General features: G+C 45.5%; 1 long non-coding RNA gene across 1 annotated transcript; it reads right to left on the bottom strand.

Annotated features, from left to right (window-relative positions):
* Nucleotides 1–37,657: 37,657 nt before the first annotated feature.
* Nucleotides 37,658–57,437, bottom strand: LOC142817383 (uncharacterized). The gene is made up of 3 exons (XR_012895201.1): nucleotides 57,122–57,437; nucleotides 51,421–51,532; nucleotides 37,658–37,913 (listed from the first exon to the last, which is right to left on the bottom strand). It is a non-coding gene; the product is annotated as an uncharacterized LOC142817383 (long non-coding RNA).
* Nucleotides 57,438–72,089: the final 14,652 nt, after the last annotated feature.

Raw genomic sequence — 72,089 nt, forward strand, 5'->3', positions numbered from 1 at the left:
ACCATTCCACCGCCACTGCTGTACTATCTGCATCACAAAAAATTAACGAAGCATTAAATAATAACCTCCTTGTAGCAGTAGTTTTTCTTGATTTAAAGAAAGCATTTGATACAGTTGACCATGATATATTACTAATGAAATTAAGACACCACGGTTTACGTGGCAAAATTTTTGACTTATTTTCTAGTTACATGAGCGAACGTCAACAAATGGTGATTATGCATAATCTCCCTTCCTCCCTGTTAAATATACACACAGGGGTACCACAAGGCTCCGTTCTTGGACCCTTACTGCTTTCACTGTACGTAAACGACCTACCAAACATATTGACATCGGCGGAGATGCTAATGTACGCTGATGATACAGCCGTTATTGTTACTGCAGACAATATAAGGGATCTCGAGCATAAAAGTAATGTAGAACTAAAAAATGTTTGTCAGTGGTTTATAGCAAATAAACTAACACTGAATGCAAAGAAAACTAAATACACTATTTTCCACTCCCGTTATGGAGATATAAGTAATGAGTCCATTTGCATTACAATAAATAACTGCGTGCTTGAGAAGACGAACGAATTCAAATATCTGGGTGTAATTCTCGATAGACAGCTAAACTGGCAAAGCCACATTAACTCTGTATGCGCAAAACTGGGATTTGGATGCAGTACATTATTAACCACTAGAAATTATTTTAAAAGCAGTATTCTCCGAATTCTCTATTTCACATTTTTTTTTATTGTCACCTCGCATATTGCATGGATTCATGGGGATGGACTTTTAAAACATATCCAGAACCCTTACGTATACTACAAAAGTGAGCACTTCGAATAATAAACAATGCTAGATATGATCAACACAGCGCGCCATTGTTTCGTAATATGGAAATCATACCATTCGATAATTTACGACAGCAAAAAATTGCACTTACCGTCCATAATGTCATTTCTTTTAACCTGCCCTTTCATATATCAGTATTTTCATCCTCTTGCCGCCTTAGCAGATGTGCCACATTACATAGTTTCAATCTTCCGCCTACTAACAATGTTTATGGCAAACGATTGCTACAATTTGCTGGAGTAAAGGTCTGGAATGATATACCATGCCAAATAAAAGAAAGCAAAAGTTTTGCCTGTGCTCTTAAAAAATACTTTCTGCAGAAAAATGAACAGGTACACTAACACACGCCTCGTTGTAATCTCCACTTCGTTATGTATAGATTATATGTCTAAGCCCCGCCACGATGGTCTAGTGGCTAAAGTACTCGGCTGCTGACCCGCAGGGCGCGGGTTCGAATCCCGGCTGCGGCGGCTGCATTTCCGGTGGAGGCGGAAATGTTGTAGGCCCGTGTCCTCAGATTTGGGTGCACGTTAAAGAACCCCAAGTGGCCTAAATTTCCGGAGCTCTCCACTACGGCGTCTCTCATAATCATATAGTGGTTTCTGGACGTTAAACCCCACATATCAATCAATCAATCAATCAATCAATCAGATTATATGTCTAACAAAATCATACTTGACATGGTATACGCACTTTTATGTATTTGATGTATTGTATACATACAATCCGTTGTTTGCATGGAACAATGCTGCAAGATACTGCAAATGACTTATCACAATTATGTTTCCTTCTTATATTTTCTTTCGATTTTTTTTCTCTTTTTTCTTATATGATTGAAGTTTACTTATAAAATATCTGCTTTGTTAACACAATCTGTTCCTTTAAATGCATATTTATTTAGACCCCCTACTAGCCAATGGCTATGGGTCTAACCAGTGTTGTGTATTTTCATGTAATAAGAGAACTTGAAATAAAATAAAATGAAAAAAATAGCTATTGATGTATACAAACCCATTTGTAACGTAAACCTTATCAACGTAAAGACCGCTTTTCCTTCAGCGGAGATAACATCGCAGACTGAAACAGATGGTGCCATTGTTGTCGGTGTTGCCGTTGTTCATCACATTAACTATAGTACCCGTTGTCAGCTCACTGCATTGTGATGCCCATCACAAGGCCTTGGAGGCTCTCGGCTATTTCATGATGAATTGAAGGGCACGTTGTGCAAGTAAAATATTGCTTTAAGCTCTAAAATTTTGTTATAGTACACACCGAAGTGGCTTATGCGGACAAAGTTTTCTGTGAGATTACAAATTTCAGAAAAAATTATTACCCCTCCTCCCAAAACAAAAGAAGTGCTAAACTTGCGTACTTCTCGCGCTAAATATCGCACTCAGAGGGACTCTGTGTGTTTTCTCGGCGTATACACTCCTTGTTTACCTCCCCCCCCCCGTGCTTGTATACTTTTACGTGTATAATACTTAGCTTCGTCAGATATGGCACGCACACGGAAAACTTTGTCTGGACGTTTTTACCCTGTGGTAGACGCGGCTGAGAAGCCATACAGTTTCTACTGTGCGAATTTCCATAAATATTAGTCGGGCAGCAAAATAATGAGATCAATTTTTCCTAATTTCTCTCTTTTACTTTGTCGCAGGTGGCAAGACAACTCTACCACTTCACCTGGGTTCTAACGCGACCTGTATTGAAGGTTAGTTATATCTAAAGGTTTTTGAGGCGTTGTGGGCTTCGGGAATAATAGACACTTTTAGCTGATGGTCTTTGAGCTCCGTTCTCGGTCCCGCTCAAACGCTCAACGTTACCGGACCTCAACGCGCGTTTTCGGTTTTAGCCAAGCTTCGTTTGGTAAACGCAATCGCGACGCCACCGGTGCATGATAGTTGCATGAAAATTCCACGTGACAAACCCACTCGCGTGAAAGTGCGCACAATGATTCTAGTGCTTTCTAACGTTACGCGTATGAACGACACGGTTCCCTCACGCAGGTTCTCGACAGCGATAAGCAGTCACAGCGTTTATCGTTGTTTGTTTTGCCGAGAGCAAAACGCGTCCATCGTAAAGCCACCACCATCGTTGTGACCCTGCCAAGACAGCACAATGGGGCTAATGATATGGTCCTTCTTACGCGCAACGTTAGGGAGCACTAGGGTCATTGCGCGCACTGACGCACGAGAGGGTTTGTCGCGTGGTATTTTTTGTATTTTGCAGGCATTTGTAATTAGCAGAAAAGCACTAATACCTAACAGATACAAAGTTCTAAACTGTCTAATCGAATGTTTTGCAAACCGATCTACAACTTTCTCCTTGAAATTTTTATCTATTTTTTTTTCTTGTAAAGTTAGTTAAATAGACATATCTAATTAAACAATATTTGAGAACACGAAAAATAGCCTGACCAACTCTAGGCAACGGTGGGCAACATGCATTTTGTCGCGTCGGAATTACGTGTTCCGGCATATCTTTAAACTCTGCCTAAAGGTGCATGGGACATCCTGTGTATTAATCACATTCCTCATTCATCTTGTAAATTTTCGTAACTTTTGTACCTCTTATTATTCTTTTTATTATTTCCACTTACATTTACCTACCCACTCCTGATGGGCCCGGATAGGGCCAGCAGTATATGTAAATAAATAAAAAAAATAAATAAACAAATAACAAAAAATATCAATCATTCTGTACAGCAAGTTCCCCGGAAAGGTGGGGCGTAAAATGCGAGGTGTTATTTTTCCTGGAGAAGCTTTGGCTCTCAATTTCATCTCTAGACCAAGAAAAAAATTTTGGTCTGAGATATTTTCTTTCAGGGAGGTGCGTATTGGTTGTCTTGCGACCTTATACTAGAAACTGGTGGTTGTCCATTTTTTCATTCCTAACCATGAAGCCAATTTGCGGGATGACACAGAATTGGTTTGCATTATTTTTCCTTGGGCGTTGTCGAAAACTTCAATGCTATAGGGCATCGCGTGCCAGCATTCGGAATTTGAACGTTCCCATTCGGAAGGTTCAGTTGTTTAGTAGCAACCATGGTTATACCATGAGACACATGTAAACGCGCTCTAATATGTTGAAAGCTTGTTTGGCTCATCTGCTATGGCTTCCTGACAACGGCGCTGTCACTCATTTCGCCAGACAATGCCTTTTCAATAAAGATGCTATGAAACGGGCATTACTATCCATTGAAATTTACCATCCTAATAAAGAAAATAAATAGGCCCATGATGTTTTCTTTAAAAGCCACCATGCTCAATATAATATTGCAGATGCCCAAACATATTTGCTTACCCAAACAGATTTACTTGTACTCTGTACGATCAAAAGTACTGCAGAAATGCAATGAAGTGTCCATTTCCTTCCTCAACGAAATGATAGGGAGATACAGAAAACCCCATAAGTGATGCAGCTTATATTTATGTTTCAAATTTTGACAAAACGAAAAGAAGCTGCAATCTAAGAATATCTGATAGCCATATAATTAGGTGAATGAATCTCGCTGGACGTATAAGAGTTTTCCGTACACGTGGAGAAAGCCAAATCTAAAAGGAGCTCTGATTTCACTTTATGTGAAGCCCCGTTGGAGCCAGAAGTCATCATTAATGGCTGCACCAATTCTTCACTCTTTTATTACACGGGATATACACCTAGTGAAGTAGAAAACATGTCCCTGATTCCGGGTTGAAAACCACGTGGACTGCCAAGGAAGCGTGCTTTGGTGATGGGAAGCGAACGGAATGGAGCTCAACACGCGGGACCAGCGTGATATTGTAGGTGGTAACATTTGTCCGAGTATTTTGCTCATGCACTGAAAGTTTATATGAAATTTGTATATCATACCGTAAAACCTCGCTTTATTAGCTCATGTAACTAGTTTATCGGAGCAGCAATGCTACAATGCCGTATATTTGTAGTGCTTATCTGAAGTATTTAGTTCAGTGCGACTGCTTTGTTTTCATTTGTTGGAATTTTCACCCAGAATGCGTGATGTCGTGGTGATACGCAGAAGCACTGCACACTCTCTGGGCTTCAAAAGGGCAACTACAAGCTTTTCGTCATTTTTATTGTATATGGCCGAGAAACTTGCGCCGCACCATATACCATTCTTCCCTACCTCCACAATTCATACGAGTCTATGCCCATCTTTGAATCTGCCCGCCACGCCAAGGAATGCCGTATAAGCTCGCCAAGTCGTTCAGAACTGTCGACCGATGGAGGCAAAAATGTCGGCGTGACAATGACCACCCGTATCCCATATTTGTTTCGGACACCTTTGTGTGGCTCTGGGTTTCAGCTGTTTTTACTGGCCTATCATCTAAGATTCTTTCGAAATATTGGGGACCCTATCGTGGTTCACGCAGACGTCACCTGTCAACTACATTGTCGAAAACAGTTACGCCATCAACAGACCAGCGCTTACAACGCCGTGAAACCAGAGCCGTATTTCGAAAGCATATTACGATACACTTGTGCCATGTTCTGCATGAGTCACCAGTGAATAATACCCGCAGGTGCAGCCACATCGGCAGCCTTTCACGAGGCAAGAGATGGAGCTGCGTGGCTTGTTGCTGCTGCTACGCTGCCTGTATACCCGTTCAAGTCCTGCTGCTGTTGTCTCGACACCGCTGCCACTCTTCGCTCTGTATCTACAATAAAGAGAATATGAAGCCGTGCCTAGTACTTTAGTACTTTCCTTGCATGATGTCCTTAGTAAAGTGCAAGCGCTTGAGTTTTACTGTGAAAAGCCACTGATAATTTTGGGAAATAGTCACTTTTTAACGTTTATACTCCTTGTAAAGATTGGGTGCTATGCTGAATGTTCATAAACATGCTATTAGTTTGGCGTTACTTTCTCTTGTGTTGGCATTACACGTTTAACGAGCGCTTTATTATTTTTTACAGAGCCAAATCTTGTGTTGCCTCTTCGAGTATGTCTACTACCTGAGGAAGAAGAACGCCATGTTAAAAGGCGTGGTGGTGACCAGCGTGCCAATGACACCGAGGTCTCTCTACTGAACCCGGGTTTCGGTGCTCAATGGACTTGCACGCTCACGATGCGAAGTTCCAGTTTGCTTTGTAGGAACTGTGATGTACGCCAAGCATAAATTCCCTACTATACGTGATTTCATTGTTTTAGTTGAAATACACGTGAACTGAACAAAATGGTGATCTGGCCCCAATCGCATGAACACATCGACTGGCGCATTCTGCGTCCTGCTTTTTAAGACTTTTTGTTACGAATATGACACTGCTGACAGCTTTTTTAGTAGGATTTTTTGGCTATGTTTTTTTTCTCTTGAAACGAATAAAACAGCCCTGGAAATTTTCATTGCGCCTGTCGTGGTGTCGATGGCGTCAGCTGTGACCTCCAGGCGCATAGTAGGTGTGCGTCATCGTGAATGGTTTAGTAGATGTCGTGTAACGGCACACGTGATTGCATTGTAGCCAACCACGTGTGCACGCGTGTTCGTTGTGTACATGTGAATAAACGGCCTTTGGGCGGTCGAGTTGCTGTTTGGGCTTCTGCGAGTACAGGGCTCCCTGCTCCGTGTCGCGGGCGGTGCTGGTGCCAATAGGGTCTCGCTCTAGTGTCTATAGGCACAGGTTGTCCGCTGCCGCCCGCCGCCACTACACCGATTGTTTGAGCTGCCGTACTGCTTGCACACAAGCAAGAGAACCGCTACATTCTATGCAAAAAATGTACAAATTCTTTTCTGGTAACAAGCCATTGAGCCGGTTACTCATGACTACGTGCTCGTAAATTTGACTACTGCGCACGTGCACGAGACCAAAGGGAACTGGTTTCAGCAGTGCTAGCTTTAGACATAGGCTGAAACATAAGCTGAAAGCTGTATGCTAGAGATCGCTATCGTAACATATTTTCGAACTGTGGCGAGGGTCTGTGTTTGCCGTTCAAGGAGAGGGAGGGGGCGAGCTTCACCAGCGCCCCGATAAGCATGCAGCAACGCTGGGCCGCTTAGATCGTTGAACACAATCAAGCGCACGGCTCTTCCAAAAAACTCAACTAATCTGCAAGAAGGTTTTCTTGAATTCTTTCAACATTATTATTATTCGTTCCTCATCAAGCGATTGTTGTTGGAGGTGAGAAATTCTTCCATCTTTTCCCTAATGTAATACTTCAACAATGCGTTGAAGACGTGGATATAAAATAAGCACTGGCGCGCGTGCGTGCATGCGTGTTTGTGTGTGTATGTGTGTATGTGTGTGTGTGTGTGTGCGTGTGTGTGTGTGCGTGTGCGTGTGTGTGTGTGTGTGTGCGTGTGCAGGCGTGTGCGTTTGTCAGCGTACTTGGAGAGGAACTGTTGCAAATTGTAGTTACTGCTGCTCACAGGAATGTTTTCAATGCTGTACTACTCTGTTAAACTATTTCAGGAGTTTAAAACAGACTGTAGAACAGTCAAGATTAGTGAAGATTAGCACCACGAACGAAAACAAATAAGTTATTGTGCATTTCGTTTCCTGTATCATTTCTTTCACACAGCTCAAGCTGATTGACAGAGCTTGCAAGATGGCAAAGGCCACAGGGGCCCTGGACTGAGGGCTCCACCTTCACCGGAAAAAAAAACTATTTGTAATAAAATTTTGCATTACATTTCACACACTCTGCATGGTCTTCTCGGATCCTGAATTTCCTTCCGATATATTGGGCTGCATCTGCATTATTGGTATATTTGTCAGAAAAAAAGAAACGCCAGGACTACGCAGTCACAGCAAAAGCCAGAAGAGTGCCATTTCGGAGCCTTTTCTAAACACTCATCGGTTAACTACTACGAGTACACTTGCTGGGTACCCACAACGGCAGTAATATTGATAATAATTTCTTGGTAGCAAACCAGCATTCGCTATCTATTTTTCGTCATTCTTCTGAAAAGCGCGGTATCCGCTGAACACTTTCGAGGAATCTTGTGCCAATAGTTCATGCAGGGGCTGACGATGATGAGAATTCATGCAAGAAGTGAATGTGCGATACAGCTATTAGCTGAACAAAAAGAAGCTTTTGTGATGAGTTGGGGCATTCGACGACCCAGTCGTTACGCTATTCGCCTTTGTGTGACCACTGCCTGTTTTGTCGCTGTTTTAAAACGCTTTTTACTCATAATAACGTGATTCCTTTCCCGAATTCAAGCCGGCCTAAGACAACTTTGCAAACTAGTTCCAAGCACAGGCGTGGCTCAGTGGTAGGATATGGGCTGGCATGCAGCGGACCGGGGTTCGAGCCCTACTGTGCCCTTGGTACTAGGTTTTTTTTTTCCTTATTTCGCGATACCCTATAAAAAACAGCGTTTCCAGTATCCCCCAGTGCGTTTCAGCGCACTGGGTGACACTGGAAACGTTACAGTGTGTCCCAGTGTACTACAGCGCGCTGCGAGGCGCTGGGACACACTGTAAAGCATGGCCAGTGTCTTAAAGTGCGCTGAAAGGCACTGGTCACGCTGTACAGTCTCTACCACACATTGAGAACATTAGCGGCACATTGGCGGAAACTATGCGATCGGCACACTTTCTGTAAGACATCATATTGAATCACCATATGTCGAGCGCAAAATTTACTGAATATGATGGTATTCTCATCTATGTGCTACACATAAGTAGCTTCAGTTTTAGATAGGCAATAAATGCGAGTACGCTATACCATTCATATATTGATCGTGTTGGTCAGGGGCGCTGCCAGGATTTTCTGGGGGGACAAACGACAACTTTGTTTCTGCAGGGGGGAAGGAAGCACAAAACGTATGCACCGTGTTTTAAATATGCTTACTCCTGGGATGGGTAGGGCAAAGGGGGGCATGCAAGAATTGCGGGAAAAAAAGGCTCCAGCCCACCCATGGGTGACCCCCTGGCGCGGATGCGTTTTCCTTGAAGTTTGATTGAGTTTAGTCTATGTATTTCGTAAACGGCATCGATAGAACTGAGAAGTCGCAACACAGTATGACAGTATCAGTCTGATAATCAAGACCAATCTACATTGCGGCTCGTACCGTACAAAGCCGCTCGTCTCCGGCAGCAGTTATCCACTGCAATCTCCAATTTCGGTGTTTTGAGCTTCTGATTTTTGTAGTCGATGGTGAAATTATGACCACTGATGGGTCAGTTAGGATCTAAACTACAATGTAACAATTATTAGACTCTTTCTAACTGAATATTGTCACCATCGCCGCCAGACGAGGTATGGCCTACCACCGACTTGGCCTAACTTTGAAGGCGTCAACGATGATCATTGGCCGGCAGAACATCGTGCAACAAACGCTGTTGACTCGCCACCCAGGAATTCCTTCCGCTATTTTAACAGAAGGAGTGACTCGCCAGCATCAGACCACAGCCTGACAGCACCAACCAGTCGCTCACGCCGTTCACCATCCTCAGGGCGACGTTCTACATCACCACCTCCATCGGGAAAATAGACGGCGCGGCCGATGGAGGTAAGATCGCCGGCCGGTCTCCATCTCTGCAAACTGCTTTTCTTCCGATTTTGATGTTCCAAAACAAAGTGTGTGTGTTAATTGATAGTGTGCCTGCAACTGCGTTAGTGGATACTGGTGCTACGGTTTCCTTCATGAGTGCCACATTCAAGGAAAGATTGGGTCGGAAGGTTATGTACCCGTGGAATGGTAATGTGACGTTTAGTGGTGTCAGCGGAGAGTGAGTGCCTCGTTCCTCTAGGTACTTGTGTTGCAAGTGCTTTGTTTGGTGCTGAATATCTTGTCACGGAATTTTCGGTATAACCGCGGTGCACTCATGATGTGATTCTTGGGATCGACTTTCTTCAGGATTGTGGTGCTTCCGTTAGTGGCACAGGCAAAATTACGGTGAATAACGTGCTTTTGTCTACGCTTGCTGAGACATCTTTACCACGGAAAAACCGTTTCGTCGCGTCGAATGATTCTCTTTTAGCGCCGTGGTCTTTATCACGTGTTCTTGTTAATCGTGCTGTTGCCGACCTATTATCCTTTGGCGCGCAAATTCAAGCACTTGCGACTGGTTGCGTGAAGAAAATTGTACTTGTGCCTCGTTCTCTCGTGACAGTTGTGAATGGCGCCTCAAGCTTATGGGCTTTCAATTGTTCTTCGGTGCCTGCTGTTCTTCCACGTGACATGAAGCTTGCCGAGTTCGACGAAATCACGCACGGCACTATCACCGTTTTAAGCGAAGATCAGCCGTCTGAAACAAGCGAACCCCAGAGAAGCAGTTCTGAAGATGAGATCTTAAGAATGATCAACAAGTCGCTACCCTAACATGAACGCCACGCTCTTGCACGTGTCCTTATGACACATCTTTCGGAGTTCGATTTCACAAAAGGTGACACAGAGACTTCACTACCGCGTTCTCGTGCTCATCACAGAATTGACCCCGGATCTGCACACCCCGTTTGTCAAAAGCCTTAGCGCGTTTCGTCGACAGAGAGGGCAGTGATAGCTGAACAGGTCACCGATATGTTGCGGAAAGGTGTTGCCCAAGAGTCATGTAGTCCGTGGGCAGCGCCTGTGATCTTAGTAAGAAGAAAGGATGAATCATGGTGCTTTCGCGTTGATTACAGAAAACTAAATACGGTCACCAAAAAAAATGTGTTTCCGCTCCCTAGAATTGATGACGTCATTGACTGCCTGCATTCCGCTGCCGACTTTTAGTCGCTAGATTTGCGATCAGGGTATTGGCAAATACCCATGCACCCAAACGACAAAGAGAAAACGGTCTTTGTGACACCTGACGGCCTTTATGAATTTATTGTTATGCCGTTCGGTCTCTGTAATGCACCGGCAACATTCTAATGATTTATGGACACAATACTTCGTTGACTTAAATGGGAGATTCGTTTGTGCTACCTAGATGATGTGGTGATTTTTTGCAGCACACTGAACGAGCATAACAGATGTTTCAGTCTTGTTTTGGATTGCATACAAAAGACCGGCTTGATCCGAAACTCTAAGAAATGTCGTTTTGGTGAAACGGAGACATTAGTACTTGGACATCTCGTTAACCAAAATGCAGTAAGGCCAGATCCACGAAAAATCGAGGCCGTCAGCTCTTTCGACCACCGCAACCATGCACCGGGTATGAGCCGAGAGAGGAGAAGAAGAAGAAGACGTGAGCTGGCACAGAGACCGACGCCATTGCTACTGAACCATCAACTCCAGCCTGCTAATAAACACCCTTCGTCTCTAACCGTAACAGTTTTGTGGTGGAGGTGCTGGGTATGAAGGAGCCACTGCCGCTAGGTCCTCGCAGAAGCCGACGCCTCGCGCGACTGCCTCCAACACTACCGGAACTCGCGATGTCAAACAACTGTGACCTACAGTCATCTTCAACTCCTTCGGCGCGGACACCCAGTGTGGTTTGAGAACCACGAAGTGTCGCTAACAACCTGGGATCACTTCGCTATTCAACTCACAGAGTGCTTTGGGGATTCCACTGCGAAAAGTGAGCGAGCCGAGCAGACATTACTTCAGCGTGCTCAAGTGCCAGGTGAGACTTGTACCACGTACATTGAGACAATCCCAAAGCTGTGTAAGACGGTGAATCCTCGTATGTCCGAAGAGGGCAAAGTCGGGCACCTTCTGAAAGGTATTGCCGAAGGCGAGTATACCTACTTGATTGGTAAAGAGAGCCTCAATTTGGTAGCTGACGTGATCCGTCATTGCCGCACGTTTGAGACCTTGAAGCTACACCGTATCACGCCAAAGTTCGGCAGGTTGGCGAATGTTGCGACTGTTGCAAGCATTGAGGACAGCTGCAGTATCTATTGGGACCTTGCTACCACTGTGAGGCAAATCGTCCATGAGAAACTCGAGCGACACAGCAAATCAATGAACGCCGTGAAGGCCGACCAGCTCGATTGCGTTTTTAATCAACCTCGCGAAGCTGCACGAGTGGTTTATTCGCTGTAAGCTACGCCAGGCGTTGCAGACAGTCGAACCGATCCCCTACAACAGCACCACCATACGTTTCCTGACGACGTGACGCATGACCAACGCGCTTATCGGGGTACGACGACGAATCGGCACTTGGAAGATCGCACCTACTACTCGCAGCGTCCGAGGGCGGCTTATCCCGAAGTCTACAACGTTGGTCTCTGCGCCAGTTCACGTCTTCCTTCTCTTCTCCTCTCTCGGCTTATACCCGTTGCAATATCTACGGTTTTCACAGCAAACGTGGCAAAATAAGCACGGCCCTGAGCCTGGAGGTCGTTTCGGCTAGAGCGAACTGCTGTGGCTGTCGTTCGCAGAACGTAAACTAGGAGGACAAAAAATACTTCCAAACTATCGAGGGACGATATCTACGCTCTAAATACTGTTACCTATATTGTAACTTTTGGGAGTGAGTAACTTATGAAATAAAGGTTACAAAGGAGTTTATTTTCACGTTTCCGTTATTTTGTGGTGCCTAAATTTACAAAATGCACATTTCGAGCAATACATACGTTACCAGCGCGAAAAGCGCAGTGTAACCTGTCCGTAGTAACCTATGAACAACGCTGTAACTTATGTGTACACAGCCTCACCGCAACCCCCGTCAAAAAAGCAAGAAAGAGTAAAAGCATGTTGTAAGTATACCGCAGCCGCAAGCGCGGGTTCTCCTCCGCTTGGCGGTCAGCTGCGTTCGGCGCCATGAAGGCTAGACCGCGGGATGGCGCCGCCACGACAGGCGAGGCGCATATATGCACCGCGTGCATAGCATGCAGCATGCAGCACCGAATCGCCCAGGCAGCACGCATGAGGCACGCCATTTTCTGGCGGCGCTTGCAAACTTTGTTTCCAATTCGCTTCCATGGGATTGTATGCGTTGCGTGAAACCGGTGATGCCGATGAGCAGCAAAGACATCTGGGGTGTGCAGCGTGGCAGCTGCAACGAAAGTTCTTGTGTTCAGTATACAGTGTTCAGTGAGCTGTTCAGATGAACGTTCATTTATACATAGGTATGACTAACCGCATAACTTGCACTACGATTGCTGTAACACATCTGCAGCTACGCTAACAAGCTTTGCGGCAAAACGTGCCACATGGATGCGATCCAAGGCTACCCGCAGAAAATAAGCTAACAATCACATGTTTGGCGCGAGTATGCAAGCATGAAGCACTTCGTATGTAAACGACATAATCAAAATATTGGATACTTGAATTACTTAAGGTGAAGAAAAATGATCTGATTCTCGTCTTTCCGGTGTGGAGTAGTGGGCAGCGCGCCTGGCTCAGAATGTGTGATGTGAAAAGGTAGTGGGTTGTACTTCGTCTCACGCAACGTTTTTTTATTTTGTTTTTATTTTTTCACTGCGTGCACGATTTAGCTTTGATTATAATGTGCGCATGGCCAAATGTTTTTAAAAACAATTTAAAAGCCAGATATCGGCTAATAATGGGTGTCCCAGTGTTCAGCGCCAGCGCGCCTCATGCAGCGTGGCATTGTCCCAGTGTCAGTGCCACACTGGTCTAGTGACCAGTTATGGCACTGGGTCAATGCCACTGGTTTTTGCGATTGGGTAGTGGTTACGGACATCAGCGGCGGCGGACAAATATGGCGCCGCACATGACATGAGTTTTGAACTCACAGTAGCTTTCGCTGTAAAAAATAGCGGCTCTCAAGCTTCCCCTTGTTGGATGTGATAGCTATATTTTGTTGCTATTGCGCAGTTTAAACACTTAGTGCATTGAATCTTTTCGAACTTACCGTGCGCGCACTACGTGACCTTGCGGGAATACGCACAGTTACGTGCGTGCCTTTTGTAGGGGGTGAGTGGCTTTAAACCATGAAGTCGTCATGTTGATTACATGTTCTGACTCCTGATAATGTTGTACCTTGTACCACACGACATAACAACAATATTTCATGTCATATTGTGAAACATGTGTACAAAAAGCATGTGTTTGTAGAGCATGAAAGTTACTTTAACCGTACTTCCAAACAGAGGAAGTTATTTTCATTGCTTTCACTAGCAAACGGTTGGCTCTGTTGTAGAACACCCACTTTCCAACAAACGATTCGGCTTCGATACCTACTCAGACCCAAAATTTTCATTATTTTATTTGTACCTTTCTTCATTTCTTGGTCGCGCACAAGATGATGTTTTGCTCACAATCAATGACGCCGACAACGACGCTGATGCCGGAATGTCTGTGAAACAAGCTCTTTAAAGCTATCGCGCTTATATATCATTTCGATTTCTACGCCACAGACAAGCTTATTCGGCTCTATTGAATGCAGCGTTCGTTTATCCCTTGCACTGTTGTTCGCAAACATAGTTTCCTATAAATACACTAGACGAAACTTTGGCCCTAATATCTACTGGAGCTGCATCACATGACGCTTCAGCGAGCCTGGGAATAATGAGTAGTACATGAATTCTCTTAGTCTTCGAGCCTCCGGCTTCGTTCGGCATCGCGTGACTTGGAGCTGCTTTATTGTTAAGTGACAAAACGACAACGGCAAAAGTTCAGCTGTTGCACTGCACCACCTTAACCTTTTAGTCTCATTATTTCAAATCCGCTCACGAAGTTCACGACAGTTCGTTATTTCATTCCAAACAAAATTGAAACGCAGCAATAAAACAAAACGACAAGTGCGTTCGAGGCCCGCAAGCACAAAGACTAGTCAAATTCATGTACTACCCAAATCTATCCCATAGTCACTGAACGATCGCAGCACCACAGTCACCTCTCGTGTTTCTGAGGAAGGAAGCTCTATGTCATCATACGCCTACAATCAATAAAAAAAAAGTACTGTGGCGTTATGGGATTGTCGGTGTTTGTAAGGCGGGAAGCTATTTGATGCAAGCCGACAAAAAAAGACAAATCATTTCGCCAGTGTCATCGCTACTTGCTCTGTAGGTTCAAGATCTGGCGTTCAGTGGAGGCATAAATCACTCTAGAGCTTAGGTACGCAGCAGGAAGTGTGCAAAAAGTGGCAACGATAAGCCGGGAACGCTTCATTTAAAAATATGGGCACTTCTCGAAATCGCACCTTCCAGGTTTGCTAGCTGTCGTATAGTCCTGTCGTTTCTGTCTATATTTCGTAATTTCCGGACAAGATAATCGACGATGGAACCGTAAAAGCCGAGAAAAGTGGAACATCTTCATCTTACCCCTATACAAAAGAAAGTATTGTGCCATAGTGGCAACTTTGTACGGCAAGTGAAGTACGCAATTTGAAGTTTCAAAAATGAACTTAAAGGTCGACAGCGCTTTTGTACTCGTACATGAGAACTATGCAAATCATTCGATTTTTCGGCATTGCAATGTTCCTACCGTCAAGGGGAAGGAAATGAATGATTCAACAGTTTTAAACAGAAAGCTGTTTCGCAAACCATTCTTCAACAGTCAATCGTAGGAAACTATCATCATTCTAAGAAGTTTCTGTGACTGTGCAGCCTACCAGAAGGAGACCCTATTCATAAACGATTGTATGCCTCAGGAACTAGGTGAATTAAGCTGTACCTGCCACTTGTCAACGCAAAATGTGGTTGGAAACCATAAGCCCGACCAATGGCTACGAAGCGACGGGGCTGGAGGCTTCGAGTACGTACAACGAGAGAATAATAGGGAACTAGAAATCAACGGTGGCTGTGTGAAGACTGCATGTGAAGCGGTGAAATTTTTACGCAAACAAAAACGCGCCCGTACATGTTAGCAGCAGTTTCTGCGTCGACAGTTTCAACAACCATGTCATATAAGTCATGGTCACTGTTCTATTTTTAACCTCGTTGCACTGAAAATTGACGTAGAAACAACCTTGCGTCACCTAGCTAAAGCCTAGGAACCACCTAGAAGGAACAAAATTGTGTTCATTTCACAATGTAGACAATATACCCGCAGGTGCGTGTGTATTTGAGATTTCGGTTCACAGCTTCCAGAAACAGTTGCTTTTGGCTTATTGCCATGTGGAAGTTCATTCTGTTAAATGGGAGCCTCGAAAGGCACAATAGCGTGCCAAAAGTAGGTGGAGGCATCCGCAGCTACCTACGAAGGGCAATCACATTGCGTGTAGCACTACGCGACATTCATGTATCCATTTGCACGTTGACCAAATTTGTCATAACCCTTAACCTGCTCCCTGTATAGAACAACCAGGAAGAAACAGATGACATGCGCAGCCGTGTCGTGCTACGTTCCTTTTTGTTGCGTTTAGTTGCGCCCTCACGACGGTTTCTATGTCAAAGCACCAACTCGTCCAACAGTCAACTCTTTTGAAGTTCCGCTCCCTGTATTACTGAACGTCGGGCGCCCTGAGATGGGGCATTATTTTGACGGTGGGAGCAACGCTCTCCTGTTGATACAGAGCAGGTAGCACACCCCACCACTGATGATATCATCTGTTCAATTAATTTCTCTGATGCTCACGCATTGCGGAGTTTGCCAGCGAGTACATCAGTACTGCTTTTTTAATCTTCAGCGTGCGTAAACGAGACAGCGGCTGAGAATACGCAAGCTTCACGCGAGCAACCTTGAATATGCAGTTTGCAGCCGTAGAAGCATCTGGGATGTTTCCAAGAGCCCACGTTTATTAGAGCTTATTGCTGAGTGCGGCGGATGGTGTAACAATCGCAGTACAGCGATCCGGAGGAGTGGTTGGGAATGTGCGTGAACGATGGGGAATTCCTACTGCTGTGGAATCCCGGTCGCTGCAGACGACATATTTTCCCGAGTTAACGATCCATACGAGCAAACTTGAATCGCTGCGTGCACGCCATGGCTTAGTGAGTGCTTTCATATTGAGTTAAACGATAAGTGCACGATTAGGAACGATATGTACCCTACTTTTTGTTTCTTAGTTTTGCTGATTGTGCAATTGTTTTTTTTTGCTGTTTCGGCTTTCTCAGCGTCCGACAATCATTGAATGTTGATCAATCACACAATTCTGGAATTATTACGGAATCGGAAAATGCTGTATGTGCTTGACACTGCCTGCCATATGCCTATGCAAAATCAATTCGAAAATGATAAATTGTTGATTAACCATAACGCTTACCACAGCTACCCCTACTTTCGCTAGGGCTCTCCTGCCCCGAAGTAGTCTAGACTAATGTTGCCAAATTGACTTTTAGGACTAACTATAAGCATCGTGATGCTCGATCATTATTGCAATAGCTCAATTTCAGTGAACAGGAAACGGAAGCTACCAAGGTATATAGATATAGCGCTGCGTTTTCGTTGCTGTTTTGTTGCTGAAGCATCTAAAATTTGCTCTGAAAAGCATATCAAATAATTTCTGAAATTAGTGGCTAAAGCTTCTACACCAAGGTACACACTGAATTAAAAAAAAGCGATTGAAGTTGATATCATGAGTCGGGACACAATCTCTGCTCTGTAAGCGCCTAACCGCGACTAGAGGCTGACAATGACTACATATCGAATAGAAAAGCAGACAGCAGCGCAGCAGATTTATTGGTACGCGTTCTAGAGGCAACCATTGCCGACTGCCACCAGCTTCTATTTCATGTTTGTGGCCGACACAAATTTCTTACCACCGTTATACAGCTTGTACCAGCCTTTTCTATCTTAATTTGGTGATATCCGCTGTGAACACTGCAACGCACTAAGATTTGTTAGCTAAATGACAATTGTAGCTATATAGCCCATGTGCACCATCGTCTGAAGGCATCCATTTTCGCTGATGCTACTGCATCAATCCGAGCTTGGGAAGTTGTATCAAGTAGAATTGTCGCGTGAGTGCACAAGCCCTCGTCTTTCATTTTCGATTTTTGTTGAGGGTATTTATGCTTTGGACTTCGTGTCACTCCTACCCGCTCAGGCAGGAACCTGCTGTTAACCGACCTAATCGATAAGCATGAGCTTCAATCACCGCATCTACTTAACAGACATGACGTAAATGAAAAGCTCAATCAACAAAATATACGTATTCTTAAAACATCGAATGCACCGTTTCCGAAGCAGTCGAGATCCTGCCCATGCAGGCGTACAGAGTACTTGTTCATTACGGCACAGCATGAATTCTGATGGATGCACATGCATAACGTAACCGCACCGCACTGCGGAAGCCGAAATTCTCATTTATTTAGATTGATTGATTGATTGATTGATTGATATGTGGTGTTTACCGTCCCTACACCACCAGGTGATTATGAGAGACGCCGTAGTGGAGGCCTCCGGCAATTTCGACCACCCCGGGTATGTTTTAACGTGCATCAAAATCTGAGCACATGGGCCTACAGCCTTTTAGCCTCCATCGAAAATGCAGCCGCTGCAGCCGGGATTCTATCCCGCGACCTGCGAGTCGGCAGCAAAGTACCTTAGGCAATAGACCACCACGGCGTGGCACACCTTTGGACTGTTGCACTCTGGGTTACTAAAGCGTATTTGGGAGTAGTGACGCAATTAAAACACAAAAAGAAAACACTTGCGATCTCACAGTTTTTAATCATTACAACTAAAAATACAGTTACTAAAAGCGTGTGCAATACAGAGGAATCATAACAAGGACACACTGCAAGTCAAAAATTAGATCGTAAGAAGTATTAAGGAAGGTAGGAAGACGAATAAAATAACGAAATTACTGTAGTTAACGTAAAATAAGCAAAAAACATAAATTGAGACAACGCCACCACACAGCAAGAGTACGCACTTCTTCTTCTTGCAAGCGTCATTAAACAGCTAATGCATAATCATTTTCGTTAGAAGCAGTTTTCGTGATTTCGTAGCATAGATTGATAGGGCCTAATACATTGAAAAGCGGGAGCATCCTTATGACCAAGATGTCTCTGTCAAATGCCCTGTGAATCTGTCATTTTTGCTTGTTGAGCGGCTTCTAGTAATAATTGTGGCTATATTGATTTATTTTCTGTTTATTGACGATATTCTTTATTGAGATGCTTGAGAGCAGAAATTACAGTCTCCCGTCTAGCCTTTATGCACTTGTTCGATCAACGCCCAGACATCTGTAACTACTGGCTTCTTTGATACTTATGCGCTTTGTCGATCAAAAAGCATATTTTATGTGCCTCTGAGGTGTGACATCAATATGTAAGCATTCTGTCTTCGTTTCCTTTACAAAAATACGTACATACATCATTCTGAAGACCCAAGTGTTTCTTACGCTTCGCTGCAATGCAACGCTTCGCACAAAAAGCGCTCTGCCGACCATACGGTGCTGCCACCTGGCAGTGGCCCTGGGTTCTGCACAAGCTCATGTTACCCGACGGTACTGCTACATGGTGTCGATATCTCACGCAGCGTCATATCTCACGCAGATGAGACAAGGAGCCATATTGCCCGGCTGTCATAAGACTATCGTGTCTCGACGACATTCAGCGTAGCACGCAGTTGTTTGAATGATTAGGCGTAGCACGCTGATACGGGACGAATTTCTATATCCCTACCTCTATTATCGCTATATCACTGTATTTCTTTCTCTGTTCAGAGTGCGCTGCCCTAGAGTGTACCAGCTGGCGTATGCTGCCGTGTGCGGTAGAGTTCTCTGGCATGCTGCAATCTCAGCTTCGCGTAGCGCTTTATGTGTAGCATGATGAGAACGTGCTTGCCCCAAGAAGTCTTCTTCACCTTTTCCTTCATGTGCCTCACGATGAAAAGTGAAGGCACATGAGGCCCTGTGCTGTACTTAATACATCATTGGCGCTTTTTTATTGCCTTTGACCCAAAACTATTCACGCACTGACCCAAGTGACTCTCTGCACCAAACTGAGTACTTATCGAAAATTCCGCTAGTGGAAGAGTGGTTCGTCTCGCGATACACACTACCCTCATCCTGCAGCCCTTCGAGCACTTAAAAAAAGAGAAAATGACACACATATTAGCAAAAATGTTCGTTTAAAGATTTTCCTGTACATTCATACTTGGAAAGGCATTCCACGTGTATATGCTATGCAGGCTCAGGAGCACAACTATGTCGTAAGGTACGCCACTCTCATTTCTAAGAAAAGTAAACAGATTCCAGAGTTCTTCACAGCAACTTCTCCAAAGTTCTTTGTAATGTGTCACAAAAACACCGTCGTCAAACAGTCTAATAACATGTGTCCAGTTGTTTTGTGTTATTTGCATGAAAAACAATGCATGTTTCATGGAACGAGTAATATTTTATCTACCAACCATGTTTGGTTGGTCATGTACCGTTGGGTAACTGAAAGAAAAATGTTTGAACCTACGGTGTCATACAACAATGCATTTAACACGTTTAGAATGCTTCGTATATAGTTCATGGTAAAGTGACACAGGCAATAAAATTCCAACGGGGTCTGTACAGAGTTTTTATGTGTAACATCACTGAGATATTCTAACGAAAATTGTACTGACAGAAAGCAAAAGACAAAATATCTTTTGAATACACCTCAATTCGTCCTAGCGAATTTCTCTACGACACTATAAATTCCAGCAGGACTCTAAACAGATATCACACTTTACAGAAAGATTCACCTCCATCGCACATGAAAATGAAACAATGCACTATCTGTCACTAGTACAAATAAACCAATTCAAGACCGGCTTCTAAGTTCGATTTCCCCGAGACGGAGCTTCAAATGAATTCTGCAAATAGAATGTGTCTGTTTTGCACGTTCATTCTACTGCAAAGCAAAATGGTGTAATACGCATCACACCAGGAAGAAGTTGCACATTGTGACTCACACTAATATTCAAGCACCTTTAGCTTTTCATGTCTCAGCGTTATTGCGTAACGCCTGCGTTTCTTCTGTTTTAAAGCCCCGCCGTGGTGGTCTAGTGGCTAAAGTGCTCGGCTGCTGACCCGCTGGTCGCGGGATCGAATCTTGGCTGCGGCAGCTGCATTTTTCATGAAGACGATTATTCTGCAGGCCCATGTGCTCAGATTTGGGTGCATGTTGAATGAACCCAGGTTCTAAAAATTTCCGGATCCCTCCACTACACATGGTGGTTTTGGGACGTTAAATTCCACATATCAATCAATCAAATCTTTTGTTTTAGTGTTCTTCACTGTCCCAATAAAACTTAAGTGTCACTTAGAAACGTGTCACTTGTATTTCTTGCCATTTGGCGTTCGCAAATAATCTTAATGTGACATCCCATTCCCAACGTTAGAATGAAAGACAATTACAGAAGTTCAGTGCACTGTCACTCACCTGGCAAAAGTGTTTCGCCATGTTAATAGAATACAATATCGTCACATAATTGGCACAGCAAACAGCAATCTGATCTGCGTAAGCTGAGAGGCTGACCTCAGCTTTGAGCATTTGAAAATCGCGTATTTAGTTGTTATTACGTATGCTGTTAAGAAGCTCCAGGTAGATGCTAATGCCAGAGCCCTCCACCCCGGCCTATGTCATTACCACATCGTGGTATATCAAGAAAACCTCTAGCAATAGTTTTAATCAATTCGTTTCCCTTTTACATTTTATACAAAGTCATGCGCATAGGACGCCAAGTAGAAATGTATGGGCGAAGACGGCAGACGATCGTTACCAACAGTGCCACATTGCCTGTCTGCTATCTTTCCAATGTACGCACAAACACGCACATGCAGACAACAACGTTCGTTTGCACGAGTATTACGGAATTTATGCTCGATTTGCTTTTCTCGTCATGCGGCTCGTGTATGCTTCTGCTCATCTCTTCGGAGTACATAAAACTCTTGAAAGTGCATGCCCTAAGCAATACTGATTTATGGGCACCTAACATTAGGTCGTTGCCAGACATAAGATGCTGTAGGCTTACCTTGCACGCTATTCAGCCTGCATAAAAGTATGCATACTCCGCTAATATATTAACAGCGTTACTTCGCTTACGGGCTGCATTTGTGATGGTTGCTGAAGCTAATCATAAATAATTCTGTCTGCATTTATCCTGGATCACGGATAAGATATAGTGAGAGCTCAGTATGCCTCTTCTTTATTACGCATGCAGTGCTCCATCCATAAGTGCGATGTAGCGGTGCTCCATTCGCTTTGAATACAGTGTATACGTTTGTTATCATACTTATACAGTTATAGCCCTTATGCGAATATATCCTTACCGCATCATTCATTCACGTTGTGTGCATTATTGGGAACAGTGGTACACACGTACTACTGACGCGACTTCCTCGTACAGACTTGTCATTCCCCCGAGGAAGTAGGTGGAGTAACGTTTATGGCAGTATTCGACTGTCTGCTCACCAGCACGAACGCCGAATACATTGTACAAGAGAGAGCAATTGTACTCGATGTAATCTTCTTGAAAAGAAGGTCCTCACGTTGTAATTGTGTTTATTAGGGCTCAATAATTCTCAAAGTATGAATAATATCACGTGTAAATGGTAGCATGGGGGCACAACTTGCAGCTTGTAAGGCGCAGTGGCGATGTTTGTTTTTAGTGCCGGAAGGAAGCCAAACATATTGCTTACGAATAAACAAAACTTCGGCCATGGCCCATGGCAAGTTGAGAAGGTTTGTCTAACCAGTTGGTTGGGTTGGTAAAACAAATTAAGCCATTTTACCACATGGCTGGTAAGATGTTCGCTCTAACGTGTAGCGCACTCATATTCACAGTAAATACTCTGTTTCAGTTCGCGTAGTGCAAAAAATACCACGATAAAATATCATATGTCTTGTGATCACACGAATATCAGAGAAAGAGTAGAGGACGACAAAAAGCATTAACAAAGGGCTTAAATGACCTCAAAGAAAGCAAGTTAAATTTTCTAAAAAAAGGTGTTACTTTCCTCCACTACTTATGACATTCCGTAAAAGATTTCGTAGCAGCACACACCAAGATGTATAGGATTTATAGCATCTCTTACGAAACTATCAGTGATAATCAATTGGTTGTTGGATCGTTTAATAATTTTAAAAAGAACAGTGCGTTTGAATACTTTACGCAATTATTATATGTTCCTATTTCCGCATTACATTCAGATACAGATACAAATACCAATAAGGCACGAGACGCTCGGTTTAGTGATCGTACGTGTAGAGATAATGTGATAGCGACGCTTTGACAAATAAATTGAGTGGATATTCTGGTTCCAGCTTGCCCTTTTGTTATATGTCTGCCCATAGACATCTAACTGTAACTTATTTAACTGGAAGTGCCACTGCTTTAGCGGAGCATGCTCCGCTTGATCTCATATTTCAGGGGCGAGGCTCCTTAAAGCGGCGCCCATTCGTCCCTAGTAGTATTGTGTAACATGTCTTACGCTTTCACCTGCAAGGTGGTGATGGTTGCAGATTTCTCCTGTGCGCTACTGAACAATACAATAAAAAAAAACGCGCGCGTTGACTAAAAGCCGCATTCTTTTGTCTCTCATTCCCCATTATCAGCCATTAGCATGTACATTGAACCCTATCTGACAAGAAAGGGTTGCTACGTTATACTCACTGGGCATAGCCTGCTTGGTTTTAGAAAGGTTTAGCGAGCGTTGGGCCGCAGTGCCATGAATACAATGAACTACTTTATACCATGAACTCGAGTTGGTTGAAGGTGGGAAGTAGACACGAAGCGCAAGCCGCAAGAAAGTGCGCGCGCGCCACCTCTCGTTTAGTCCTTGGAATGTCCGCTGGATGGCGGTGCTTCTACAAACGCAATATATGATGAAAAGATGTGAGATGGTGGTACTTGGGGTGTTGACTAGATGAAAGAACAGACACACAGACAGATGCATGGACGGACACACAGATGACTGCACGGACGGATGGACGCATGAATGGACGCAGGAGCGAATTCATGGACGAAAGTAGGGATGGACGCATGGACAGACGCACGCACAGACGGGTGGATGAATGCACGGACTTTCACACAGACGGACGCATGGGCGGATGGAAGCAGGAACGAATGGACGAACGGATGCTTCGCCCCACTCTTCATCCTTCACCACATGGATATGCTGCCTTTTTTCATCGCACACGCCGCAACATTTCTCAATTTATAGTAGATGCTCAATTTATCATTATGTGGGAGTTATATTTTCAGAGAAAGGCGTGAAGTTACTTCGGTATGATAGATAGAAGTAGTACCTACAGATGTGAGCATGTCCACATTGTTATGAATTGTAGACTTTTTTGTTTCCGGTTTTTGATACCGCGTGATATGCTTGAGCAGCAGAAACCAATACGATACTATTGCACGCAGTCTCACAACTTTGATAATAAGAACTGCGGGGCAACCATAGTGGACACGCAAACCGCCTCTTCAGCCACCAAAAGCTCCACTCATTTTGATTTTCTAAATTATCTGCGAATGGAAAACTACCACCCGAAATCTTGAGACGCGTTCCATTTGCACGACTCCTCTGCTTCCAATTGATATTTATTACATAAGACACACCCAGTGAGAAGGTTATCTTGCCTCTGCAGTGATTGCTGCTCCGCGTGATTTTTAGCCGTGTCTATTGCGTGGATATATATATCACTTGGACTAGATTCTACAAGTTCCATAATCAATTGCTCAGAATATGTAAGTTGTAACACAGTTATCGTAGTAAGCAGCAGTTCAGAAGGTCAGGATTCATTTCAATGAATCAAGGTTCATTGTCAGGGTTGCGTGTGTAGAACACACGCAACCCTGACAAAATAAATTACTGCAACATTTTCAGCCTAACGAGATGAGTTTGGTGACACGAAGAAGTACCACAATGTCTGTAACTTCCTTCAGTGCATCTTTCTGCAACCTCTTTTCTCCCCTTTATCCCTTCCCCAGTGCAGGGTAGCAAACCGGATGTGCGTCTGGTTAACCTCCCTGCCTTTCCTTGCATCTTTATCTCTCTCTCTCTCTCTCTCTCTCTCTCTCTCCTTCAGTGCTGCAATACATGTTAGTAAGCTAGCATTTTATAGACTACAATTGAGTGATGCATGTAAAATAAGAAGAAATGCTTTTCACGCAACACGAAGGCAGTTGGACGTAAAACGAGCAACCGTGTTCTAAATTATCTAAATGAAAAGACCGTGTGGTCCGCTTCTTTTCCGTTGAATGATGAAGGCTACAGCACGTCTATTTCACAAATAAGTCCTATATATCGTCATTCGGAATGCTGCCGGAGAGAAAATGTTATTTATTTACAGTCAGGGCCAAGGTATGAGACAGAGTAGGCACTCAGCAAAACTATCTGTAGAAGAAGCAAATTGCTTTTAGGAGCGAAGCTCCTTGAGTCGTGGGCTGTGCGTCCCCTGTATGTAGCCACCTCTCGTTCAGTTCTAAGTATTACGATAGCCACCGCCCGATCTAAAGGGTACAGCCATATCCATCCGTCCATCCGTCCATCCATCCATCCATCCATCCATCCATCCATCCATCCATCCATCCATCCGTCCGTCCGTCCGTTCGTCCGTCCGTCCGTCCGTCCGTCCGTCCGTCTATCCATCCGTCCATCCATCCATCCGTCCATCCGTCCGTTCGTCCATCCATCCGTCCATACATCCGTCCGTCCGTCCGTCCGTCCGTCCGTCCGTCCGTCCGTCCGTCCGTCCGTCCATCCGTCCGTCCGTCCATCCATCCGTCCATCCGTCCATCCGTCCGTCCGTCCGTCCCTCCGTCCATCCGTCCGTCCGTCCGCCCGTCCAAAAGATGCAAGATGTTATAAACTAGACGGTGGTACGTGTAGTTGATTATGAAAGATGCGAGGTGTTATAAAATAGGAATGATGCCACATATGGCGCGTGTCATCGTTCGATATAGTGCGGCGACGTACGCTAGGGGGAGCGTTGCAATAAAATCGAGTGGGCAAAATGTACGGAGGATTCATGGTTTACCAGGTTTACCTCCGGAGCTTCGCCCACTCATCATCATTCACTTCGTGGATATGGCGGATTTTCGTGGATTTTTTTGGTTTCCACTAACAACAGGGCCCAATTAAAGGGACCCTGCAAAACTTTTTCAACATGGTCAAAAAACGCTGCCTATCGGTAGTAGAGGCTCCCGACAACACGCGAGCCAAATATTATAGCACAGCACGTGGTCTGGAATTCGCAATAAATTATCAAAGTCAGATGAATATTGCTCTCTCTTATCTCCACAATACACAAGACGCTAAAGAAATTTGCATATCCCACGTACAGTGGGAATCGATGATATGCGAAGCACGAATCAGAAAGGTTGATATGCCACTTAAAAATCAGCACAACATTACGAGGTGGAAGTAAATGATGCCGTACATAACTTCCGTGTCATGCTCATAGTGTTTGGATGTCTCGTTTACCTTCGTCTTCTATTCCCGTCACCTGATACCAAATTTAGTATTTGGGAAGCTAGCGAAACGCCCACGAACACACTATGAGCATGGTATGTTGTCATGTTCTTACATGACATGCGTGTCATTCATTGATGTGTGGTGCTTTATGGCGCAAGGGCCAATTGATGGCAAAAGAGCGCCATTTCAATGAGTAGAGATATGGACGATGGTATGTTGCGTGGCTGTATAGGGGCCATGAAATTCCTCGCGATAATGCGGGTAAAAACATGAGTATTAAAATCATGATAGTGGCGTGATAAGCATAGTAAAAAAGGGTGACAAAGGTTTTGATAATAAAAACGTGCAAAAATATTTGCACTAGCACAAGTGCCTCATCAGCGCCCTTGTGTCCAAGAGCTGCGAGGCAAGTGCTTTTAAATGTGGTCTATGCAGCAGCAACCTCTCTTAAGAGGTCGCGCTACGCATTACCTGGGTATATGACATTATAAAAGCGAACATCTCTTAAAAAAGCTAGCAGCGATTTATGAGTGAACGGTGGTTCCCTACCGAAGAACATTGCAGGGTGTCAAGGGATATGTTGTCGGTAGGGTAATGAAAAGTGTTGTTTTCTTAGAGTGTCTAGTTGTTTGCATTGGATTAAAATGTGAAGAACTGTTAGTGCTTCACCACATCTGTCACACAATGGTGGATCGCCACTGGACAAAAGATGTGAGTTTGTCGTGTATGTGTGTCCTATCCTGAGCCTCGTTAGTGTTACCTCTGTGTGACGTGATTTTGATACTGGCGGCCAATGGCCAAGGTGTGGCTTAATAACTTGTAGTTTGTTTTGTGTGTGCCGATCCCACTTGCTTTGCCAGTAGTCCCTGAGCTTTCGTTTGAAAAAAGGCTGGAGATCAAGGGCTGGGATTGATATGGGTGTTGTGGCAGTGCTTTCGTGGACGGATGCAGCAAGCTGATCTGCCATCACGTTGCCTTGGATCTCACGGTGCCCTGGCACCCAGCACACTACAACATGTTGCTTGAGTGTGTAGAGTGAGCATAAAGTGGAGTAAAGTGAGATGAGGACCGGGTTTTTTGTTTTTTAAGATTGTGCAGAGCCGTTACCACACTGAGGGAGTCTGTATAAATTACGGCTTTTTGTATGTGTAATTGTTTGATGTGTTTATCTGCCACAAGTATCGCGTAAGCTTCCGCTGTTAAGATACTTGTGCCTGGATGTAGAGGGCCAGCATCCGCGAAGGATGGGCCGACAACAGCGTAGGACACAGAGGAGTTGGACTTGGAGGCATCTGTAAAGAACTCAGGACGTGTGTATTTGTGTTGAAGTTCCAGGAAGTATGTTTGGATATGGGCAATAGGCGCATGTTTTGTAACTTCAAGAAAGGACACATCACAGTCTATAGTCTGCCATTGCCACGGTGGCAGATATGCTACAAGAGCCATTAAACTATGTTCAAGTGACACTCCAGTTTCCTCAGCTAGACTTTTCAGGCGAACTGAGACGGGCTGCCTCATCGAAGGCCTGTTTTGAAACAGATTGGAGCTCGACAAATCATTAATAGTAGAGTATGAGGGGTGCTTTCTGTCTGCCTTCACCCCAAGAAAATATTCAAAGGACATGTAAGTTCTTTGTAGATGAAGCGACCATTATTTTGACTCAACGTAAAGGCTTTCTACAGGGCTGGTGCGAAAAGCACCCGTAAAAAGGCGGATGCCCAAATGGTGCACGGGATCCAGCATCTTCAAAGCACTTTGAGTCGCAGACTCATAAACAATGGCCCAATAATCTAAGCGGGTGCGAATGAGGCTTCTATACATGTTCATGAGACATTGCCTATCACTACCCCAAGTAGTACGTGACAAAACTTTTATAACAATAATGGCTTTTAAACATTTTGTTTTTAAATACTTCATGTGTGGTACAAAGGTCAAATTGTTGTCCAAGATTAAGCCTAAGAATTTATGCTCGGCTTTGACAGACAGACATTGCCCGTTCAGTCGAATGTCAGGTTCCGAGTGCATGCCTCTCTTTCGAGAGAACAAGACACACGAGCTTTTTGTGGCTTAAGTCGAAATCCGTTTTCATCTGCCCATTTGGAGACCTTGTTTAAACCCAGCTGAATCTGCCACTCACATATTGCCAAGTTGCATGACTTGAAGCCAAGCTGTACGTCGTCGACATATGTACAATAGAACATATTGCGGGGGATTGACAGGTGCAAGGAATTCGTTTTGATAATAAAACGTGTACAACTAAGCACACCACCTTGCGGTGCTCCCGTCTCCTGGACAAATGTTTGGGAGGGAACACTGCCTACACGGACACGGAATCTTCGATTGGACAAGTAACTCTCGATTATGGAAAACATTCTACCGCGCACACCCAGGTGACACAAGTCTCTTAATATACCAAATGCCATGTTGTGTCGTAAGCCTTCTCGATATCGAGAAACAAAGAGAGGAAGTATTGTTTGTGGGCGAAATCGTCTTGGATCTGTGCCTCGATACGCACCAGATGGTCAGTGTTGGATCTACCCTTTTGAAAACCACACTGGAATCGGTCGAGCAGACTGTGTGTTTCAAGGAGATGTAAAAGTCGGTGGTTTATGATCTTTTCAAGAAGTTTACAAAGGCAGCTTGTAAGTGCAATGGGTCTATAACTTGAGACTGAGAAAGGGTTCTTGCCCTCTTTTAAAATGGGAATAATTATAGCCTCTTTCCAAGAAGCAGTTATGACGCCTGAAAACCAGATAGCATTGTATAGGAGACTAATGTTTTTCGCGTTTCGAGCGGCAGGTTTTTCAACAATTCATACATTACACGATCTTAGCCTGGGACAGAATTACTACAGTAGTTTAGTGACGTTTGTAGCTCAGCTAAGTTGAAATGCTGGTTGTATGCCTCGTAGCTTGTACACTTGTGTTCTAGTTCCTGCTTTTCTATCTTTGCTTTATATCTTTAAAAAGCTTGAGTATAGTGTGATGAGCTAGACACCTGCTCGTAGTGGGCACTGAGGAAGTTCGCCTAATCATCTAGGCTGTCACCCTATGTGTTAACGAGTGGGAGTGTACGTAACCACCAGTGGCACATACCCGAAATAGGTTTAACATTTGACCTCCAAGGTGGTGCCGGTGAGAGATTTCTTCTGTGCGTTGTTTACCAATAAAAAATACTGCTCAATGTACATGCCAATGGCTGCTAACGGGGAATGAGAGACAGGAGCATTCGGCTTTTAGTCAACGCGAACGCTGCGATCCCCATTAGCAGCCACTGGCATGTACATTGAGCACTATCTGACAGGAAAAGGTTGCTACGTTATACTCGCTGGGCGTAACCTCTTTGGTTTTAGAAAGGTTTAGCGAGCATTGGGCCGCAGTGCCATGAATAGAGTGAACTAGTATATACCATGAACTCAAGGTGGTTGAAGGTGGGAAGTAGACCCGAAGCGCAAGCCGTTAGAAAGTGTGCGTGTGCCACCTCTCGTTTGGTCCTTGGAATGTCCACTGAATGGCGGTGCTTCTGTATGGGGAATATATGATAAAAAGATGCGAGATGGTAGGACTTGGAGTGTTGAATAGATGGACGAACGGACACACAGACAGATGCATGAATGGATGCATGAACGGACGCAGGGATGGATGCATGAACGAACGCAGGGACGGGCGCACGAACAGACGCACGCACGGGCGGGTGGATAGATGCATTGACGGTCACAGAGACGGACGCATGGATGGACGGAAGCAAGAACGAATGGACGGAAGAATACTTCACCCTACTCTCCATCATTCAATCCGTGGATATGCTGTCATTTCTTCGTCTTCCGTCATCTGTTCGACATGATAAACTTGACTAACGATCTTTACTCCTTTTGTTACATTCGCTTCTCGAAAGTGTTTGTCCAGCTCAGAGATCTTTATGAATCCTCACTGCAGGCGGTACATTGTGAGTTGACTTAAACGCAACGCGTACTCTTGGCACGAGCACGTAAGGGAGGGGCAGCACATTGTGGGGAAGGGAAAACGCGCGATATACATCCCTGCTTTGTACATTTTTACCAAAGATGGTGCTGCCTATCCAGAGTCACAGTGGCACCACGCGTTACTTTAGCTTCTAATTAATGCCTCTAATTAATGTATGTTATGGATCCATACTAGCATCCAGAATGCTAGTATGGATACATACTAGCATTCTGCTGAAGGTCCAGATGTTGCTAACATGTTTTTCTTTACTGTATGTTGTTTGTTCATAATAAAGCTCAAAGTTCAAAGCTTTCTATACCGCTTGGACAAAGAGACGGCTGCCCACTCTTCCGCATACCTTCAGATAAACCTCCTAGCAAAAGGAGCAAAGCACGTCATACTCGGTCGAGTGCATGCCAAACGAAACGCTTCTTCATTACCACGCTTTCAGAAAGGAAACTAACAAGCCACAGGTTTGCTTAACTCTTTTTACGTTCACCTATATTTGGGGCTTGATATTATAAAAACTGGATGCGATGTATGAATATAAATCACAAAGAAGTAGTGTAAAACAAATTTATTCAAATTCGAGCAAGCGTTTTGCTGGTAAAACGTGGGACACACATGTCCAACTGCGCTGACTTATGAAGGTACTTCCATATGAACGCAGGACAGATTATATGACACGAAATAACTATAACAAGAGACGGTGAGGAAGCTTGTTATGCTGTGCAGTGAAACATTGTTGGCATCTTAATATTAGCAGCTAAGCAGCAGCCCCAAGCCACCTTACAAGCTTTTGACTGACTGTGGTATGTTCCTTTGAAGCTTGCTTCGTTACACGCACCCTGAATTTCTTTGTCAATTTCGCTGTCCCTGCTTCCAGTGTCGGAAACGTCAAATACTTATGCTTTTCCTGATAATTTTTTCATGTCTCAAGAGTTATAGGCTATGAGAAAAATTATTCAAGTACCACTATTTATAATTAGGCTCAGCATGAAACGTGGCCATTTCACAGAACACAGTGCCTGGTTACATTTTACTGTCAAGTTACGGTGCAAATCTACCTGTACGTTTGATAACTGGGAGCTAATTTTGCTTCTCTAGAAGTCCAGAATAATAGAAGAATGTCTGACAGTTTGAATGACACCTGTTTTTTATGCTAATGCTTCGAAAATTCAGAAGCTTCCATGAAAATTGGAACACACTTTAAAAAAAATATGGTACCACTGGCACCTTCCGAAACGGCGGTAAAACAGTTTTTCTAGAGCTTACGTAGATTTATGTGAGACAGCAGCCATTTAGGGTGACGTTAATTGTGACTGCTGATGGGAGAGAGAAGTTTTTCTTCAAAAGTAGTGCAGCGTAAGCGTCCCAATTTACAACCAAGGGATATAGACATTCTGAGTGTGACAGAGTAGATTGTCGCACCTTTTATTTATTATTAGTCATTGAATGCTCTCTTTACACAACTTTTTTTAATTAAGCTTTGCAATCGCCAAGGTATCTTGTATCCCATGTGTAACATTTTTGTATCATTACTTTTGCCCCGCCGCAATGATGTAGTGGCTAAGGTACTCGGCTGCTGACTCGCAGGTCGCCGAATAGAATCCCGGCTGCGGGGGCTGCTTTTCCGATGGAGGGGAGTTTGTAGGCCCATGTGCTCAGATTTGGGGGCACGTTGGAAACCTCAGGCAGTCGAAATTTTCGGAGCCATCAACTACGGTGCCTCTCATAATCATATAGTGGTTTTGGAACGTTAAACCCGACATATCAATGAATGTATTGTAAGACAGTAGCAGCGTTGGAGTCTCAACGGCGCTTATTAGGTCGAATCACTTGATGAATGCTTCGAACAAAGACGACGTTTTTCGTGAGGAAGATTATTTACAGATGAAGAAGATGAAGGTCAAATGTTGTGAATATTGTGCTTACACTAATTCCGCCTCACGCGGAAGCGGCCAATTTGGCCACTGTTTATGACGGTGGTGTACGTCGCACGAATGGTTTTAAGCGCGACACGTGGACAACCTCCGTACCACGAAAACGGCAATCACAAGGCATGGCAACGGGGATAACTCGATAGTTAACAGGAGACGTCTGCTCGACTATAGCTATAACACAAGGAGGATTAAGAAAAAATTGCTGGAGTGGAAGCTCCCGCAATGCCTTGCCAGCATAACTGAAGCCACCTTTTGCCACTGCCAAGATGGCGGAAACATGTTCTTTTCTGATAGAGCCCACTTATAGATCAAGTGGCTTTCATAATTTATGTAAATGCTACGTTAGTTCTATATTAAAAGATAGTTGTTCCTGACGAAATAACCCACAGAAACGAGTATGGATAACTGAATCTTCAAAGAACTTTGCCTCCAATTAGAGGCTCAATAAGGAAAACTAGTAACTGTAAGACACACTTGGAGCACTACGTGACCCGAAAATTTTCCCACATTAAACTCGTTGGGCGTGCGAGGAAAACGCTGAGTTTTTAATCGCTGAATGGTGATACTTCGTCATGCCCCTAGTAAGATGGCCGCCACAACCGCCATCTTGTCAGAGGAACGGCTTCACTTCTGCGCAATCATTTCCACTCTAGGAATTTTTTTAATCCTCCTTGGGTGCACCGTGTCTTAGAATGATTGCCTCCAGAAAAAAAAAATGGCAGCATATCCACGGTGTGGATGATGGAGAGTGGGGCGAAGCATACGTCCATGTATCCGTTCTTGCTTCCGTCCGTCCGTGCGCCCATCGATGCGTCCATCCGCCAGTCCGTGCGTGCGTCTGCACGTGCGTCTGCAGGTCTATCCATGCGTCCGTCCATGCGCTCGTCCATGCATCCACCCTGCGTCCGCCCATGCGTCCATCCGTTCCTGCAGCCATTCATGCGCCCGTCCATGCATCTGTCTGTGTGTCCATTCGTCCATCTAGTCAACACTGCAAGTACAACAATCTCGCATCTTTTCATTATATATTCCGCAAATAGAAGCACCGTCATCCAGCAGACATTCCAAGGACTTAACGAGAGGTGGCACACGCACACTTTCTTACGGCTGTCTACTTCCCACCTTCAACCACCTCGAGTTCATGGTATATACTAGTTCACTGTATTCATGGCACTGCGGCCCAACGCTCGCTAAACCTTTCCGAAACAAAGAAGGTTACGTCCAGCAAGTAAAACGTAGCAACCTTTTCTTGTCAGATAATGCTCAATGTACATACCAATGGCTGCTAATGGGGAATGAGAGACAGAATAATTTGGCTTTTAGTTAACGCGAACGCTGCGATTTTTTTATTGTTCAACAACGCACAGGAGAAATGTCCCACCGGCACCCCCGTGGAGGTCAAAGCGTAAGACATGTTACGTACTACGAGGCACGAACGGGTGCCGTTTTGAGGAGCTTCGCCCCTAAAAATGTGGCAATGTCCTCTGCCATTCAATTCATCGGATTTAACAAGGGACGGCTTTCAGCTCTTCCATAGTAGAGTACTAAGTATTCTAAATCGTTAACCACTTTTTCTAAACACATGTCCTCTGCTGATCCTGAAGGAAGTGCAGCTGTTTCGGCGTACCTTGTTAAGTGGTGAACTGCTGTGACAATCGAACACTTGCCGCTAGCTGATATTGGTAGTGGTCCGTAGAGGTCAATGCCAATGACATCGAAGGGAGCGTCATGACACGGGAGAGGTTGTAGAAGACTGGCCGGGGAGGAAGTGGGTCGCTTGCGGCGTTGGCAGAGCGAGCATGACGCAATATATTGCGCTACGCAGTTGGAAAGCCCAGGCCAGGCAAAACGACTGCGGATGCGTTCATAGGTTTTTTTGAAAACCGAGATGACCAGCCTTGAGGTCATCGTGAAACGCCTCCAAAATCTGCGCCTTTAGGGAACGATGAGCAACAGGAACCCAGCGCTGTCATTCGGGGTGGAAGACAAAGCAGTAAAAGATTGAGTTTTCAGTCTTGAAGTTCCGCAGCTGTCGATGGGCGCGGGCGTTGGGAGGACGAGAGGAGCCTTCAAGGCGCTGACTTTTAGAGCGAAATGCAGCAAGTGTCGCTGCGTTGGTGGGATGCAAACGTCTCGTTGCTGTAAGTAGAAAAAAAGTCGACATCGGCGAGTGAACAAATTGACAGAGACGCTTTGATGGGTTCACTCACAGTCGGCGGCAGGCCAGGAGTGCCTGATGAGGATTGTAAAGGACAGTGGATAAGGGCATCGGCATCGTTGTGTTTCTTGCTGGATTTGTAGGTAACGTCAAACTCGTATTCTTGGAGACGAAGCATCCAGCGACCAAGACGTCCAGACAAATTCTTCAACGTCGACAACAGCACAAAGCGGGGTGGTCAGTGACGACGGTAAAGTGGAGGCCGTGAAAATATGATCGAAACTTCTGGATGGCCCAGACAACGGCGAGACACTCCTGCTCATTGATGGTGTAGTTTTTCTTTGCTGCTGTGAGGGTGCGACTAGCGTATGTGATCACACGGTCGCGATAACGCTCTGTATGTTGCAAAAGTACAGCGCCGAGTCCGTGTTCGCTGACATCAGTATTGAGGAGAGTGGGTGCGGCGTTATCAAATTGACAAAGCAATGGCTCAGACGTGAGGGCACGTTTCAAGATGTAAAAAGCCATTTAGCATTCGTCCAACGATACGTATGACGCTCCCGAAGAAACGAGTTGGTGAAGTGGCGCAGCAATGGTGGCGAAATCTCGTATAAAGCGCCGGAAGTACGACGCAAGGCCAAGAAAGCTTCGGAGCTCTTTGGCACGTTGAGGCACCAGGAAGTAAAGAACGGCGGTAGTCTTGTCGGGATCATGCCAGATTACATCTTTGCTGACGAGATGTTCGAGTACTTTATATACTTTTGTTAGTTAAGTGGCACTTCTTAGTGTTGAGCTGAAGGCCAGCAGCTGCGAGACACGTCGGAACTTCATCTAGGCGCTGCAAGTGCTGTTCGATAGATTGATTTATTTGTGGGGTTTAACGTCCCAAAACCACCATTTGATTATGAGAGACGCCGTAGTGGAGGGCTCCGGAAGTTTTGACCACCTGGGGTTCTTTAACGTGCACCCAAATCTGAGTACACGGTCCAACAACATTTCCGCCTCCATCGGAAATGCAGCCGCCGCAGCTGGGAATCGAACCCGCGACCTTCGGGTCAGCAGCCGAGTACCTTAGCCACTGGACCACCGCGGCGGGGCAAGTGCTGTTCGAATGCGGAAGAAAATATGAAGATGTCGTCAAGGTAAAAAAGTATGTTTTCCACTTAGGGCTCCGCAATACAATGTCTATCATTCGTTCAAACGTTGCTGGTGCATTGCAGAGGCCGAAAGGCATGACGTTAAATTCGTAAAGTCTGTCGGGTGCGGCAAAGGCAGTTTTTTCTTTGTCATCCTCGTGCATTGGAATTTGCCTATAACCGGAGCGCAGGTCAAGGCTCAAAAAACATTCCGCTCCTTGTAAGGAATGTAAGGCATCATCAGCGAGACAAGGGATATACGTCTTTTCTGGATACTTTGTTTAATGCGCGGTAGTCTACGCAGAATCGCACCGAACCGTCTTTTTTCGTACGAGAACGACAGGTGACGACCAAGGGCTTGAGGAGGGGCGGATTATGTTTTGCCTGAGCATATCAGCAACGTGCTCGTCGATGATCTCGCGTTCGTTGGAAGAAACAGGGTATTGTCGACGACGGACAATAGAAGTTCCGTTGGTGCGTATGCGATGAGCCACCGCAGAAGTCTGACTTAGAGAGTGGAATGTACGTCGAAAAAAAATTTATGCTTAGACAACAACGCCAGTAGTTCGTCTGCCTGCTGGAGAGTAAGATCCGTGCTGATGGCATTGACGAGAGCCGTAGTAGGTGGAGCATCTGTTGGTATTGAACGTGATTGCACCCGACTGGTATCTGAAGTCACTACAGAGATAGCTTGTGTGTCCACGGTGGAAACTACAACAGTGCCCTTGGTCAGCAGAATCGGCTCATTGGTGATATTCAGTACTGCGAGAAATGCAGTGGCATTGGAGAAGCGGACAAGACTCGATGAAAGCGCAATCCCTCTGGATAGACAACGGGCTGATGGACTGACTAGGACATCACCGTGGTCAATGGAGTCAGACATAACCGTGATAACGTGCTCGTAGTTAGTTGGCACAAGGAAGTCGTTGGCTGTTCGTAGCCGGTCACATGATGATTTCGGGGACATACCATCCGTTTCTCACATATGTATGAGTCGTTGTCGAGAACAGATAGAAGCAGCACCATAAGAAAAAAAGTCCCATCCTAAAATAAACATAAAAGCACAAGAAGCCGCAACGGCAAACTGATTATGATGCCGGATCCCATCAATAAAAGCTCTTACAGTGCACTGTGCTGATGGCCGTATCTGCGAGTAATTTGCGCTACGTAAGAAGGTGCAAGTATAAGGTGTGGTAACCTTACGTAGACGAGAACACAAATCCGTATGAATACCGAAATAGCAGCCCCCGTGTCCACCAATGCCTGAACTGGTACCCCTTGAGCATACACTACTAACAAGTTAGCTGGGCCCTCTGGAGGTCTTGGTGTTTGTTCGAGTGATGCAGCTTTCCCTCCAAAAACTGCACCAGTTAGTTTTCAGAGTGATATTCAGAAGTAGGTGCAACCGGTCTCAGAGGAGATGTTGAGCGTCGCAGAGGTGAAGGGGACCGGCAGCGTCCGGGATAGCAAGGACGAGGTGTGGCGAGTTGAGAAGTCGAAGAGAAGGAACGTGTCGTAGGGTGCCGCTGGTACTGGTTCGGGGAGGTCTCCTAATCCCTTTCGTAAACGTCGTAGCTACGGCGTTCATTCTGTTCGCGCTTGCGGCAAAATCGTGAAATATGGCCCCGAATGCCACAATAGCAACGTATTGGGCAAGGCGAGTGCCAGGGGGCGTAGTGTGCTGGAGCTATCACAGGCGCTGGTACTGGAGCTATCACAGGCGCTGGGACAGGCGAGCGTGATGTAAATGCTGCTACGTTCGACTGCGCAGGAACAGGAAGCGCGTGCTTAACCAAGGCCGGTGGCATGGCAGCGACTTGCGCATACGTGAAGGGTGGCGTTGGTGGCGCCGTAGTGGTCGATGGGAGAGCGCCAGCCATGGATGAGGGCTCCTCTTTGATGATGTCGCGCAGACCAGCTCATTGAGAGTGAGGCCGAGGGGCGGGTGCACATGACAACCCTTGCGCTTGAAGTTCCTCGCGAATCAGAGTGCGAATCAGCGCGCGCAAATCCGCATCCGAGAAATGCCAGCTGTCACTGGCGTCTGGGTGGTCTGGGTGCAATCGAATGGCTTGGAGTTTATGGCTTGGAGAATGGCCTGAGTGGCTTGGAGTCCTCACCACATGCTGACATGTGGTGAGCACGTCCTCAACGGTGGTAGGGTTTTTAACAGCTAGAGCATTAAACGCGACATGGCCTATTCCTTTGATGATGTGCCGAACACGATCAGCTTCTGTCATCGCCGAGTTCACGCGAGGGCAAAGGGCAAGCACGTCTTCAATGTACAAAGTGTACGTCTCCCCGGGTTGTTGGGCACGCCCATCGAGCTTTCCTTTCGACACTTCGGAATGGATGTTTGGTTTCCAAAAAAATCATATGGACTTGTTGATCAAAAGTAGGCCGATTCAGGCAGCTGCTCTCGTTGTTAAAAAGTTACATTTTAGCGACATCGGACAGATAGAAGGCTGCGTGATGAAGTTTTTGAGGCTCACTCCATTGGTTATCACTGGTCATGTTGTATTCTTTGAGCTATACCTCGACGTCCTCGCGTTGAGGTGCAGAGAAGATGGGTGCGTCGTGCCGCCGGGCGTTGACGATCCACGCAGGAATGGTTTCTTGCACAGGAATGCTGGATGTTCCGGGGAGCGGTTCCTGAGCCAAGACAGCGAACGGGGGAAGCAAGCGGCGACCCGAACGAAGCTCCAGGGGAACGTGACGTCGGAGAGGACTTGGGGATCGAAGCAGCCTCCACCACTCTGTAAGACAGTAGCAGCGTTGGAGTCTCGACGGTGTTTATTAGGCCGCATCGCCTGATCAACGCTTCGAACGAAGACGACGTTTTTTCGTGATGATGATTATATACCGATGAAGAAGAAGAAGGTCCAACGTTGTGATTATTGTGCTTACAGTTTTATTACTTTGCACATAACCGAAAAATTCTCTTCCTATATACGTAAGCTCGCCTACTTGACACTTGTTAGGCCTAAAATCGAATACGTTTCAGCTGTTCGGGACCCAGTTCAAGTTTTTCTCATCCAGAATACTGGCAAAGCCATGCTGTGCGTTTTATTTTTTTAGAATTTTCTCACGTCATTTGAACATAACTGCACTCGGAGATCGTGCCAAACTTGAACCATTATCTCATCGTCATCAAGCAGCTCACCTTTCACTTTTTCATAAACGGTACCATCATTCAACTCTTTTTGACGATTTGTTTCAGCCCCGGCAGTCATTATTTTTCCTCACCGTGATCATCAGTACAAAGCCAAAGGAGCCTTATGTCACGCTTATCGTTTGCTAAGTCTTTCATGTCATGCACTATCATTGAACAGAACAATTTACCGTCTAATGCAGCTACCAAATGAGCATAAGGAAGATTGAAGATATTCTACGCACTCAGCGTATTACCTAGATGTGGTGTCGTACGTGTTTTTTTTAAATAGCGTATTCGTTTTGTTAATCAATGTGTACCTGATTAATTAATTTGTGGGATTTAACGTCCCACAACCACCATATGATTATGAAAGACGCCATAGTGGAGGGCTCCAGAAATTTCGACCACCTGGGGTTCTTTAACGCGCAGCCAAATCTGAGCACACGGGCCTAAAACACTTCCGCCTCCTTCGGAAATGCAGCCGCCGCAGCCGGGATAGTCTCTGTGTACCTCCTTGTAGATTTCGTGTATTTTGATTTACCCTGTTTGAGAAGGCATTCTGCAACTTACTTCCTTTTATGCTCAAATTTCTGGCTTTTTTAGCACTTAAGCAGTAAATTTAGGAACTGTAGGAACTAGCCACAATTGTGGCTAGTTTCTACAGTTTCCAAATTCAATGTATGTTGTAGTTTGAATTTATTTCTTTTGCTGTTGTTGTTGTTTCCTTATTGAATATATACCAGCCAGCTGTGCTTCTTAATCGTCACTTTCTTTCTGTTATTTTCCCCGTTCATCGCTACATATCCCCCTAGGTAATACTCTCATCGAGGGCCTATAGGAATATTTTGAAATAAAAAAAAACTTTGAGCATCACGCTGGTGTCTCATTCATAACAACCTGTCGGAGAAGTGAAGTGCAGTTATTTGCAAGAGCACCAACGCGAATATCCTTCTTTTTCTATTCCACTAGCGTCATTATAACCGGAACCACAAGTACTCTCGACACAAAATATATTAGTCGAATGCTCAGGGCCAAAGTTTATAGTGAAAATGTATGCACTGCAGGCAGTATCGATACGTGTGCCAGTCATACTTACTGGACTGTTTCATTTGATATAAACAAATACAAAACCATGTGCTTTCAGGCGTAGTTTTTTATTGTTATATTTCATCAATATTGGATGCCAGTGGAATCACTGGCATCACTGACTACCGGGAAGGTACCGGGAATCACTGACTACCGGGAAGGTTTCTTGCGCTGGACGGCAATTACACAGGTGGCGCAAAAGTCGTCTCTCCAACTTAGAAGTTCAAAACAGAATGATGCACGTTGCGTATTGTATACCTATTTGTAAGATTGATATTTTATGAAGCGTTTTCCCTTATTCTTTTCTAGCACTCCTCAACACTGTTCTTGGTTAGCAGTTTCTGATTAGTTACTACTCCTTCAGGGTCTTACAGTCCTACGATCAATTGACACCACTTCGCCTTTGTGAATTAGAAACAAAAAGTGATAAAAATCTGCCCACTTCATGCTTGATATCTTTAACAGTTCATTTCCTGGCTTCATTGAGTCTCTCTCTTTATTTTGACATAGTACAAGAGCCAAGAGTAACGAAGCGTTAACTCTATAGTATCAGCAACATCGTTACAAAGAAAAAAAAACATATGAAGCGAAGGGCGAATTGTGGGCGTTTCTTCCACCGAATTCGGTGGCACTTCCTCTAGGCAGTGTTCAATCTTACCATTGTACTGTTGTCTACAGCACCACCCACACAGGCACAGCTTGTTCTGCAATTGCATGGTACGAGGACATTGGCCTCACGATGCATGGACATAAAAGGAAGAGGCGTGTCTTCCATTTGGACCCCGACGTTTCCAATAAAATTTTGCTGGAACGGCTTTCGGGCCAAGGAAGATAAAATTAGGAAAAGTTTGGGCACCGAACTGTGAAACAACGTACATAAAAAAGCTCTCATAAGTACCATTACTAAGATCAGAAATGCAAAGCGGTGTACATTTACACTGCGTTGAAACCTATCGCTTCTTTCTCTAATTACGTGGACATTGTTATGGTCAGTAACATGAACACTTGTGCGCATAGATGGTATATGATGAACAATAGTGTCATTACCAAGACAAGCGATGATTCAAGTTCTTCTAATGCCCTCTATCAAGCTATATTTGCACTATGCATTGTGAATCATGAGTTACAATAGGGAGCAATGCCTGTCAGACTAAGCACCAAAACCTTTCGTCAATTGTGTGTGAGTTGTAGCATGTGATCTGCCAATAAATTGCGGCAAAAAGCGTATTAAAATTACTGAAGTTGTATCAATGACCTGAGGAGTTATAACATCATAACATTGTAAAAAATAATGTGGCGCTAATCTTGCCATTGAGTGTCGCATATGCTCTTGCGATCCTCATTTTGAAAATTGCCGTATAACAGGGTAAATATTAAACTCCTAAAATATTCGAGGCAGCAGCGATTGAGGACTGTGGTTTGCTATACTATATGCCACTAGCACAGCCAGGAGGAAAGAGTGGGCTTGAAAACCTCCCAAAGTTTCCAATTTTACATTTGTATATAAATATGCATCACGCATTTGCAGAAAGCATGATAGAACCCCTCCAAAAATTTTTTTCGTTTGCTAGCTTTGTACTCCGCGATTTTTCCCAAAAACGTTTAATGGGGATCTTCATACATTAAGTTTAAATACCAGATACCTTTATCATTTCTTACCATTCAATAATAATATAAATTGTTTTATAAAATGGGTTGAAAGATTTGCCCCGTCAGTCAAGCACACTTGAGTATTTGAGTCTGAAGAGCGTAATGAGCGGAAACCGGCTCAATAATTTTTACGCGTACTTTAAATTCAAAACAAACATAAAAGGCACAGACAAGTTGTCCTTGGTTATAAACATGACGATGTAGCTTTCAGTCAATCATTTCATTAGTGGAAGGTTGGTGTCTTGAAAAAAAAGTATGTATGAATTCTGGAATCAACAGAGTTACCAAGAATATCCATAAAGAAGCAGAATAAAGATAAAAGCCGACAACTGGAAATACGTAGTGGGATAATCAGGGTGAACAGTGGAAGTGCCTCATACAGGCTGGCCGACGCTTCGATAGGAGAATCTATCTTTCTCAAAGGCGCCGTGTCAACCTTGGCTTGTTCGTTTTAAGGGGGTTAGTAGTAACGTCATCTCCTGGTGGTGGCGCGTGTCCCTGTGAATAATGGCCACATGGAAAGAAAAAAAACCTCCAAAAGAAACTTGACTCTGAATAAAGCGAGGACTGCATTGCTCTGCTTTATAGCTTTTTTTTTCCTTCTCAGACGATGATTATCAACAGACATACGCACCAACAGCAGGAGATGACGTTACTACTAACCCCTTGAAAAATAACACGCTAAGGATGACACGGAGCCTTTGAGAAAAATAGGTCCTCCTATCAAAACTTTGGCCAGCCTGTCTGAGGCACGTCCAGTGTTCATCCTGGTCATCCCACTACATAAATAAACAGAGTAGATGTGTTGGGGCAGTTTGAATGGGTGCTATCGTAACGCTGCAAAGCTTCAAAATATTCTATATATGATTCTTTCGAACAAAAGGGTCCAAAGAAATATGAATTTGGGATGCCTTCCCCATACGAAAACCTTGTCTCCCGTGAATAATTATAAAAATGAAGCTTCGTGAATCTTTTGTTGCCATAAGAAATGGAATTCATTGAAAGAAGATTGACTGTCATCCAGCAGAAATGCCAGCAGAGGGTGATGTTCTAAGCAGGAGATCATGACAGCAGATCGCTAGTTTTAAGGCAAGTAAAGAAAAAATCCTTGCTGATGGAAGTAGCATGACCTCTGAATAAATATTCATTGGCTGTGGCAGTAGATCGCCTTGAACATGGTCTGCCTCCTACACATTGAGCTCGAGTTGAAATATTTAGACCATGCACGACCATTATTTTTTATACTGTTCGTTCACAGCAAATAGAGGCCCCACCGCGGAGGTGTAGTGGCTAAGGTACTCGCCTGCTGACCTGCAGGTACCGGGATTGAATCCCGGCTGCGGCGCCTGCATTTCCAATGGAGGCGGAAATGCTGTAGGCCCGTGTGCTCAGATTTGGGTGCATGGTAGAGAGCCCCAATCGGGGCGAATTTCCGGGAGCCCTCCACTATGGCGTCTCTCATAATCATATGGTGGCTTTGGGACGTTACACCCCACATATCAATCAATCAATCAATCAAACCACATCATATAGAGCACGCAAATGAATTCATCTTGATGCGCATGCATTTGTCTAAAAAGGGCAGCATGGTTACAAAAGAGCATAGGAATGCTATTACTTGTAAGAACAAAGATGATTGAATCTAGTCCTCCAAAAAATAAGACAGGTGACGAGGTCCCCCACTTTCGTAGCAAAGCTAATTTTAAACATTGTGGAAGAGCACATGTGCACTACCCAGGTTTTTGTTCGAGGGCAGCTGAAGGGTCGCGCCTGGGCAGAGAAGAAAGTAAATCATTCAATCAGACAAAGGAAAGTCAGTTTTCTTGCTCAGCCATACCTCACACATTGCTGAATCGCGTGGTTGGATTAGTTTGCATAACGCATTCAGAACGTGATACAGTGTAGGAGATGAAAATCCGCAACATAGGCACCCAGGCAACAGCATCGACTCATAGCTATATGCGATTCATACTTTCGGAGCATGCAACAAAATAATTAGGCTATGAAAATTACAACTATAAAGGAAGCTTGTCAGATGCTGTAGTTTAAAGCATGTATACATAGCACGTGGAAACGTGTGAAGCCAAAAGAGTCAGGTCGTTTTTTATTGTACATTTTTTATCAAGTAGATAGCCTAATAGCCATTCGCAAAGCCTCTAGCATTGTCTTTGTTAGCTGGTCTCTATGGTGTTCTACCATCTCAAAGCGGTATAACTCGGCAAGACAGTTGCAGACTCGCTGCTGCGTAAAGTGGTGGTCAGGCGTTGCCAAATGTGGGCTAAGGATGCATGCCTAGATAGCGTATCAATAGGAAGATTGGTCCTACTTCATATGGACTTCCTAGACTGCACTTGTTTTTCCAACCTTCAGCATTGCAACCTGATTGAGTACCCTTTGGTCAAGTTGGTGCAAGGCATTTCGAGGATTAAAAAATTCTCAATGTCTTTCCTCAACATATAAAGCCGCTAAAAGAAGTAGATAGGAGTAGCGAGGCGTTAGCGCTGCAAGATGAGACGCTGTCCATAGAGATCATTATTCTGGCAAGCCAGTGTTCACAAGCGTCTTACCGGAAATATGTAGAGGATATTCCGCGACCATATTTGTCTCCAGTTCACGTTCGCTAAAGTTAGACCTCAAATACTACACTTCATTTATATTGTTTAGACATGTAGGGAGGTGTTGATACTGTAAGACCACAAACTATTTTTTTCGTCTGAAGTAGTTTATGCAGACACTAACAGGAACCAGCTCAACCATCTCATGCTTCGTGCATCATCATCGACCTCTTGTCCTGGTCGGATTATTGTGGTCTGCGCGAGCGCGCTATGCTGTTTATGGGACTGCAAAAACAACATTACTCTAGTTTTCATCGAAGATTTTTATGTGGGTTTTAATGTTCCAAAACACCGATATGACTATGGAAGACACCGTAGTGTAGGGCTCCGGGAATTTCGACCACCTAGGGTTCTTTACCGTGCACCCAAAGCTGAGCTCACGGGCGTACAGCCTTTTCGCCTCCATTGAAAATGCAGCCGCTACAGCCGGGATTCCATCCCGCGACCGGCGGGTCAGCAGCCGAGAACCCTAGCCGCTACACCACCGCGGTGAGGCAATATTCACTCGAAGGCTTGGGGTGCTGTTATAAATGAAGAAATGTAAATATTTATTGTAAGATTAACTTATCCAGAGAAAACAGATGACAACCAAGCACACAAAAGTGGTTCAAACTTCAACGCAAAGACCACGAGCAAAAATAAGTGCTACGTGCTATACCAAATACTCTATCGTAGTACAGGTAACAAACGTTTGTTATTGGTAGAGGAAAAGACATTCAATGTTTTTTCCAACATTTTTTTTTGTTGTAGGCGGAAAGGAGTACGATTGAAATACTTTTTCAGGGCATAAAAAATGTTCGCGTACATTTAACCTCATACGGTCACTCTGATATGATGATATGTATTCTCACTGAGAAAGTACTGCTGCTGGATCCAAAGATCCGCCCTTGACGCCATCGTATGACAACACTGGCCAGCGGTTAGTACACAAAGAAGAACGCGCGTTGCCTCACTTATGAGTGAGTGAAGTTTCAACAATGCCAAATTCAAATTCTCACTGAGTAGTGATGCGTGCGGTCATTCCGTTGGTTCCTCATTCAATATGTAGACCGAAACTTCTCAAAATGACCCTACCACAGACGTTCTTCGCCACTCTGTGTATGTCTAGTTTGTTTCTCGCTCCTTTTGTGTAGTCGTGAGTTCTACTAATAGTTTTTGACAGCATGAAGCAATCCATCCCCCTTGCTATGACGGCGAAAAGGAGCCCCCGAGACACTCTTGACAGAAATGGTTGAAGGAAATGTAGCTGTCATGCTGTGATTATCGCAAAACATGTTTATCTAAGACACTGAGGTTGTCATAGGGAATGACAACGATAGCTCTTTCGCAAGACGCGAATTATATATATATACATATATATATATATATATATATATATATATATATATATATATATATATATATATATATAGCTATATATATATATATATATATATATATATATATATATATATATATATATATATATATATATATATATATATATATATATACAAAGAAACAAAGGGCTTTCGGGTTCAGTTCAATATTCACGGAAAAGTTAAAACAGACGCGCGCGTGCGAAGCAGTTTTATTGACGTTTCGCTTGGGGACCGAGCTTCATCAGAATAAAGTCCATAGCAATATTGCCGTTAATATATACATGTCCTTATCAAGCGCAGAGAAGAAACGTTGACCACCAGTGATATATAAACGCCATCGATGAAATTGTGTCCGAACAGCTCGAGAAAATCGCTGATGTAAATGAAACACTGATGATGCTAAAAGCATACGCGTCTAGAAAAGTCAAATCGGAAAGCTAAAAGCCCTAAAATACAAAGGCACAAAACTTCACAGGTCACCGAACAATGTAAGTACACTTAATATCACTAAGTGGAGTACAGAGACAAACAACCTAATTTGCTAGCGTATTTACTTAAACCAGACCCGATGGTATCAAACTTGTGAATTAGGAAGGATTCCCGGGCTTCCCTGTCATAATTAGAGCGAAAGCCAGATTCAGGTAACGTAACCTAGTGGTTATTAAAGGAGTGACCGGGGAAATGCACATATTTTGATATGGGCAGGTGCGGCAACGTGTTAGCGTGAGACTTATGATTGTTAAATTGTATTCGGAAAGGGCCTTCTGTTTGTCCGATATACTGTTTGCCGCATAATGTACAATCAAGCATATAAGTTACACTTTTCGTGTCACTGTCAAAGTCAGCTTTAATTTCTAAACAAGATGTTGAAGATATACTGGCGACTTGTTCGGAATGCGACCTGTCTGGAATCGTCCGCAATATTCCTCAACACTCGCTGCGCCACTAAAGCGTTCACCTTCAGCTCTGTGCACAACGGGGGCCTCCACTAAAGCTCGGTGCCACGAGCTTCGCAGTACCTACGCTCAAGCCGTCGAGGCAGCGCCAGCCAGATGACAGACGTTCACTGCCGGAAATGCTACGTTTCTAAGTTCTAAAGGATTCTTAAAGCTAAGAAAGGTGGTTGAACACAAGGTTCGTTGTGATCTACACATTGACACCTTGAATAGCTACCCTGCATCATCGGTTGCTCCAAAGGGTCTCCGCATTCGTGTAAAACCTGCTTTGTCTGACATGGCAAAACTGCATTGATCCAGATGGAATGACATTTAAACAAATGCTTCTTTAGAGCTTACTCGCGTTGTATTAGATCATTATACTCATTCCAATGGGCGTCTTATAAGACAAGAAAATGCACAACTACCTAATTCACACCTGTCATCAGCGGAGTCGCCTAAACTTGATTCATTTGCATCTAAAAAGCGTCATGACATTTCCGCGAAAAAAATCAAAAAATCATCCCGCGATGGTATTTTTCGTCCTCCTTACAATAAAAAAAAAGTCAGGCACATCCGCAGCGGCAGTCTCTTTAGCTAATCATTCCGCAGTACGGTGCCCCGATTCTCCGAAGTCTCGTTCTCGTGGGGAGCCCATAAACCAACAACAAAGCAACATTGTCAACATTTCAGACACAGAGCTCACGACTGATGAACGTAGCGTCTTTAGTCGTGGCCTCAATTTTCGTCCAACAACAATTGAACACAGTGAATTTCACCTGCTAAAAGATTTGAACAATTTCGCCCGTAATTAACACTTGTGTGGGTATTATCATCACAAGCCACACAAAAGTAATATTTAAAACAAGCTGCCTTCCCACTAACAGTAGGTGTCGCCTTCCCAACGCGATAGATTCCTCGATATGTATATTAGAGCTGTTCAGCATGATATTATAGAAGTATATCGAAAACACGTACATTTTCGCCACAATCTTTCTTCTAGCGAACTTAAAGCCTTGAATTCGTTGTCATCCCGCACTGACACTATCGTAAAGACGGCAAATAAGGGTGGTGCTGTTGTAGTATTAATTAGGTCCGATTATACCACAGAGGCCCACAAGCAGCTATCAGATACCAGGTTTCACAAACGACTTGATCATGACCCCACAGAAGAGCATAAGTCACTGGTCAAACGCACTATTCTATAACTAATTACACAGAAAAAAATGACTGACAACACAATTCATTCAATCGTTCCACTAAGTCCGGAAGCTGGTCGCTTTTACCTGCTACCAAAAATACTTAAGGATGGCAATTCTGGCTGTCCTATAATTTTCGGTATAGGTACTGTTACGGAAAACTTATCCAGTTTTGTAGATTTCCTCATCAGCAATATCCCGGCTTACACGTAACTTACTGTCTCCCCGTAATGCGTTTGCCTTCTCTGGGTAACCAGTCAGTTCCCCCAATAACACATGGCTACTCTGCCTACGTGCTACGTGGCCGGGCCATGTCCATTTCTTCTTCTGGATTTCAACTATGATATCTTTATCCCCTACTTGTTCCCTAACTCACTCAAGTCCCTTCTTGCCTCTTAAGGTTATGCTTATCGTTTCGTTTCTATCTCCCGCTGCGTCATCCTCAATTTAAGCTGAACCTTCTTGTAAGCCTTCATGTTTCTGCTCCGTAGATATGTATCGGCAAGATGCACCTGTTATATATATTTCCGTTTCGCGTAGTAGAAGATTGCCATTCATGATTTGAAAATGCTTCCCGATTGTGATCCGCCTCATCCTTATTCTATTACTTATTTCGCTCTCATGGTTCGCTTCCACGATTACTACCTGTCTTAAGTAGACATATTCCTTTAGTACTTAAAGCCACTCTCCACATATCGCAAGGTGCTGTTTTCTCCCAGACTCTCGCACGTGACATTAGTTTTGTGCATATGAATTTTCAAACCTACTATTCCGCTTGCTTTATCCAGTTCAGAAGTCATGAGCTGTAATTCTCCCCTGTAACAATACTGACTGTTGGCCTAGTTGTTACTTGCTTATTGATATGTCTTTGCCAAAAATAACACACACACACAATGTAAAGGAACGCTCAACGACAAGCACAAGTGGGAGTGCCGCTTATGCTTTTCGTTGATTGTTCCTTTACTTTGCGTGTGTGTTATTTGCGGCCAAAGTCTGGAATTAAGAAATTCTCCCCTGAGTTCTTTATCCCAGCAATGTGATCAGCAATTCACACGTTACTAAGATACTCCTAATTAGCTCTTATCCCTAACTCTTCCAAATCTGGGGCCCTGAAAGCTTACTGTACACACGCGGCGAACAGCATGGCAAAAATCGTGACCCGCTGCCTTACACCCTTACTTGTCGAGATTCTGTCGCTTTTCTTATGGGGAACTATGGTGGCTGCGACACATCAAGCTGCACCAAAAGGGCACTGAATAGAATATGACGTGAGGTGAAAGCCGTTTGAACCAATGAGATTTGTGATTTTCTGTTTACTCGTTTCTGTGGTTACACCTTGTCTTTGACTATCGCACATAGTAAAAGCAACTAGTACGAGTATGCTATGTTGCTAAGTTTATTACTTACAGACATATATGTTTGCCACATTTTTCAAACTCATATACATCCCCAGTTTATGTCAGCAATACGGACAACTAATTTGCAGCCCCGCTTTTAAGCTAAGCAATAAAAGAAACTCTTGCTCTACGTGTCTGCTTCACTAACAAAAAAAAAAGAGTATTACGAAGTCCACTTATCTGGAAAAAGGAAATTTCCAAGACAGCTTAGATTTTTTTTCTAGTCAAGGGAAACCTTCCAAAACATTCACAATGAATGTACAAGGAATATCTAGCCACGCATATTAGTTTTTTTACTGACTTTCTTATTCTCAAGATTGCAGCAAAGACGTCAATACCCTGTTCGCTTGGAGCGTCAGAAGAAACACAGAAGGCATTTTTTCCTTGCTATTTAGTTTTACAGTTTCGCTCGGCAAATAAATAGTTCTTGTTGCCTCCCGTTAATTAAGGTGCGCCCGAACTTCAGGTAAACGAGCGCACTGAGCGGTCCGCATGATAAGAGACCCGTTGACTAACATGTATTTTTGTCACTAAGTCGATTCTTTTTAGTTCAGTGTTTGCAGCTCTGTTGTTCCTGCTTTATTTATTGGTTTCAATTCGGGACCTTTCCTGTCGAAGCCGTTTTTACATTTGTGCGGCTAATTACTATCTGTTGCGGATCCTAATTTTTCGGGAAGTATTGTTAGAGACACACGCACAGACTATGCAACCTGTTCCTTTGCAGTCAATCGATAAAGGGATTTGCTGCAAGGTTCTGCTCGGATGAACGCCTTGATCAGGTACCTCTGAACCACAACGCGCGTCTCTTCCTTCGCCTTCGTCGTCATGGTCAATAGCCAGTGTCCTCCGTTTCTTTTTACGGTTCAGATACATAAAAAATTAAGGAGGGTTTCAATATGACCTTTTTAGTGATTGATCTTTTGTGCCTATTGTTTGCGCAATAGTCCCCATCCACATGTAAACACGACGTCGGTGCAGATCGCCACGCTATCTCTGTTTCTTTTGACACCGTTTTGAGTGGTCTTAATCAGATGAATGAAAATTATTGAATGTCAGTGAAGTTTTTTTTTTCATAAGAACTATCTTGTTACTGCGCCGCATTAGAAAAGACGCACTTTTATGTTGAACGTTTGTGTATTTGTATTGACATTGAATCATTTACCCAACTTTTGTTTATTTGATTGTTTGACCATGAATAATAATGTCACAACTATTAAGCCAGTGACTTATTCACGAGTTATTGAAGCACAGTGGCACTCAAGACATAACTGTATGCTTTCAAATAAACAGAAAGATTTGCAAGTTCAGGGTCGTACAACTGTTATGCATTGTTCACTGATGTCTTGAACAGGGTGATTACTAAGAAGTTTGTGAAACAGAAACGACTTCCCACTTGATGTTCAAGGCCTCGTTTCAAACATTTTCTCCCTTTTGTATGGCAGCAAAACAAGTCCCACAGATCTCAGCTAATGCAAGAACCACTCCCTAATGAAGCCATATTTGACCTAAAAAGATCATTTTTGGCCGAGCAGTGCATCTTCTACTGATGATAATTTAATTACATATGCAGCTTCTTACTGCGATTGTTCTGATTTTGTCTTAATCGAATGGCCGAAAATGGTCCATTGTTTTGGAGTGCTTTATAACTGAATGAAATCTTAAAGATACCAGAAATTGCAGTGTAATCTATTAGATCAAGCAGAACCTGTCTGACTGGGTCGAAACAATGGGTAATATTTTATTGCCCATTGTAGTTTGTGCTACTGAAAACACTCAAGTAACTTTACTGCTCTGCATATTTGTTACAGTTTAGCAATTTTTTCTTGTCATTCTCAGCGAAGTTTGTTGTCGCAACTTTATCCTTTCATCTACAGCAACTTTCAAACAGATGGAACCTTCATCGCAAGTAGTTCAGTAAGTTTTGTAGCAAGTAATGCTACACTAACGTCACACTCATTTACCTCAAGACCATTCCTATTGAAAGCATTGTATTTAGGGCATAACTAACGAGAATATACATGTGTTCGCGCTATACCAATGAACCTTGCCGTAGGGAAATCGCTGCCGTGACATATTCAGCATGCTTGCGCCAGACAATTCACAAGGGAAACGAGCTTGGATTCCTGCACACGCTGCCTTAATTACGTCCATGCGCTTTGCTTCAGTGTAAGAACCAGGTCTATAACCTAAGATTTGCAATACTAGACTCGGACAGCAAGTGGTTTAATATGCAGGGTTGTTACCCACACGGCGTTGCTTGAAAGACTCCACGCAACAACTTCAAGCTTGCTAATGGGTGATGAACGATCCAAGATGGCGCAGGCTTTCTCCAGGAACAACTGAGAACTGCATGCTTAGACGGGCATCAAACACAGTTAATATGCTTATGCACGTCATAGGAAGGCGGGAAAATGCGCATTTGTTCTGCATTATTAAAATCAAGTAGAGGAGTCGAAAGAATCATGTTTGATGTATTGAGGTTGCCACGATTCGCATATATCTGAAGAGGAGGTATTGAATGGAATCAGCTTGATAAACTATCATAACGAAGGTTTTCTGGTTGCTGCTATTTCCATTTCAGGGAAGAAGAGCCTTCCTTTGTTCTGCAAGTAAATAAATGGCAGAGGAGATATATTGCACTGCAATAGGTTCCGGTAGTTGTGAGCTTATTGTGTTTACGTCTTCTATCAGAAATATTGATCTTACAGTTTTCGGAAAACAAAGATGCAGACACACTCGTGTTCTGCAAAGCAGAAGGAAATTTCCCCAGAACGAAAATGCGAAATAAACGTTGTTCGGTTGATATCTGCACTGAAAAACTACCAATATTTCTTTATCATTTATTCGAACGTTGAACGAAACCGACCATTCGTGGTGGAGAAGGGAATCCTCCGCAGTTCATACGGTGGCAGGCTCATGCGCAAGGCTGTCCATGTAGTTGAGAGAGCTGGATTACTCCACCGCCGCCTCTGAGCTGGCTAGAAGAATAAGCGTTGATTACATATAACGAAAGAAGGCTGCCTAAAGTGATGTTTCGCTGCGAGGGTGGTCGTTTCATTAAAAAAGTACAGGGTTGTTTATAGGGGCATTTCTAGTACCAATGCCATAATTTCCTACTGTCTGGTCTCCAGCCTGCTTCAGCTGCAACGGGCATTGCTGCAACGGGCATTGAAGTCTCCCTTTGGTATAGTATACTGTGTTTTTACCTTACTTATTGCCGATTCCACGTCTTCATAGTACACTCTAAGTCAAATCCTGGCTAGACTACACGCCCACAGGTAGGAAATAAAGACAAATGGTCGCTGCTTCTAGGCAGCTCCGTAACCGTGTTGCAGGAAAACCGGCCTGATTTGAAGTGGCCTTCGGAATAGCCCGGACAAAGATTAGCCGGGATTTTAGGTCCAATTTTTACTGGCAAGATACGGCCTGCGGTTAGGTGTGACATCCCGTAGGTGGCCCGGCCTTGATGCGATGGCAAAAAAAGTGATATTTTACGCTTTTCAGAGCGGTTTCTCGCCGAGAATGTGGCGGATATTACGACTACAGGTAATTTGAAAACCATAAGTATAACAATTACCTATATTTGCGAGATTAAGATGCAAAGCACAGCCATTGAATCAAACTCGGGACCGCATGCACGTGAAGATGTCTTACTCATTGCGTCACAGCGCCACCGCATAACGGTGAGTCATTTTGCGGCAATATATAATTACCAAGTGAATTTTTGCAAACCGTCTTCGGAACTTCAAACTGTTTTTATGCCATCTGCATTCATTTGATCAGCGAATAGCTTGTAGGCCTTCAAGAATGGTGCGCCGTTCCGCAAGAACAATTAACATGTGTTTCTGCGTCGTTTTAAAGCTTCCCCGTGAAATGCGGATGTTACGCTCACCGAAATTCGCAGGCGAGGCTGTATTCGGCTGTCGAAACCAGCGTAAGTTTCTCGCGCGTGCGTGTGCTGTGAGAAGTTTGGCTGATTTGTGTCGGGAGGTACCCGAGTGTCAGTGACAGCAGCCCATTCTCAGCTGTTTGAAGGCAATGCGATTTCGCACGTAAACATTGCATGGAAATTTTAGTGTGCCTACTCTCACATTTCCATTTCGTACACGTGAGCTGCCGCGAGCCGCAAGATGGGGCAGCAACGCCTTTATAGCATTTCGGCGATTACTCATTTCCGCAAATAGAATTTATGCGCAGTATTTCGCAATATAGTGTGGTTCTTACTCATTTTCAATATTTAACTAATCTTATTTATGGAGAGTGGCTACTCTTACATTTATTCAGCATCACATTGCTGTTCAAGTGAATGCCAAAACGCGCACCAATGTCAAGTATGACGTACACAAATTAGCAACGGACAGGTCGGTCTACCTCCAAATAAATAACGACTCTGCACATTTCTTTCGCGAACGTCGGCGTGCAGTTGGGGTCAAGAAATGGTGCAGAACTAACTTCAAAATATTTATTCTTACTGCTAGCAGTTGCTCTTTAGAAAATGGGGATCCTTATAGCTGGTAAATTATCTCCACAGCAGTACACTGGTTGTCTTGGTCGTGGTTCACTGTTACAAATTCATGCTGGAATATGATAACTGTACCTAATATTCAAAAGAGTGAGCAAATGTCGGTGACATACGCTCTCCTGCTGACTTCAATTGATTGATTGATATGTGGGGTTTAACGTCCAAAAACCACCATATGATTATTAGAGATGCCGCAGTGGAGGGCTCCGGAAATTTCGACCACCTGGGATTCTTCCACGAGCACCCAAATCTGAGCACACGGGTCTACACCATTTCCGCCTTCATCGGAAATGCAGCCAACACAGCCGGGATTCAAGCCCGCGACCTGCAGGTCAGCAGCTGAGTACCTTAGTCACTAGACCACCGCACCAGGGCTTTGCTGCTGACTTCTGCACCTGATTTCTGACTTCTGTACTTGTTCATCATCAAATTACGCAAACACAAACAAAGATCGACCAATAGATTTTCAATTTTGATCTTTTTCTGTCTCGCGGCCTTCAGTTTATTTCTTTTTTGCCATGCTTTCTTAAAATCATCAGTTCAACTTGTTTGGTAGAACATGAGCATCCACATACATAGGCCAGTGTTTCAGAAAGCTGTCACGCATGCACTAGTACTCTTTCATTTAGTGCATAACACAGTGTCATACCTTGACATCTGATGAACGGAAAGTTGTTTGTACTCTTTTATTGAAGTCAACAAAGTAACAATGGGACTGCACATCCAAGTGTATGCCCAAATGCAGAGAGGTGTATGATATCTTGAATAAAGTGTGCCATATAGCACTGCAAAATGTTTCCGTCTCAGACCATCTTTTAGAAAAACGATTATCACAAGACAGCGGGACGAAATGGCGATGCGCAAATGCCACGGCATGCAGGCGACGGCGAACGTCACGCCGGCACCCGGGCGCCCAGCTGGCGAAAGCAGGGAGGGGGGGGGGGGGTCATTTCTTTTTCTTTTTTTTTCCGCGCTCACACTTGTGGCTGAACGGTGCTGCGTAAGTTGATGCCGGCTCCTGGCGCCAGGCTGGCACGACGGGGACAGTGGCTCTCCCCCCCTTTTTTCCCCTCTTATGCCTGCTCTTACCGTCTGTATGCGTGACTTCCGCGCCCCGTGGATGTCGCGGGTATTTTTTATTGCTAGGTTTCCTATAGACAGGATTTTAGTCAGTACACAGAAGCGCGCAGCCTATGTGCCTTTCGTTATACGGCATCTGACTTAGAGTGTAGCTTTCAACAGATGCGTCATCACTGCTGTATGTGGGCGCGTAAGCTGGTACCACCTTCATCTTGTATCTCTTATTGAGTTTAATTACAATACCTACCACCCTTTCCATAATGCTATAGTACTCGTCTACGTTGACTGCTATATTACTGTGGATAAGGAATTCAACTTCCAGTTCTCTTCTCTCAGCCAAGCCACGATAGCACAGGACGTGCCCATTCTGTAGCACTGTATAGGCCTCATTTTTCCTCCTAACCTGACTGAGCCCTATTACACCCCATTTAGCACCATCCAGTTCCACAAATAAAAAACCAATACTTGCCTCACTAGATAAGCTTCTAGCGATAAACGTTGCCAAGTTCAGGTTCTAATGCCTACTTAGGAAAGGTAATAACCGCGAAGCCGAGCCATGAGATGTTGTCGGTGGCTTCTTCATATCAGCTAAAGTACTTGGCAGGGTAGCTCGTAATTGGCAAGATGGCGTGGTCGCATACGTTTCCCATGTGAAAGTATTGCTGGCGTTGTTTTTGAGCAGGTCCGACGTGCCGGGCTGTGCATCACGCGACGTACGTGGCAATAGACGACGCCGGCAATGGAGATATTTCTGTTCTAAATTCGCTTCCATATAATTAGAGCCGAAAAAAACCCCAAATAAAACAACGCAGCTCCATAAAATTGAGTGCATTTCGTCGCTGATTCTTCAATGACTCAGAATAAACTTCAATTTTTAGATTCGAAGCATCTTATCGTGGCGATAAATCTGGTGTGCGGCGTGACCGCCCTTACAGCACGTGTGCAACAGCTGGTACAAGCACTGTGAGTACACGCTCATGAGCTGGCGTGGCCCGGCCTGTGTTGCATCTGCGGACTGGCCTGTGTAAGAGGCCACTGCCCTTTACGCACTCAGCAATGCCGTGATGGCATCGGGGAACCTGATTCCACAGACGCGCTATAATTCCTTATGCTCCCGCGTGGCGTGGCATGCTTTCAAGACGCGTAACAGCAACACAAACTATACAGTGAATTAATTCATGGTGTGCTCCAGTTGCAAGGACGTGTTACCATCACACAGGGTGGCAGTGATTAACCGAACTTCAACGTGCACATGACCCATGCAATGCTTCGCATACTACTTCTAGTTACTCTTAGTGGTATAAATGGTGAAAGTTTTGGCTATAACCTTTTGAAGTGGTCACAGTTTATACGCATTAGAGTATGGGCAATAAAATTCACAAAATGATCGATGCTTTTGTAAGATAAGAAGCCCTTGTACACATCAAAATGCACTATACCAGTGACAGGTGGTCACTAGGGTTATAGATAAGGATTATCGAGAAGGGAAAACAGTGAACGTTCGAGCACCTGCGGAAAAGAGGCTATGACGTTGAAATCAGCACGCTTCAGTGTGCAGTCACCGCGCATACAATTTTTACTTTCTGGGAGTTCACAAGCTTTTGCACTGCATACACATGTGCCTTCGCGGAAAGCAGAGGCGGTGCCAACAGCAATATAAAGAAAACCTCGTAAATTTGTCGTTGTATTTGCAATCACAGATAAAAATATTTACAAATCCGGTGAAATGTAAACAAAGAAGGTGACGCGCGTTGCACAATTCTTCTAAACGTGGTGACTTTTGATCGCCTATTGTGACGCCCTGCCAATTTAAAGAGGCCATCGCTTTTAACATAAAATGCTCGCATTGTGACGAGTAGAGTTCGACACTGCGCACGATGCACTTACAAACTTCATTCCAACACGTAACACCGTGGATAGTGAACATCCTCCCCCATCTTTTCGTGCGGTCTGCAAACCTCACATTGCTCTTACTCTAGGGCTCAATTACCAATCTAGGCCACAGCCAAATGCTTATGGCAATCTTTCCCAGGCAGATGCATTCAATAGGTACTCAAGTATGTAAATGAGCGCCGAGAAAGCAAGCACCCGGGCTTCTAGTGAAGTTGCACAGAAGAAAGTTGGAAACGTGTGCTGTGGATGTTCGTCGTTGTACAAAGATAATTTGCTTGTAGTTCTTTGAAGTTAATCTTACGTGTAAAGCACTAAGTGCGATCAATTGATAGGTTGGGTTTAACAGTCTAAAACCACCATATGATTGTGAGAGACGCTGTTGTGGAGGCCTTCGGAAATTTCAGCTACCTGGGGTTCTTTAATGCACCCGAACCCGAGCACACGGGCCTACAGCATTTTCGCCTCCGTCGAGAATGTAGCCGCAGCCGGGATTCGAGCTGCGACCTGCGGGTCAACAGCCGAGTACCTTAGCCACGAGACCACCACGGTGGGGCACTAAGTTCGACGTCACACTAAATATGAAAGTGAAGCGTTACTAGAAGTATTTGTCTTGTACGTGTGTCACACGGGTCCCGTTAATTCGGGAGGCAATAGCCGGGCTAATTCCAAGGGCCGAAGTATCGGCCCCCCAAACTGCACCACGAAAGCGTGGACAATTTAGAATTGGTCCTTATTGGCGCGCCAGCAGACGCCGGCTGTGGCCCAAAGAACAAGTCAGAGCCGAGAGTTGATAAACAAACAGAATTATATTCTCAATAATGGCAGATCGAAAACAATACACGAGTATGCACACTCCACAATAGTTGAGTACAATATGTCACCAAACAAACAACCTACTACACAGTACAATCAGCCTCCCTCAAAACAATGGACACAGACAACAATACACTCTACAATGCAGTCGCATGCATTTAACCACCAAGACACTTAAAGACTAAAGAGATAGAAAACCTATTCAGTCCAAAGTCCTTGGAACAAAAGTCTGAATGATACTCTTCCGAGAATCACTCACTCAAAGTCCAGCGTTGTTGTCGTTCCGCAGCCCTCGAAGTTTCTCTTCCAGGAAACCTCGCCGAAGTTTCTCTTCCAGGAAACCTCCCGTCTTCAATAGGCCACTCTCCAAGCTTCAAACTTCTTTGCCCGAACACGTCGGCTTCACACACGCAGCTGTTGCCTCGCGTCTTCGCTCGATAGCGGTAAACACACGCTCTTGCCTGTAGCTCGAGCCTTCACCCCTCAGGTGGAAATCCTCTTCATCTCCTGCTTTGTCGCTACGGACAAAACCTTCGCCGACTACACGGCGGGATCCCTTCGCGCTCTGGCGCTAACTTCCGTCTTCTCCTGCTTTTTCTCGTCTCGGCTGCTCAGTTAAATACCTTCCGCACGACATTCCAGAAGGTTCTCGTCATTTCGTCGGCGCGATACGCAGCGAAGGCTGGAAAGAGGGTGAGACGGTTGGAATGCCCTCCGCGATGGATGACTCAACCCGGCGTGACCACGCCTATTTCCTTCTGGAACTTTCCAGCGCTTGCTCGGCCGCCGCTGTGGGGTGAGGAGGTTCATCGGCGAAGCCACGCTTCCGAGGGGAGAGCGCGCGCCCGGGGGAGCCTTGGATGTTTGTTTTCTTTTTTTTTCTTTTGACCTCGCGGCGTTTCTCCCGCCCGTTATCGCAAGAATTTGGCGGCGCGCCCATTTTTAGCGCTCGTTCTGTGACACTGCCCCCCATTTTAAGAATATTATCTCATAATATTCAAAAACCACACAAACGAGCGCGAACAGTCACCACACACTCTCACAGACTGTAACACAATCCGGCGCTCATGACACTTCACATTCACAATAGATCGCTCAATACAATCGTACATTGTAGTTCAATTCCACAACACATGAAACATAGCCACAGGTACATGACTACAACACTCCATCACACATTCAAAACAATACAAACGTGCAAAGTTCTGTCTTTACAACAATTATACAACACTATACATCACATCATCACACAGAACACTTTGACTCGCTCGACATACACTTGTGACACAGGATAACAAGAACATTAACACAACATATGTCACTCAGCCCTGCCAAACACATTCCGATTCCACCTCAGCACCTATCCTGTGTATTTCGAGCTGCGCTTGCGTCCTTTCTTGCGGTGCTCACTCGATCTCTTCTTGTTTTTCCTTGTTCTTTTTCGGCGAGCCTTTTCTAACGACGGGGTCTGAGGCGGCGTCTCAGCCATCGTTGTCACTTCTGACACTGTTGACGGGTGATAACGCTCAACCGATCCTGTCACCCGCTTGTTCATGTCACGACATTGGACCTGGCTGGCCGACTCCGTCATTTTCACACTCTCGGTCGGTTGGGGTCGTGCCGACGTACGTCCAGCTGCGCACCCCGTGAACTCATTCAACTCGATCATCTTCTCATTCGCTGTCTCTTGCGCCGCGGCTTCACCTTGGGCTCTAGTGAGATCCGTCACGGGATGCTCCTCCAGTGTATCTCGCGGTCGCTGGGTTGGCGAGGGCTCTATGTTAGGGTCTTCTCCCAAGCATTCCGGATCATTCGGTCCTCGCGCCCCGTCGATGTTTCCGATGACAAGGTCGTACAGGGGGGTTGTCATGCATAAAGCAGTAACCTTCCCACTGAAGTACGGGGTTTTAACCTCAATTTCTGCTTCGGGAAGCATCCGAACCGTACGGTCAATTAGGCAAACTGGTTTCATTTTGCCTGTTGACTCACTTTCCCGTACCAGATTTCTCCGCACGATAACAGTGGAGCTGCCGGTATCTCTTAGCACCGTAATCTTTTTGTCTGCAACTTTTCCAGGCAGCATTGGCAGTCCCTTCGAAACACCGGTTGGCTGTTTTGCCATTACCGCACACACAATAGGAATTTTCTCCCCACTTTTCAACTCTAGGAATCCATCTGTGACGGCCTTATCATCGGATTTCGGTGCTGCTAGCACACAGGACACCTGGTGAGTTTGACTCGCTCCGTTTCGACATGCGTCTGCTTTGTGCCCAGTCTGACCACACTTGAAACATTTTACAACCGTAGGGCTCGTAAAGATCGTTCGACAGTTTTTCGCGCGATGACCCAGTCGGTTACACAGAAAACATCGCGGAATGCTCTCAGGTGCACGCTTTTTTTCTTCGGGAGCCAATTTCTTCGACTCCTCGGGACAATCCTTCTTGACCTTGGCCAAATTAGTGCCACCTTGCGCTTCCAAGAATTGATCAGCCAATTCAAGCATGTCTTCAAGTGAGTCAGCCTTCCTCTCTTTCAAGTACAGCGACAGGCTTGGGTGGCAACTAGTAAGAAATCATTCTCTAATTAGGAGCTCTCTAAGCTCATCGTACTCCTGCACTGTCCCTGAAAGTTCAATCCATCTGTCGAAATAATGGCAAAGTCGGGCGGCATACTGCGTAGCCGTCTCACCATCAGCTGGCTTTCCTGTCCGAAATCTGTCCCGGAATCCTTCCACAGTAAATCTAAATCGCTTCAGTAAAGCAGTTTTCACTCTGGCATAGTTGGCTGCATCGGTCGGCGTCAGCCTACCGTACACACTGAGCGCTTCATCACTCAAGCAGGTACTCAAAGCAGTTGCCCATTGATGTTCCGGCCAATTTTGGCTCCTTGCGATCGTCTCAAATCTGTGAAGGTACGCGTCAAGGTCGTCCTTCCTTTCATCAAACGCTACTAGCAGCTTGCTTGCGTTCAAGCGGAAGCCATGATCTTCCCGTTCGCTGCTTTCGACTCTAGCTCGGACGGGAGTTTCGCTTCGCTGTTGCAAACGGAGCCGCTCGAGTTCCATCTCGTGCTGCCGCTGCCGTTCCCTTTCCTTTCTTTCTTCTTTCAGCTGTCGTTCCTTTGCCTCTCTTTCTTCCTTCAGCTGTCGCTCCTTTGCCTCTCTTTCTTCCTTCAGCTGTCGCTCCTTTGCTTCCCTTTCTTCTCTCGCCCTTTCAGCTGCCAACTTTTCTCTCTCCAGCTCCAACTTCAATTGCTGCTCTCTTTCTTCTCTCAACTGTCGCTCCTTTGCCTCTCTTTCTTCTTTCGCCATATCAGCTGCCAACCTCTCTCGTTCCAACTCAGCTGCTTTTTCCGCTTTGGCTCTTTCGACCGCCAACCTTTCTTTTTCCAGCTCAGCAGCCTTTTCTTCTTTGGCCCTCTCTTTTTCTTCTTTTTCCTTCTGGGTGACCCACTTCCGTAGTTCGGCGCCAGGAAAACCCATCTTCTCACCAAGAGCGACTAACTTTTCGAGATCCATTGTGTCTCGCAACTCGCAAATAAAACCTTACCGCGTGCAAAAAATATCTGCCTAAATCAGTATATCGGAACACTCTTCTGCACTCGTTAACGAGAACACTGAACAACACACAAAATCGTTCCGATAGCGCTATCAACAACTCGAGGCTCTTTCTCACTACTTTGGACACACCGTGCACCAAAAGGTCCTGTGTCGCCGACGCCAGATTAATTGTCACACGGTCCCGTTTATTAGGGAGGCAATTGCCAGGCTAATTCCAAGGGCCGAAGTATCGGCCCCCCGATCCGCACCACGAAAGCTTGGACAATTTAGAATTGGTCCTTATTGGCGCGCCAGTAGACGCCGGCTGTGGCCCAAAGAACAAGTCAGAGCCGAGAGTTGATGAACAAACAGAATTATATTCTCAATAATGGCAGATCGAAAACAATACACGAGTATGCACACTCCACAATAGTTGAGTACAATATGTGACCAAACAAACAACCTACTACACAGTGCAATCAGCCACCCTCAAAACAACGGACACAGACAACAATACACTCTACAATGCAGTCGCATGCATTTAACCACCAAGACACTTAAAGACTAAAGAGATAGAAAACCTATTCAGTCCAAAGTCCTTGGAACAAAAGTCTGAATGATACTCTTCCGAGAAGCACTCACTCAAAGTCCAGCGTTGTTGTCGTTCCGCAGCCCTCGAAGTTTCTCTTCCAGGAAACCTCGCCGAAGTTTCTCTTCTAGGAAACCTCCCGTCTTCAATAGGCCACTCTCCAAGCTTCAAACTTCTTTGCCCGAACACGTCGGCTTCACACACGCAGCTGTTGCCTCGCGTCTTCGCTCGATAGCGGTAAACACACGCTCTTGCCTGTAGCTCGAGCCTTCACCCCTCAGGTGGAAATCCTCTTCATCTCCTGCTTTGTCGCTACGGACAAAACCTTCGCCGACTACACGGCGGGATCCCTTCGCGCTCTGGCGCTAACTTCCGTCTTCTCCTGCTTTTTCTCGTCTCGGCTGCTCAGTTAAATACCTTCCGCACGACATTCCAGAAGGTTCTCGTCATTTCGTCGGCGCGATACGCAGCGAAGGCTGGAAAGAGGGTGAGACGGTTGGAATGCCCTCCGCGATGGATGACTCAACCCGGCGTGACCACGCCTATTTCCTTCTGGAACTTTCCAGCGCTTGCTCGGCCGCCGCTGTGGGGTGAGGAGGTTCATCGGCGAAGCCACGCTTCCGAGGGGAGAGCGCGCGCCCGGGGGAGCCTTGGATGTTTGTTTTCTTTTTTTTTCTTTTGACCTCGCGGCGTTTCTCCCGCCCGTTATCGCAAGAATTTGGCGGCGCGCCCATTTTTAGCGCTCGTTCTGTGACACTGCCCCCCATTTTAAGAATATTATCTCATAATATTCAAAAACCACACAAACGAGCGCGAACAGTCACCACACACTCTCACAGACTGTAACACAATCCGGCGCTCATGACACTTCACATTCACAATAGATCGCTCAATACAATCGTACATTGTAGTTCAATTCCACAACACATGAAACATAGCCACAGGTACATGACTACAACACTCCATCACACATTCAAAACAATACAAACGTGCAAAGTTCTGTCTTTACAACAATTATACAACACTATACATCACATCATCACACAGAACACTTTGACTCGCTCGACATACACTTGTGACACAGGATAACAAGAACATTAACACAACATATGTCACTCAGCCCTGCCAAACACATTCCGATTCCACCTCAGCACCTATCCTGTGTATTTCGAGCTGCGCTTGCGTCCTTTCTTGCGGTGCTCACTCGATCTCTTCTTGTTTTTCCTTGTTCTTTTTCGGCGAGCCTTTTCTAACGACGGGGTCTGAGGCGGCGTCTCAGCCATCGTTGTCACTTCTGACACTGTTGACGGGTGATAACGCTCAACCGATCCTGTCACCCGCTTGTTCATGTCACGACATTGGACCTGGCTGGCCGACTCCGTCATTTTCACACTCTCGGTCGGTTGGGGTCGTGCCGACGTACGTCCAGCTGCGCACCCCGTGAACTCATTCAACTCGATCATCTTCTCATTCGCTGTCTCTTGCGCCGCGGCTTCACCTTGGGCTCTAGTGAGATCCGTCACGGGATGCTCCTCCAGTGTATCTCGCGGTCGCTGGGTTGGCGAGGGCTCTATGTTAGGGTCTTCTCCCAAGCATTCCGGATCATTCGGTCCTCGCGCCCCGTCGATGTTTCCGATGACAAGGTCGTACAGGGGGGTTGTCATGCATAAAGCAGTAACCTTCCCACTGAAGTACGGGGTTTTAACCTCAATTTCTGCTTCGGGAAGCATCCGAACCGTACGGTCAATTAGGCAAACTGGTTTCATTTTGCCTGTTGACTCACTTTCCCGTACCAGATTTCTCCGCACGATAACAGTGGAGCTGCCGGTATCTCTTAGCACCGTAATCTTTTTGTCTGCAACTTTTCCAGGCAGCATTGGCAGTCCCTTCGAAACACCGGTTGGCTGTTTTGCCATTACCGCACACACAATAGGAATTTTCTCCCCACTTTTCAACTCTAGGAATCCATCTGTGACGGCCTTATCATCGGATTTCGGTGCTGCTAGCACACAGGACACCTGGTGAGTTTGACTCGCTCCGTTTCGACATGCGTCTGCTTTGTGCCCAGTCTGACCACACTTGAAACATTTTACAACCGTAGGGCTCGTAAAGATCGTTCGACAGTTTTTCGCGCGATGACCCAGTCGGTTACACAGAAAACATCGCGGAATGCTCTCAGGTGCACGCTTTTTTTCTTCGGGAGCCAATTTCTTCGACTCCTCGGGACAATCCTTCTTGACCTTGGCCAAATTAGTGCCACCTTGCGCTTCCAAGAATTGATCAGCCAATTCAAGCATGTCTTCAAGTGAGTCAGCCTTCCTCTCTTTCAAGTACAGCGACAGGCTTGGGTGGCAACTAGTAAGAAATCATTCTCTAATTAGGAGCTCTCTAAGCTCATCGTACTCCTGCACTGTCCCTGAAAGTTCAATCCATCTGTCGAAATAATGGCAAAGTCGGGCGGCATACTGCGTAGCCGTCTCACCATCAGCTGGCTTTCCTGTCCGAAATCTGTCCCGGAATCCTTCCACAGTAAATCTAAATCGCTTCAGTAAAGCAGTTTTCACTCTGGCATAGTTGGCTGCATCGGTCGGCGTCAGCCTACCGTACACACTGAGCGCTTCATCACTCAAGCAGGTACTCAAAGCAGTTGCCCATTGATGTTCCGGCCAATTTTGGCTCCTTGCGATCGTCTCAAATCTGTGAAGGTACGCGTCAAGGTCGTCCTTCCTTTCATCAAACGCTACTAGCAGCTTGCTTGCGTTCAAGCGGAAGCCATGATCTTCCCGTTCGCTGCTTTCGACTCTAGCTCGGACGGGAGTTTCGCTTCGCTGTTGCAAACGGAGCCGCTCGAGTTCCATCTCGTGCTGCCGCTGCCGTTCCCTTTCCTTTCTTTCTTCTTTCAGCTGTCGTTCCTTTGCCTCTCTTTCTTCCTTCAGCTGTCGCTCCTTTGCCTCTCTTTCTTCCTTCAGCTGTCGCTCCTTTGCTTCCCTTTCTTCTCTCGCCCTTTCAGCTGCCAACTTTCCTCTCTCCAGCTCCAACTTCAATTGCTGCTCTCTTTCTTCTCTCAACTGTCGCTCCTTTGCCTCTCTTTCTTCTTTCGCCATATCAGCTGCCAACCTCTCTCGTTCCAACTCAGCTGCTTTTTCCGCTTTGGCTCTTTCGACCGCCAACCTTTCTTTTTCCAGCTCAGCAGCCTTTTCTTCTTTGGCCCTCTCTTTTTCTTCTTTTTCCTTCTGGGTGACCCACTTCCGTAGTTCGGCGCCAGGAAAACCCATCTTCTCACCAAGAGCGACTAACTTTTCGAGATCCATTGTGTCTCGCAACTCGCAAATAAAACCTTACCGCGTGCAAAAAATATCTGCCTAAATCAGTATATCGGAACACTCTTCTGCACTCGTTAACGAGAACACTGAACAACACACAAAATCGTTCCGATAGCGCTATCAACAACTCGAGGCTCTTTCTCACTACTTTGGACACACTGTGCACCAAAAGGTCCTGTGTCGCCGACGCCAGATTAATTGTCACACGGTCCCGTTTATTAGGGAGGCAATTGCCAGGCTAATTCCAAGGGCCGAAGTATCGGCCCCCCGATCCGCACCACGAAAGCTTGGACAATTTAGAATTGGTCCTTATTGGCGCGCCAGTAGACGCCGGCTGTGGCCCAAAGAACAAGTCAGAGCCGAGAGTTGATGAACAAACAGAATTATATTCTCAATAATGGCAGATCGAAAACAATACACGAGTATGCACACTCCACAATAGTTGAGTACAATATGTGACCAAACAAACAACCTACTACACAGTGCAATCAGCCACCCTCAAAACAACGGACACAGACAACAATACACTCTACAATGCAGTCGCATGCATTTAACCACCAAGACACTTAAAGACTAAAGAGATAGAAAACCTATTCAGTCCAAAGTCCTTGGAACAAAAGTCTGAATGATACTCTTCCGAGAAGCACTCACTCAAAGTCCAGCGTTGTTGTCGTTCCGCAGCCCTCGAAGTTTCTCTTCCAGGAAACCTCGCCGAAGTTTCTCTTCTAGGAAACCTCCCGTCTTCAATAGGCCACTCTCCAAGCTTCAAACTTCTTTGCCCGAACACGTCGGCTTCACACACGCAGCTGTTGCCTCGCGTCTTCGCTCGATAGCGGTAAACACACGCTCTTGCCTGTAGCTCGAGCCTTCACCCCTCAGGTGGAAATCCTCTTCATCTCCTGCTTTGTCGCTACGGACAAAACCTTCGCCGACTACACGGCGGGATCCCTTCGCGCTCTGGCGCTAACTTCCGTCTTCTCCTGCTTTTTCTCGTCTCGGCTGCTCAGTTAAATACCTTCCGCACGACATTCCAGAAGGTTCTCGTCATTTCGTCGGCGCGATACGCAGCGAAGGCTGGAAAGAGGGTGAGACGGTTGGAATGCCCTCCGCGATGGATGACTCAACCCGGCGTGACCACGCCTATTTCCTTCTGGAACTTTCCAGCGCTTGCTCGGCCGCCGCTGTGGGGTGAGGAGGTTCATCGGCGAAGCCACGCTTCCGAGGGGAGAGCGCGCGCCCGGGGGAGCCTTGGATGTTTGTTTTCTTTTTTTTTCTTTTGACCTCGCGGCGTTTCTCCCGCCCGTTATCGCAAGAATTTGGCGGCGCGCCCATTTTTAGCGCTCGTTCTGTGACACTGCCCCCCATTTTAAGAATATTATCTCATAATATTCAAAAACCACACAAACGAGCGCGAACAGTCACCACACACTCTCACAGACTGTAACACAATCCGGCGCTCATGACACTTCACATTCACAATAGATCGCTCAATACAATCGTACATTGTAGTTCAATTCCACAACACATGAAACATAGCCACAGGTACATGACTACAACACTCCATCACACATTCAAAACAATACAAACGTGCAAAGTTCTGTCTTTACAACAATTATACAACACTATACATCACATCATCACACAGAACACTTTGACTCGCTCGACATACACTTGTGACACAGGATAACAAGAACATTAACACAACATATGTCACTCAGCCCTGCCAAACACATTCCGATTCCACCTCAGCACCTATCCTGTGTATTTCGAGCTGCGCTTGCGTCCTTTCTTGCGGTGCTCACTCGATCTCTTCTTGTTTTTCCTTGTTCTTTTTCGGCGAGCCTTTTCTAACGACGGGGTCTGAGGCGGCGTCTCAGCCATCGTTGTCACTTCTGACACTGTTGACGGGTGATAACGCTCAACCGATCCTGTCACCCGCTTGTTCATGTCACGACATTGGACCTGGCTGGCCGACTCCGTCATTTTCACACTCTCGGTCGGTTGGGGTCGTGCCGACGTACGTCCAGCTGCGCACCCCGTGAACTCATTCAACTCGATCATCTTCTCATTCGCTGTCTCTTGCGCCGCGGCTTCACCTTGGGCTCTAGTGAGATCCGTCACGGGATGCTCCTCCAGTGTATCTCGCGGTCGCTGGGTTGGCGAGGGCTCTATGTTAGGGTCTTCTCCCAAGCATTCCGGATCATTCGGTCCTCGCGCCCCGTCGATGTTTCCGATGACAAGGTCGTACAGGGGGGTTGTCATGCATAAAGCAGTAACCTTCCCACTGAAGTACGGGGTTTTAACCTCAATTTCTGCTTCGGGAAGCATCCGAACCGTACGGTCAATTAGGCAAACTGGTTTCATTTTGCCTGTTGACTCACTTTCCCGTACCAGATTTCTCCGCACGATAACAGTGGAGCTGCCGGTATCTCTTAGCACCGTAATCTTTTTGTCTGCAACTTTTCCAGGCAGCATTGGCAGTCCCTTCGAAACACCGGTTGGCTGTTTTGCCATTACCGCACACACAATAGGAATTTTCTCCCCACTTTTCAACTCTAGGAATCCATCTGTGACGGCCTTATCATCGGATTTCGGTGCTGCTAGCACACAGGACACCTGGTGAGTTTGACTCGCTCCGTTTCGACATGCGTCTGCTTTGTGCCCAGTCTGACCACACTTGAAACATTTTACAACCGTAGGGCTCGTAAAGATCGTTCGACAGTTTTTCGCGCGATGACCCAGTCGGTTACACAGAAAACATCGCGGAATGCTCTCAGGTGCACGCTTTTTTTCTTCGGGAGCCAATTTCTTCGACTCCTCGGGACAATCCTTCTTGACCTTGGCCAAATTAGTGCCACCTTGCGCTTCCAAGAATTGATCAGCCAATTCAAGCATGTCTTCAAGTGAGTCAGCCTTCCTCTCTTTCAAGTACAGCGACAGGCTTGGGTGGCAACTAGTAAGAAATCATTCTCTAATTAGGAGCTCTCTAAGCTCATCGTACTCCTGCACTGTCCCTGAAAGTTCAATCCATCTGTCGAAATAATGGCAAAGTCGGGCGGCATACTGCGTAGCCGTCTCACCATCAGCTGGCTTTCCTGTCCGAAATCTGTCCCGGAATCCTTCCACAGTAAATCTAAATCGCTTCAGTAAAGCAGTTTTCACTCTGGCATAGTTGGCTGCATCGGTCGGCGTCAGCCTACCGTACACACTGAGCGCTTCATCACTCAAGCAGGTACTCAAAGCAGTTGCCCATTGATGTTCCGGCCAATTTTGGCTCCTTGCGATCGTCTCAAATCTGTGAAGGTACGCGTCAAGGTCGTCCTTCCTTTCATCAAACGCTACTAGCAGCTTGCTTGCGTTCAAGCGGAAGCCATGATCTTCCCGTTCGCTGCTTTCGACTCTAGCTCGGACGGGAGTTTCGCTTCGCTGTTGCAAACGGAGCCGCTCGAGTTCCATCTCGTGCTGCCGCTGCCGTTCCCTTTCCTTTCTTTCTTCTTTCAGCTGTCGTTCCTTTGCCTCTCTTTCTTCCTTCAGCTGTCGCTCCTTTGCCTCTCTTTCTTCCTTCAGCTGTCGCTCCTTTGCTTCCCTTTCTTCTCTCGCCCTTTCAGCTGCCAACTTTTCTCTCTCCAGCTCCAACTTCAATTGCTGCTCTCTTTCTTCTCTCAACTGTCGCTCCTTTGCCTCTCTTTCTTCTTTCGCCATATCAGCTGCCAACCTCTCTCGTTCCAACTCAGCTGCTTTTTCCGCTTTGGCTCTTTCGACCGCCAACCTTTCTTTTTCCAGCTCAGCAGCCTTTTCTTCTTTGGCCCTCTCTTTTTCTTCTTTTTCCTTCTGGGTGACCCACTTCCGTAGTTCGGCGCCAGGAAAACCCATCTTCTCACCAAGAGCGACTAACTTTTCGAGATCCATTGTGTCTCGCAACTCGCAAATAAAACCTTACCGCGTGCAAAAAATATCTGCCTAAATCAGTATATCGGAACACTCTTCTGCACTCGTTAACGAGAACACTGAACAACACACAAAATCGTTCCGATAGCGCTATCAACAACTCGAGGCTCTTTCTCACTACTTTGGACACACTGTGCACCAAAAGGTCCTGTGTCGCCGACGCCAGATTAATTGTCACACGGTCCCGTTTATTAGGGAGGCAATTGCCAGGCTAATTCCAAGGGCCGAAGTATCGGCCCCCCGATCCGCACCACGAAAGCTTGGACAATTTAGAATTGGTCCTTATTGGCGCGCCAGTAGACGCCGGCTGTGGCCCAAAGAAAAAGTCAGAGCCGAGAGTTGATGAACAAACAGAATTATATTCTCAATAATGGCAGATCGAAAACAATACACGAGTATGCACACTCCACAATAGTTGAGTACAATATGTGACCAAACAAACAACCTACTACACAGTGCAATCAGCCACCCTCAAAACAACGGACACAGACAACAATACACTCTACAATGCAGTCGCATGCATTTAACCACCAAGACACTTAAAGACTAAAGAGATAGAAAACCTATTCAGTCCAAAGTCCTTGGAACAAAAGTCTGAATGATACTCTTCCGAGAAGCACTCACTCAAAGTCCAGCGTTGTTGTCGTTCCGCAGCCCTCGAAGTTTCTCTTCCAGGAAACCTCGCCGAAGTTTCTCTTCTAGGAAACCTCCCGTCTTCAATAGGCCACTCTCCAAGCTTCAAACTTCTTTGCCCGAACACGTCGGCTTCACACACGCAGCTGTTGCCTCGCGTCTTCGCTCGATAGCGGTAAACACACGCTCTTGCCTGTAGCTCGAGCCTTCACCCCTCAGGTGGAAATCCTCTTCATCTCCTGCTTTGTCGCTACGGACAAAACCTTCGCCGACTACACGGCGGGATCCCTTCGCGCTCTGGCGCTAACTTCCGTCTTCTCCTGCTTTTTCTCGTCTCGGCTGCTCAGTTAAATACCTTCCGCACGACATTCCAGAAGGTTCTCGTCATTTCGTCGGCGCGATACGCAGCGAAGGCTGGAAAGAGGGTGAGACGGTTGGAATGCCCTCCGCGATGGATGACTCAACCCGGCGTGACCACGCCTATTTCCTTCTGGAACTTTCCAGCGCTTGCTCGGCCGCCGCTGTGGGGTGAGGAGGTTCATCGGCGAAGCCACGCTTCCGAGGGGAGAGCGCGCGCCCGGGGGAGCCTTGGATGTTTGTTTTCTTTTTTTTCTTTTGACCTCGCGGCGTTTCTCCCGCCCGTTATCGCAAGAATTTGGCGGCGCGCCCATTTTTAGCGCTCGTTCTGTGACACTGCCCCCCATTTTAAGAATATTATCTCATAATATTCAAAAACCACACAAACGAGCGCGAACAGTCACCACACACTCTCACAGACTGTAACACAATCCGGCGCTCATGACACTTCACATTCACAATAGATCGCTCAATACAATCGTACATTGTAGTTCAATTCCACAACACATGAAACATAGCCACAGGTACATGACTACAACACTCCATCACTCATTCAAAACAATACAAACGTGCAAAGTTCTGTCTTTACAACAATTATACAACACTATACATCACATCATCACACAGAACACTTTGACTCGCTTGACATACACTTGTGACACAGGATAACAAGAACATTAACACAACATATGTCACTCAGCCCTGCCAAACACATTCCGATTCCACCTCAGCACCTATCCTGTGTATTTCGAGCTGCGCTTGCGTCCTTTCTTGCGGTGCTCACTCGATCTCTTCTTGTTTTTCCTTGTTCTTTTTCGGCGAGCCTTTTCTAACGACGGGGTCTGAGGCGGCGTCTCAGCCATCGTTGTCACTTCTGACACTGTTGACGGGTGATAACGCTCAACCGATCCTGTCACCCGCTTGTTCATGTCACGACAATGGACCTGGCTGGCCGACTCCGTCATTTTCACACTCTCGGTCGGTTGGGGTCGTGCCGACGTACGTCCAGCTGCGCACCCCGTGAACTCATTCAACTCGATCATCTTCTCATTCGCTGTCTCTTGCGCCGCGGCTTCACCTTGGGCTCTAGTGAGATCCGTCACGGGATGCTCCTCCAGTGTATCTCGCGGTCGCTGGGTTGGCGAGGGCTCTATGTTAGGGTCTTCTCCCAAGCATTCCGGATCATTCGGTCCTCGCGCCCCGTCGATGTTTCCGATGACAAGGTCGTACAGGGGGGTTGTCATGCATAAAGCAGTAACCTTCCCACTGAAGTACGGGGTTTTAACCTCAATTTCTGCTTCGGGAAGCATCCGAACCGTACGGTCAATTAGGCAAACCGGTTTCATTTTGCCTGTTGACTCACTTTCCCGTACCAGATTTCTCCGCACGATAACAGTGGAGCTGCCGGTATCTCTTAGCACCGTAATCTTTTTGTCTGCAACTTTTCCAGGCAGCATTGGCAGTCCCTTCGAAACACCGGTTGGCTGTTTTGCCATTACCGCACACACAATAGGAATTTTCTCCCCACTTTTCAACTCTAGGAATCCATCTGTGACGGCCTTATCATCGGATTTCGGTGCTGCTAGCACACAGGACACCTGGTGAGTTTGACTCGCTCCGTTTCGACATGCGTCTGCTTTGTGCCCAGTCTGACCACACTTGAAACATTTTACAACCGTAGGGCTCGTAAAGATCGTTCGACAGTTTTTCGCGCGATGACCCAGTCGGTTACACAGAAAACATCGCGGAATGCTCTCAGGTGCACGCTTTTTTTCTTCGGGAGCCAATTTCTTCGACTCCTCGGGACAATCCTTCTTGACCTTGGCCAAATTAGTGCCACCTTGCGCTTCCAAGAATTGATCAGCCAATTCAAGCATGTCTTCAAGTGAGTCAGCCTTCCTCTCTTTCAAGTACAGCGACAGGCTTGGGTGGCAACTAGTAAGAAATCATTCTCTAATTAGGAGCTCTCTAAGCTCATCGTACTCCTGCACTGTCCCTGAAAGTTCAATCCATCTGTCGAAATAATGGCAAAGTCGGGCGGCATACTGCGTAGCCGTGTCACCATCAGCTGGCTTTCCTGTCCGAAATCTGTCCCGGAATCCTTCCACAGTAAATCTAAATCGCTTCAGTAAAGCAGTTTTCACTCTGGCATAGTTGGCTGCATCGGTCGGCGTCAGCCTACCGTACACACTGAGCGCTTCATCACTCAAGCAGGTACTCAAAGCAGTTGCCCATTGATGTTCCGGCCAATTTTGGCTCCTTGCGATCGTCTCAAATCTGTGAAGGTACGCGTCAAGGTCGTCCTTCCTTTCATCAAACGCTACTAGCAGCTTGCTTGCGTTCAAGCGGAAGCCATGATCTTCCCGTTCGCTGCTTTCGACTCTAGCTCGGACGGGAGTTTCGCTTCGCTGTTGCAAACGGAGCCGCTCGAGTTCCATCTCGTGCTGCCGCTGCCGTTCCCTTTCCTTTCTTTCTTCTTTCAGCTGTCGTTCCTTTGCCTCTCTTTCTTCCTTCAGCTGTCGCTCCTTTGCCTCTCTTTCTTCCTTCAGCTGTCGCTCCTTTGCTTCTCTTTCTTCTCTCGCCCTTTCAGCTGCCAACTTTTCTCTCTCCAGCTCCAACTTCAATTGCTGCTCTCTTTCTTCTCTCAACTGTCGCTCCTTTGCCTCTCTTTCTTCTTTCGCCATATCAGCTGCCAACCTCTCTCGTTCCAACTCAGCTGCTTTTTCCGCTTTGGCTCTTTCGACCGCCAACCTTTCTTTTTCCAGCTCAGCAGCCTTTTCTTCTTTGGCCCTCTCTTTTTCTTCTTTTTCCTTCTGGGTGACCCACTTCCGTAGTTCGG

This window comes from Rhipicephalus microplus, chromosome 5, assembly GCF_043290135.1.
Source record: "Rhipicephalus microplus isolate Deutch F79 chromosome 5, USDA_Rmic, whole genome shotgun sequence".
NCBI lineage: Eukaryota > Metazoa > Arthropoda > Arachnida > Ixodida > Ixodidae > Rhipicephalus > Rhipicephalus microplus.